Source organism: Rutilus rutilus, assembly GCF_951802725.1.
Source record: "Rutilus rutilus genome assembly, chromosome: 6".
NCBI classification, from domain to species: Eukaryota; Metazoa; Chordata; class Actinopteri; order Cypriniformes; family Leuciscidae; genus Rutilus; species Rutilus rutilus.
Window position 1 is genome coordinate 50184176 of NC_140214.1, and position 72089 is coordinate 50256264.

Here is a 72089-nt window from a genome sequence, read left to right on the forward strand (position 1 = left end):
TCACTATTATTTTCAGAGCACCTGTGAGTGCATCCGCATTGTGAACGGTTTACCTGTGTTGGTATTCCTGTGGACCTGATTAGCATTGCCGGTATTCAGGCCACAGACGACAGCGCCCCCTGCGGTGCATCTGAGCGTCATTATAAATAAAGTTCTGTCTCATGTGTGCCAGTGAATTGTCCACCACCCTTCCACAACGGCCTATTCATTTATTAACTATATGCTGTCCAAAACATTTTCGTAATTGAAGCAAACAACTCTTTGTTGCTCTACAAGCAGTGTTTCTAATTCACTCTTTTTAATTTGTCTAATCTTGCAACCCTCAACCCTCAACACCTTGAGCCTGTATATTTTGAACCACAGACATGATAGCTTTTCAGACTTTGAATTTCCATGACAAGTTACAGGTCCTTAATCCCATTCTTTGGAAATGCTTACCCCTTGTAATGTTAACACTCCCAAATTGTTATAACTCAACATGCAACGCATCCCAGACCCTTTGAAGGAAACAGCCATGGGTAGTTCGAAGAGAAATTAACCCATTGACTGGAGTCCCAACAATCAAATCAACATAACCAACCTGACCTGGCGGATCTGATGCTTCACCACGAGTAGAAGCACAAGGTTGTTCACCATCTTGTGTCATTCATGTCTATGTAGTGTTTTTTTTTTTTTTTGCAAGAAGCAGTTTCGTTTTCACAGGACTGAAAAAAAAGTCTTGAATACTCCTCTTCACACACCAGTGTGATTAAATCAACTCACTTATATTAATTTAATCAAGACTGAAGAAACCTGTGTCTGACCCAATTACAAAAGTTACAGAAATGACTATTTTCAACATTCTAAGAAAACCTAAATTCTCAGACTCTTTCCCAGGAGGCAGGATGTGGTAGCCTCATTCTCTGCTTATTTCTTTGTATCACATACACCACAACTCTTCCTGACCTTTATAAACACATACCTCTGACTTAACCTTGATAATTCCAAACATTTAAAACATGTAATTCCCTACAATTTCATATAGCTTCTTTCATCATAAGGATCCCACAGCTCTTTACAAAGAAAAAGCTACAAGAAAAAAGACCATGCAGTTCAGAAAAGTTAAAAACTAAAGCAATAAGAAAATGTCAATATTAGTGAACACTTAAACCCATACTTCCAATTTAGGAGCACAAAGCACTTTTACAATTAAAACTATAAAGCCCATGCAGGCAGACATTAAAGATCCCAGAAATAAGAAGCAAGCGAACAAAATACATCAAAAAGTAGACAACACAAATAAATAACACAACAAAATGCTGTTCAGCAAGTCTGTTTGAGGAAGCATGGCCTATTGGTAGAACTGCTTTCAGTTTCATTATGAAAAATACTTTCACTTTTGCTGATCTGATAAAGACTTGGACTTCCTTATTTTTGTGCAGATTCACTTGAGAAGTCAGTCTGAGTCGACGAGATACGTCTTGCTTTGCCAGGTATGTTTGTTATTCTTCAAAATGTTTGTAGTTTCTCATGTTACGTTAATTCATCATTTAAGGAATCTCCTCCATATTTGTTACATCCAATTTCGAGCTCTGAAGTTTGGCAGATATTAGTATAATACAGGCACTTACAAAATAGATGCAGTGCAAAAAATAAGGAACTAGGTGGAGCTACATTTGTGAATTCAACAAAAGTGCAAAACAGACTTGTGTACCTGTTTGTATTTGAAAACTTATTTTGTATCTTATTTTAAAAAAAATGATATTGAAGTTTTTAAAACTGTACGTTTTCTTGATTTCTATTTTATATGTGGTAATTGGCCATCTAAGAATAACAAGCATATATTTGTAAGATACACTCAAACATGTTCATGTTTCTGATTCAAATCCAACTTATCTATTTAAAACTGTGTTAAAACTGATTTAAAAGCAAAACAAAATCAGCCAAGCTGAGACTATCACTGTTTAGTTGAAGTAGTTTAGTTTTTGCTGATCTGATAAAGACTTGGACTTCCTTATTTTTGTGCAGATTCACTTGAGAAGTCAGTCTGAGTCGACGAGATCCGTCTTGCTTTGCCAGGTGTGTTTGTTATTCTTCAAAATGTTGACTTGTGTACCTGTTTGTATTTGAAAACTTTTGTATATAAAAAAAAAGAATTTGAAGTTTTTATAAAACTGTTTTCTTGATTTGTTTTTTAAAATGTGCTAATTGGCAATCTAAGAATACCAAGCATATATTGTAACATACACTGAAATATGTTCATGTTTGATTCAAATACAACTTATCTATTTAAAACAAGTGATTTTTAAAACCCAAAAAGTAATGACTAAAGCCAAGGTTTACAATTAGAAAAGCAAACTTTGAAGGTATGAAAAAGAGACTAACCTAAGTAGATTGGAGTAAAATAGAGAAAACATCCACAGAAAAAGGATGGCTGTTTTTTAAAAATATAGTACTCGAGGTGCAAAACAATTACATCCCAAAAGTAGACAAATCTAAAACAAAATGGCCAAAATGGTTTAATAGATCAAATTTAAAAAAAATATTTCAGCTAAAAAAGGCACTTTACAGAGCGTTTAAAAGGGACCAAAAGCAAAGTACACAGAAAGAGTACTTGGAACTGCAAACACAAGTCAAAAAGGAAGTTAGAAAGGCCAAGAGAGAGATAGAAATCAATATTGCTAAGGGGGCTAAAACCAATTCTAAAATGTTTTTCCAATATTATAACAGCAAGAGAACATTCAACGAGGAGGTTAAATGTCTAAGAGACACAAATGGCAAAATCATAGACGAAGTAAAAAAAATAGCACATATATTAAATGATTACTTCTCACAGGTTTTTACAAAGGAGGATATGGACATCATGCCCCACATGTCGACCTGTTCCTATCCAGTTTTAAATAACTTTAGCATAACAGAGGCAGAAGTGTTAAAGGGACTAGAAGCTCTTAAAATAAACAAATCCCCTGGGCCAGATGAGATCATCCCAATAGTACTCAAAGAAATGATAGAAGTAAAATTTACAAACTGCTAACCAAGATCATGCAACAGTCTGTTGACACAGGGGTTGTACCGACAGACTGGAGAATTGCAAACGTAATACCGAGCCACAAAGGGAGACAAAACCAAACCAGGTAACTACAGAACAATAAGCCTGACTTCTATTATATGTAAACTTATGGAAACTATAATAAGAATGGAAAAAAAATGGAAATTTACCTTTATGGTAACAGTATCCTGGTAGACAGTCAATAGATAACTGCAAAGCATACGACATGGTTTATTTAGATTTCCAGAAAGCTTTTGACAAAGTCCTGCATAAAAGATTTATCCTCAAACTGAACGCAGTAGGGATTCAAGGAAATGCATGCACATGGATTAGGGAGTGGTTAACATGTAGAAAACAGAAAGTATTGATTAGAGGAGAAACCTCAAAATGGAGAGAGGTAACCAGTGGTGTACCACAGAGATCAGTTTTAGGTCCTCTGCTATTCCTAATCTACATTAATGATTTAGATTCTGGTATAGTAAGCAAACTCGTTAAATTTGCAGACGACACAAATAGGAGGAGTGGCAAACACTGTTGCAGCAGCAAAGGTCATTCAAAATGATCTCGACAGCATTCAGAACTGGGCAGACACATGGCAAATGAAATTTAATAGAGAAAAGTGTAATGTACTGCACCCAGGCAATAAAAATGTGTCTAAGAAATATCATATGGGTGATACTGAAATTGAAGGAATCTATAAAAGACTGTCACAAAGACGGCCAGAGTGGGTGGCGTCAGACCAGAAGCAGGAAATAAACAATAGACAGACGGTGGATGAAATGGTAAATGCCGAGTGCAATGGTGGCACTCAGCGTTTATTAATAGAACAGAAAATAAAAAGGTTGGCACACAAAACAGGACACGGCACTTACGCCAAAATAAATATATAAACAAAACGAACTACAAAGACAAAAGGTGCACGGAGACACAAACAAACACGGTGAGTCTATAAACACTTATTATTTACGTTTTTACTCCTCTCTCTCTCACCCGTTCTCCACTCTTGAACACCCAACCACGAGTGAATAAAACGTGCATCTATTTATACTGTTGTGCTGGGATTCAATTACTAATTAATAATTCACTTGAATCCCAGCACGTGAATGAATTACGTGCATCCCAGTGCTTACATATTAAATACTTTAAATGCACGTGCAGTGATTTGTGCCCTCCTCGTGCCTAAATACAATTATACAATTTAAATACTTGTGTTACACAGACCCGTTTATATCCCGTGTACCAATCTCTATACACCAACATGAACACACAACACGCAATATACAACATGAATGCACACAAGGGCAGGGCACATTGCCACAAAGACCTAGGAGTTTGTTGACTCAGAAATGTCCTAAAACAGTTTTTGTACACAAAGACAAAAGTAGTGTTTGTGCAAGGTTAGTGCTTCAGTTGAGTTTCCAGCAACAGTGCTTTGGTTCTGCAAATACTGTACATAGTAGGAGCGGAAGATTGATAGCTCAGACACTCTTGGCACATTGCCGAATGGCCTCCTCTCTTTTGTAAACTTTCTTATGTTAATAAATTGCAGTGCAAAATAATGAGCTCGGGGATGCCACCTTGTTATTGGTGACAAGAAGCTGTTTGGGTGTCACCTCTTTTACTAGGAAATCAGACAATTACATTTCATACTGTAATTAAGACAGTAGGTATTTACTTTTTATGGATAACCAAGAACAAATCCTCATTTTTTTAAATGATCCGATTTATAATTTATGCATCCTGAAAATGTACAATGTATACAGCTCTAAAGCATTTTTCACATATAACATCAATAAATATATTTACAGATCACCTAGAAAATATATTCCTTTCAGCTAGTTTTTCATTTATTAACATTGAAAAATGGAGAGGTGGGGTCATTGCACAGGAAATGCTCAAAACACAAACAAGTTCCTCTCCTCCCATTCAGTTGCAGCAACACACAGGCTTGCAAACCAAACAAACAAATAACAGCCAAGCTGAGACTATCACAGTGAAAAAGACTAGGAGCACAGCTGCTGCTCTTCAGTCCTGAACTAGACTGAGCGAAGGAGCCATCTCCCTGCTCCTCTTAATCCAAAGCAATTTACAGAAGTTAAAGGGCAGTACTGGTTAAAATGCAAGAACCAATCTACAATGTATAAAAACTACATACAAATAGTTGAATAAATAGTAATCTACGAGTGCAGTTTAAACAAGTGAGTCTAGAGAATAGTGATAATGCGATCTACAATAAACACTGTGCTTCTGGAGAACTGTCTGGACCATCAACAAACTAACCACAGTTGCCAATGTGTTCTCTGCAAGAGCATAACCGCAGGGTTAGAGGAAGAACTGGGAAAGGATGATACATGAAGGGTCTCATTCATGCCTTGCACACAAATCCAAGAAGGGTTCTGCTTGGAAGATACAGAGTAAGCAGGGATCACACGGGGAATTTGCAGGGTTTGAATGTCGAAAAAAAATGACAGCAGGAATTGGCACCGACACCACAAAATGCGTGTAGGTTTGTTTGAATCATCTGAAAATACTACATTATACAACACCATTTAAACTTAAAGTACACACACACACGACTATGGTTTACACTTATTTCAAGATAAATTTAGCAAAAAAAAAATATAAAATCACTGGGAGCATACAAAAATGGTTTACTATTTAAATAGATATTTATGTTTCACCTGGCCATTAATAAAAGATAATGAATAGCTTACTATATTTATAAACAATTAATAGAAAGAGAAATCAAGCTTATAATGTGTTTATTACCTGGTTAACAGTTAATTGACACCCCTAAAATAAAGCGTGACCCAACTATAAGTCTCAAATGTGCAGTTTTGAAAGACACACACATAATAGCAAAATATAAGACCTCTGGTAGTACACTAAAGTTCTTTCCTCAACTTCCAGGAAGTCTCTTACTGCTTTGCTTCCCAGCTCTTATCACCCCAGTAGTGTGTTAGGTGGCAAAGTCATTTAGTGGCTGCAATGCAGATCAGTCATGAGGGGAAGCGGCTGGTTGGTTACTGACAGGAAAGGCATCCCTGAATAATTGCAATATCATTTCCTCATTTCTTCTTTTAAGAGTCTTTTGGCTAATTTGATTTGCAATATGCAGTTGTCAAGCTGTTATTTTTACAAGCGCACTAGTATTGCACCATTATATATGCTGCCTTAATTACTATGGTCAAATCTCCCATTTACAGAACACATGGCTGCGACTAGTTATTGGGATAACATACCAGAAGCTACTGCATTGTCAAAAAGTAATGTCTTGCTATTCAGTTGACTCGTGATCTTGTGGACTTCATTAAAAAGAGACACTTCACACAGTGTGGCAAGAGTATGAAATGAGTTACCTAGTCATGTAAATATAGATTTGAACAAAACATTCCCATGTACTGTGCATCTGGATACTCGCTCATATTTGGCTCGACTACACCTTGAATAATTCTGTCTCGTTCACCTGTAATCTAACCCTGTTTAGTTGAAGTAGTTTAGTTTTTGCTGATCTGATAAAGACTTGGACTTCCTTATTTTTGTGCAGATTCACTTGAGAAGTCAGTCTGAGTCGACGAGATACGTCTTGCTTTGCCAGGTATGTTTGTTATTCTTCAAAATGTTTGTAGTTTCTCATGTTACGTTAATTCATCATTTAAGGAATCTCCTCCATATTTGTTAAATCCAATTTCGAGCTCTGAAGTTTGGCAGATATTAGTATAATACAGGCACTTACAAAATAGTTGCAGTGCAAAAAATAAGGAACTAAGTGGAGCTACATTTGTGAATTCAACAAAAGTGCAAAACAGACTTTTATTCCTGTTCTTTTTTTATTTGAAAACTTATTTTGTATCTTATTTAAAAAAAAATGATATTGAAGTTTTTAAAACTGTACGTTTTCTTGATTTCTATTTTATATGTGGTAATTGGCCATCTAAGAATAACAAGCATATATTTGTAAGATACACTGAAACATGTTCATGTTTCTGATTCAAATCCAACTTATCTATTTAAAACTGTGTTAAAACTGATTTAAAAGCAAAACAAAATCAGCCAAGCTGAGACTATCACAGTGAAAAAGATTAGGAGCACAGCTGCTGATCTTCAGTCCTGAACTAGGCTGAGCGAAGGAGCCATCTCCCCCACTCCTCTTTTATACCTGTGCTCCAGCTAGTTAATTAACAAAAAAAAAAAACGATTTGATATTTTATTATTTAACAAAATAGTTTTCCATTGTAAAAAAAATTAGGTTATAGTCTCTGAAAATTCTACTTAAATAAAAATAGAAAATACTCTATTTAGCCTCAGCTTTCCCTCCCTCCCACCCAACCAGAATGTGGGCATTCAAAGGGGGGAGGTGGCCAAAGGGCCAGTATGCGCTGTGCACATAAGGGGGAGTGTGTGTCAGTGTGTGTGGTGTGTGTGTGTCGATTGTTCACATGGGAATGTAAGGTTTGGGTTTATTCACGTGGGAATGGTGATTGTTCAGTTAATTGTTTCATTCTTCACGTTATTGTTCACTGGGTATAAGGGGAAACGTCATGGGTTACGTATGTAACCCTAGTTCCCCGAAGGGAACGGACGCTGCGTGGTAAACGCTGTGGGGAACGCCCCCAGCGTGACGCGTCTGAAGCATGAATGAAATCAGTCAATGGAGAGATGTCATAGCGAGTGACGTCACCGACCAGGAAGCTATAAATATCCCCTGATTACAAACGCTACTAGCTTCTAAAGTCTCTGAAGCAAGCGCCCCAGGGGATGAAGGGAGTATGGCAGGACACGCAGCGTCCGTTCCCTTCGGGGAACTAGGGTTACATACGTAACCCGTGACGTTCCCCTTCAGGGACTACCGCTGCGTGGAAAACGCTGCGGGGAACGCAATACCCACGTCCCCATGCGAACAAATCCCCGTAGTGTGTGCATTAGGGAGCACAAACTGACGAGAGAACTTGGGCCCCGGGAGTGGAGCAAAAATCAAGACTTGATGAAAGTATGTGGTGAGGACCAGCCTGCCGCATCACAAACATCCTGAAGGGCTACTCCGGAGAGGAGAGCCTTAGAGGCAGCCATGCTCCTAGTGGAGTGGGCCCGTACAGCCAAAGGTGAAGGCTGACCAGCCGACTCGTAAGCAAGTGTGATGGCCTCGACCACCCACTTGCTCATTCTCTGCTTAGAAGCGGGACCCCCCTTGTTGGGAGACCCAAAGCAGACGAAGAGCTGTTAGACTTACTCCACAGGGCAGCTCTGTGGACATAGATGTCTAGGGCCCTAACTGGGCACAGCAAAATAAGCTTCTCCTGGTCCGACGTGGAGGAGGACATAAAGCCTGTAGTATGACAGGTCTAACTACATAGCAGTTGGAACCTTGAGAACATAACCTGGCCTCGGATAGAGGAAGGCCTTAGCCATGCCAGGTGAAATTCCCAGGCACGAGAGAGCCACAGAGAGAGCTTGAATGTCTCCAAACTGTTTGAGAGACGAAAACAAGCAGAAAAATAGTTTTTAGAGTAAGGAACTTCTCGAGACCTCTTCAAGGGGCTCGCTCGTGCGTACTACTGGCCTCAGCCTCAAAGAGCCACAAAGGAAGCGAGATATAAGCGGGTGTCTCCCAAGAGAAAACCCCACTCGAGGGAGAGCGTGGTAAGCAGCTAGGGCCGCCACGTACACCTTCAGTGTGGAGTGGGATAACCCCGTGGAGAGACGGACCTGCAGGAACTCCAGCACTGTACCGACCGGGCAGTTAACTGGTCCTGTTGGCGCTCTCCACGCCACGAGGTGAAAGTCCCACCTCGCGGCATATAACTTCCTTGTAGCAGGAGCTCTGGATGGAGAATGGTCTCAACGACCTCAGTCGAGAGACCCGAACCTATGGGCTGAGCCCCCTCAGAGGCCAGGCCCACAGTCTCCATAAGGTCCGAAAACCGTACTCGGGCCGGCCAGAACGGGGTTATAAGGAGTAAACCGACTCCGTCCTGGCTAACCCTTTCCAGAACTCCTAGGAGCAGAGCAATCGGGGAAAGGCATACAGGCGAGACCTCGGCCACGCCTGTAGCATAGCGTCCAAACCCAGTGGGGCTGGATGGCTGAGAGAGAACCACAGTGAACGGTGAGATGATTCTCGGGAAGCTAACAGGTCTGCCTCGGCCCGACCAAAGTGCTCCTAGAGGAGCTCCACCACCTCGGGTGAAGTCTCCATTCCCGGGGCCTCGGCCCCTGCCTCGACAGGATGTCTGCTCCTCGATTCAGATACCCCGGGAGATAAATCGTAATAGAGACCGAAATTTCCCCTGGGACCAAAGAAGGATCTATTTTTCTTTCTTGGTTGAATATACTGAGTGATAGACACAGTGCCCTGTAACGGCGCACCGGCAGAGAACGACTGGTCTGAGCACTCCAGAGCCCTCCTCAGAGGGGGCGAGCGTCCCTCGGGAAACACTCGCCGGGCCCTTCTACGCCCTGTTTAGGCAGGGTTAGTAGAACAGGCCCCTGAGGGCACCGGGAGAAACAGGGCACCCTTAAGGCAGGTGAACACAAGTCTCTCTCGGCGGTGAGCCGGGCGACCACTCATGATCGCCCCCCAATCTGTGAGGGAGCACCTGTTGATAGCAAAAGCGTCGACAAGAAGACCCCAGCAATGGGCCTTGGGCGAGGAACCAAGGTTAGTCTCACATGACTAAGCCACGTAGGCATAGCCGCGTGACCATGATCATGCGAAACGGATTTTCCCCTCGGAGAAAACCCCTTGGGTCCTGAGCCACCACTGCAGGGGTCTCATGTACAGGAGGCCAAAAGTTATTACGTTGGAAGCACCTGTCATGAGACCCAACAGTCGGAAACTGTTTCACAGTGAGTGTTCTTTTTTTTTTTTTTTCTTCTACTAGAAAATTACTAAGGGTACCCAGCCTCTCGAGGCTGGTGTCTGGAATGTTTTGAGAAGCAAACACAGTGCCCTGTAACAGCATACTGGCAGGGAACGACTGGTCTGGCCTCTCTAGAGCCCTCCTCGGAAGAGGCGAGCGTCCCTCGGGAACACACTCGCCGGGCCCTTCTACGCCCTGTTTGGGCAGGGTTAGTAGAACAGGCCCCTGAGAGCGCCGGGAGAAACAGGGCACCCTTAAGGGAGGTGAACACAAGTCTCTCTCGGCGGTGAGCTGGGCGACCACTCATGATCGCCCCCCAGCCGTGAGGGAAGCAACTGTCGTTAGCATACGCGACGACAAGGAGCTCCCAGCAAGGGTTAATGTTTGAGAAGCAAACACAGTGCCCTGTAACAGCGTACCGGCAGGGAACGACTGGTCTGGCCTCTCTAGAGCCCTCCTCGGAGGGGGCGAGCGTCCCTCGGGAAAACACTCGCCGGGCCCTTCTACGCCCTGTTTTGGCAGGGTTAGTAGAACAGGCCCCTGAAAGCGCCGGGCGCTCTAGGCTGGAGTATGGACTCAATGACCTCGGTCGAGAGACCTGATACAATGAGCTGGGCCCCCTCAGGAGCCAAGCCCACAGTCAACTCCGGACAGGGGTGAAAACCTCGGGTTCCACCACCGCAGGGAGGACCCAATGAGATCTATTTGGCAGTAGCTTTCACGCTGCCAGAAAAATCTACTAAGGGGACCAGTCTCTCGAGACTGGCCTCTGGTCAGATACACCCCTACCTTTCGCCGAGCGATCACTCATGATCGCCCCCCAATCTGTGAGGGAAGCGTCTTGTTGATAGCAAAAGCGTCGACAAGAAGTCCCCAGCACTGGGCCTAGGGCGAGGAACCAAGGTTAGTCCCACATGACTAAGGCACGTAGGCATAGCCGCGTGACCTTGATCATGCAAAACGGATTTTCCCCTCGGAGAAAACCCCTTGGGTCCTGAGCCAACACTGCAGGGGTCTCATGTACAGGAGGCCAAAAGTATTACGTTGGATGCACCTGTCATGAGACCCAACAGTCGGAAACCGTTTCACAGTGAGTGACTGGCCTAGTTTTTCTTTTTTTTTTTTTTTTTTTTTTTTTCATTACCAGAGCCTGCTCGGGGCCCACCACGGTGGGAAGGACCCCTAAAAATCGAGGCGGACGAGACCTGAATTTTATAGCGTAACCTCTTTTCGATCTTACGCAATACCCACTGAGACACATTGAGAAAATTTTTCTTTTCCACTAGAAAATCTACTAAGGGTACTAGCCTCTTGGGGCTGGCCTCTGGAATGTTTTGAGAAGCAGACACAGTGCCCTGTAACGGCGCACCGGCAGGGAACGGGGAAACACTCAGGGAAACACTCGCCGGGCCCTTCTACGCCCTGTTTTGGCAGGGTTAGTAGAACAGGCCCCTGAGGGCGCCGGGAGAGACAGGGCACCCTTAAGGGAGGTGAACTCAAGTCTCTCTCAGAGGGGACCCTTTTTTTTTTTTTTTTTTTTTTGCTGAGGTACTAGGCGGCTGGGGCTGCCCTCGCTCATCAGCCCCAAAGATACGAACTTTGAGGGGAATTTTACAGTGTTTTGAGAACAACTTAAAATGAAAGAAAATGTTCGTCAAAAAAGCACAGTTATTTTCTGTAAAATTAGGATTTTTTTACGGCATAGGATAGTTACCATCATGGTGACAAGTGGTGCATGCAGCTTGATTTGAGAGCAAATAATCCCTTTATATTGATGCGCTCATACAGCAAGTGCTTCTGTATAACATACTTTTGCTAATATGTTAGCAAATTAGAATGTTAGCAGATTAGCTTTTAAAAGCTAAGTTTATACTAATAAAAGTGTTCACATTGAGATTACATGAAAGTTTTAAGTTAATTGTATGAATTAATGTACTTTGAATTTCAGAACTTAAAAAATTTGAGGCAATTGATTGTCTTAAATGTTTTGAGTTCTGCCAACTTATTCGGTTTTACAGTGTACTTCATAGATTTGAGTTATATTAATTGAATGGACTTAGTACTATTAACTTTATTTACCCAAGTTATCTTAACAATAAGTTATTGAGTTACTTGGACACAAATCAAATATTTTTTTATGCTTAAATTGTTTGAGTTAATAAACTTAAATGATTTAAGGCAATCGGTTTCCTCAAATGGTTTGAGTTGAGCTAAATGAGCACTTTAATTTAACCGTTATCAAAAGATACAAGTAGCAGTAATCCAACCTTTTAAGTTCTGGAAAATTGTGACTTTTAAGTTAATCAACTAATTTGGCCTTATAAACCAGTAAAATCGACATATTTTCCATATTAATTTGTGAATATTTTAAATGTTTAATAAAGGGGCAAAAAGTCATAAACAAAAATCTGAAAATTCGTCGATATTTACTTTTTTTGCGCAGCAGTTGGTGTAGCCAGTTAAAATTAAAATTTTGGTGTTCAACTTTGCGTTTTAAAAAGACAACAACTGTTCATTTTTCGTTTTTCAATTAGGGGTTAAAAAAGGAAAAACAAATGGACACAAAAATAGCCTACATGGATCGTTTGGACAGAATACGAGACAGAATTCTTTATTAAATTCATAAAAGAAACAATAATTAGCCTATGAATCCGTGTATCATTCGTTCAGTCGTTTTTAATTCAATATTCAAAGTAGAAAAATGAGAAAACGGTTCATTCCCGCCCACGTGTAGAAATCGAATATTCCAGCTGTTTATACATTTTTCTACCTCAGAACGAAAAATCAAACTGAATTCTTGTTTTTCGTTTTTTGGAAAAAATGAAAAATCGAAAAAGGAACCCTTTTCTCATTTTTCTACTTTCAATATTAAATTAAAAAACGACTGATACACGGATTCTATAGGAATACTGGATTCTAAATCTCAAAGAAATGCCACAATCAAATCCTCGGAGCAGAAATGAGGGCGAAACACCCAGAAACTCCTAATATGTGTCGTTCGGGGGTCTTTCCCTGCCATTAATGCTTGGATAACACACCACTAATAATAATAATAATAATGTCTAATGCGGTGGCTGTGATATTATAACCAACGTCCGTTGCCGTGATTTTTTGAATGACTTTTTAGTCCATAAAAAGGATGTTTTAGTCGCATAACATCGGTTAATGGAAACGCCGTCATTTCGCAATTTTTATCGATATTTAGATAATAGCGCAAAACATTTGCGCAAATCTGTAATGGAAACGCTGCTACAGCCACGTACCGCACTAGACATTATTATTATTAATGGAAGGAAACGTATGCTTGTTATCCAAGCATTAATGGCAAGGAAAGACTACAGCACATATGAGGTGTTTCATGGGTGTTTCTCACTCATTTCTGCTCAAACTGAGTCTTATAACACAATAATTCGCGAATACCTTTAAAGAGACCGAGAGCATTTGCACAATATCATTAACTAGTTTATCTAATTTTACATTTAGTTCCTTTTTGCATCTGAACGTTTTTAATAGCTTTAACATGGTTGTGATGCGCTTTTCTGCATTACTGTACAGTACTTTTTATATTATCATGTTTCCCTTTACATGGTATGAAACTAAGCATAAGTGCAAGCAAGCAGCAGAGTTTCCAATGATCAATAAAACAGCATGTGCTGTAAATAAATTTAATTCATCCATAATAATAATGCCAGTTGGTTATATCAACATATGTCAAATTAAGTTACGCGATATCAACTTATTTTTATAAGTTATAAACATTAATTTGAAATAACTTAAAGCGTATGTAGTTGATTTGCTTAAATAGCATTTAAACAAAGGAATTGCAAGGGATTAAAACCCCGCCCACACGCTGTTGAAAACTGGAAAAAACGGTTTTCTTTTGATTCCCTGAGAGGAGATCGATTAGCATTGGGGGCTGGCAAAGAATTGGCAGACTGGGGGGTGGGGGTTTGTACTTTCTTGACTCTGTGGCAGCTAAAACAAGCAGTTAAAACAAAGACTGTGCAATTACATTTTGGAATTAACTTCCTTCATGTCGTTTTATTTATACACTGTAAAAAATATTGGTAACACTTTATAATAACTGCACACTATTAATCATTAATTAAGCATTAGTAAACAGTTAATTCATCATTTATAAAGCATTAATAAACATTAATAAGCAGTATATAAATACAGCTATAAATGCTTTATTCTTGATTTAAAAGCGTATCTATAATGTGTTTAATAATTGTATTGTCATACTTTATTAATGATCAATTTATCATTTCTAAATGAAGTATAGCATTATTTACAAAGCAGTTATTTAGGAGTTGCCAGCTGATTCATAAGATCCCTTAGAAATTGTAAGTAAATGTAGTAAATTCAGGTAGTTATAAAGCATTTAGTAGTGGTCAGTTAACTATTTTTGTGAGCTCATCTAAAGTGAGGACTAGTTATGCCTTGCAAAGCATGTATAAAGGATATTTAAAGACTCAGTTATCTTCTAAACAGAAAAAGGAAACAAACACAACACAGTGATATAGAACATATACATATTAACAGCCTTTAAATCTCCCTTGTAAATGCTTTACAAGGCATAACTAGTCCTCACTTTAGATTAGCTCACAAAAATAGTTAACTGACCACTACTAAATGTTTTATAACTACCTGAATTAACCCTGAATTACAGTAGAAATACATGTTACTAAAGCATTTATTAACACACTAAGTAACTATTACTATATGTCTGAATAATAAGATATATGAATGTACATTTAAATAGTTTATTAATCATTTACTTACAATTTCTAAGTGATCTTATGAACCACTGACAACTCTTAAATAACTGGTGTGTAAATAATGCAATACTTCATTTAGAAATGATAAATTGATCATTAATAAAGTATGAAAATACAATTATTAAACACATTATAGATATGCTTTTAAATCAAGTATAAAGCATTTATAGCTGTATTTATAAATTGCTTATTAATGTCTATTAATGCTTTATAAATTATGAATTAACTGTTTTCTAATGCTTAACTAATGATTAATAGTGTTATTATAAAGTGTTACCAAAATATTTTTTTGAATTTTTAAGTAAAGTTAGCATTAAATATGTTTTACAAACAATTGGTTTACAAACTCTTGGAGGTTTGGTTTCCATCATTCAGAAGAGTGGTGCTTGTGTTTAGACTTGTGTTTTACGTGATTAAATCAGGAAGATTACATTGGTTTCTTTTTAGTGCAGGACAGTTTAACAAAATGCAAAAATATAGTATATATAAACATCGCTAAAACAAAGAGTGAATAATAAAAAAGTAATAAAGTTAAAGCTGCTGATAATTTTGTTTAAATTAACTAGCATTTTCTGAGTGAAAATTGTTTCCTAGCTTTTATTTAAGTAAATCCTACTCCAATTATTAACATAAAAAATTTAACTCCTACATAAAAAAAAAAATTGAAGTTTTTTTAATTTTATTATTAATTTTATTATTTGGATCTCATTGAAATGGAAAAAAAATATTATGCTGTACCAGGACAGTGCTGCTTTAATTAATAAAGTAAACCTATATGAGTTCAGTGAATCAAGTCAAAAGATTGTGAAAAATTACAATTATGTTAAAACACAACTAACACCATCAGATTTAAGTTTTTAGATTTCGTTTTTTTTTTTTGGTTTTAATTGGTTGTGACTGGTGGTTAAGTGAACTATACTGTAGGCCTACTTGATCTAGACAGATTTCTAAAAGACATTTAAATTGTTTGTTTTATCTTATTTGTCATTGCTCTTTTTCTACTTAATGTTGTTATGTTATGGATGAGTTCAATTTATTTACAGCACATGTTGTAAACAGCACACTGTTTTATTGATCATTGGAAACTGTTTGCTTGCACTTATGCTTATGGGCGTCAGTTTGGTTTGAAATGTGGTGGGGACAGAGACGCATTCGGAAGTGCATTTTCAGAAGTGCTGGGTACAATGACGCATTCATTTTTTTTCTCTCTTTCGCGCAGGTTATGTTTTGAAAGACGATGTCCTGTAGCTCAGGCACGGCCCCACTTTTAAACAGGCCCACCCAAAACTTAAAAAAAAAAAAAAAAAAACTTTTACTATATTCTAATTTTGTCAATAATTATTAAAAAAAATCGCCAATAAGCTCATAATTTGTGCTAAAATAGTGTTTAGTTTTAAAAACCATTTAAAAAAGCTGGTTATATTTTGATGTTTCTGCGCAAGTTCAGCAGACAGTGAGGTTCGGGTTTGTTCCGATCAGAGCTCGTGAGTGGAGAGCGCATTTCTGAATATTCCGCTCCGCTCGCTCTTTCCGCAGGGTCGCTCGCTCAACCCAGATGTCCTGTTGCCTGGTTAGAAAATATGTGGAATAAAGGTTTTTTTCCTAGTCGACTAGTAGGCTAGTTGTTAATTTAAGTCATTTGTGGACAAATCGCCGCTTTATATTAATTGAATTACTTATAGCCTACAGGATAATGATAATATAATTAATACAAAACGAAATTCTGTCTGTTTGAGGTCTCTGTGAAAGTTTTAAAGCAGTCTTTTAGTGCCGCTTTCAGAGCGCTCACGTCCGTAACCGAGAACTGACACGTTGTTTTTTCCCTCATAAATGCCGACACGAAAAATTAAATTAAATTAATAGTATAATGTTTTTTTTGTTGGGTCAGACAATGATTACCAAATTTCTCTCACATATTGCTCGACATAACCACTGAAAACGGTTAAAAAAATCGAACCAAAAGTCAAATTAATATGGACGGAAGTTAAAGGGATAGTTCACTTTGAAATTAATTTTTGATATGTTTTAGCTTACCTCAAGGGCATCCAAGATGTAGGTGTCTTTGTTTCCGCAGTAGTTTCAATTTTGATATTTTTAGGTCAAACCGTTCTTGTCTGTCAGTCATATAATGCATGTCGATGGTCACTGGCTCAAAACACAAGCACAGAGTCCAAATTAAAACAATTCCCCATCGCCCAAATGAAACAATTCCCCATCATAAGTACACATTGATGGCCTAAGACACGAAACGAGCGGTTTGTGTGAGAAAACGAACAGTATTTATATCGTTTTTACCTCTTATACACAGCCACATCCAAGTGATCTGATCTGACGTGTACGCAGACTGGTGCATAGATATATACACTAGATGTCGCCTTGTCTACAGCAGTTCATTGGAACGAATGTCTTTAAGGCGACATCTAGTGTATATATCTATGCACCAGTCTGCTTACACGTCAGATCAGATCACTTGGACGTGTGCTGTTTTCAAGAGGTAAAAACGATATAAATACTGTTCGTTTTCTCACACAAACCGCTCGTTTCGTGTCTTAGGCCATCAATGTGTACTTACGATGGGGAATTGTTACATTTGGACGATGGGGAATTGTTTAATTTGGACTCTGTGCTTGTGTTTTGAGCCAGTGACCATCGACATGCATTATATGACTGACAGACAAGAACGGTTTGACCTAAAAATATCAAAATTGAAACTACTGCGGAAACAAAGACACCTACATCTTGGATGCCCTTGAGGTAAGCTAAAATATATCAAAAATTAATTTCAAAGTGAACTATCCCTTTAAGTGGTGGGTACAAAATGACTCATGAGGAAATCTGGGGTGCGTTTCCCGAAAGCATCGTTGGCCAACTATGGTCGCAAGTTCCGTCGTTACCAATAGAGTTCAATGGACATTGCAATGAACTTGCGAGTCGCGACCATAGTTGGCCAACGATGCTTTCGGGAAACGCACCCCTGGTGGGTACGCGTACCCACCGTCCCCACCGAAATCGACGCCTATGCTAGTACAATATCTTTGCTTCTGACAAGTTTCTGTAATAAATCCGTAAATCAATCACAAAACGTGTTGGCGAATAAAATTTTAAATTGTCAATTTAAAAAAAAGCAGAAACGTGTAGCCTATAAAAACCGCTTCAATTACAGTTAACAATATCTGAACTGTGCTCTTTTGCATACTTCTAATTTTCTCATGCACTTTGTCTTGTATTTCTGCAATAGATTAATTGATCTGGCCATATGTGACCAGACTAACATAATTTCTCTGTCATTTCTCTGTCTTTTTATCTCTTTAAAATATTGCTACTTTTAGAAAAAATGACAATTATGAATCAAATTATTATGAACAAACAATGAAACTGTCAAAATTCATGGCGATATAACGCACATCTCAGGTTAAATTAATTATATAAAAAAAAGGGAACATTTTGCAAAACCGAACAAAATGCGTAATTAAAATAATTGTATTATGTTTTACCAAATGTTTAATACCACTTCCCCATAATGATGTAATTAATTTTAAAAACAACATCTGTCAAACTGTCAATCAGATACCTCTTATCTGGTCATTTTTATTTTATTTTAGAAGTCATAACTGTTGATCACCCTTTATATGGATTTTGTGAATATGAATATTTAAAAGATTTACAACCTGTCGGCAAGACCTCAAGCCAACCCCGGACATTCTGAGACTAACGTGGAAAAAGCTTTATGCTTAATGCATTAAGACAGTTAAATTAAAATATTTATAAAAAATGTAATGGCAATCAGATGCGCCCAAAATATAAATGCAACGCGTTGTGCTGCAACATTACCTCACAAGAAATATCTGCACAAGAACAATCACACAAGAAATATCTGCACGAATTAAGAATCTGGGTAAGTCGCATTATTTAAGCCTTTCATTATGTTAGAATGATTTTGTGTATAAAATAAAAAAAAAATACTGCTGGGTTTTTACAGGCAGTCACGTGTATTATGCTCACACTAAATTCTCTGTTGCACTTATATAAATGCGCATTGCACGCACAATCATCTTAATAGCTGTAGCCTACAAAAAAGTTATGCGCTGGCAAGAACGTCACTTTGCTGTTTTAATAAAAGCAATGTTAAATATTCTACATGCACTCATCTCCTGGAAACCACAGCGATGACAAAGCATATATAAAAATTCGTAAACGTTGTCCATTACCCCTTTGAGTGTTTTAAGAGAAATCTTGTAAGGATTTGAGTGTGTTGTTTTTTTTTATGCGCCACCTGGTGGATATTCTGTGAAGCAAAACACATTGAGGGAATTTGTAAGTAGCGCCCCCCGAAAGCACTTGCAGAATTCTGCGAGACTCAGCGAGACGAATTGCCGAATGCCGCGGGAGAAAACGCACGTTTTTAAAGGCCACATCTGTATATATATATATATATATATATATATATATATATATATATATATATTTATTTATTTATTTTTTGGTCTGGAGGGAAGGGCCGGTGCTTTAAGTGACGATGCCGATTCGGGAGAGAGATAGCTCGCGAGCGTCTCCTCCGCCTTCGGCAACGTCACAAAACCTGAAGTTTAAGCTCAAAATATATTACCATAAGCACTAGACTGTGGTGTGTATATTATGCTTGAAACTGGTGAAGCCCAGGTCTTCGACACCTCAGTGTGAAGATCTGGGAAAAATGGTAGGCACCGGCGAGAAGGCTGAGGACGTGCCGACAGAAAACAGTCATCTAGTTTGCTTTTTATATCTAGACTCCTGCCTGTCAGTTGGCCACTCGATGCTGAGCTTTTCACAGCACGAGATAATACATCAATCAGCTCATTTTCAGCAGTATGCTGGAGTGACGAGTCTCCAGTCTTTCTGATGCGAAACTTTCGACATCCAGCTCCTCAGAACTGGATAATCTAAGCTCCTGAACATCGTGTGCCTCGATCCGGGCAGATGTAGCCGCCTCAGCGCGCGCTTCCAGAGCCGGGAGAGAGGCACTGGATCCCGCCGGAGATAGCTGAGATAGGGCGGAGCCCGTCTCAACGTCGCCGGTGAGATCCATCTGCGAACCCCAAATCAAGCGCCGCCGCTCTGCCTCAACAGAGCGGGACCCGAGCCTTGGGGAGCCCGCAGCAAACCTCTCTCCTCGAAGAGCGATCGCCGCGAGCGCAGAGTTCTAGTGGGAAAGCGCTCGCAACGCTCGCAGTCAGCCCCCTCGAGAGCTGACTGGGCATGCTGCACTCCCAAACAAGCAACACACAGTTGATGTGAATCCCCACCCGTGATATAACGAGTACAGGGGGGAACACACTTTCTGTAATGCTGCTCGCTCGTCATTTTGACACTCATATTGTTTTTTTTTTATATATATAGTGAAAAACTCCTGCCTAGATTTTCTTTTTACTCTAGAAACAGACAAACACAATCGACAGATTCAGATCACACACAGAGCGCTTGCTGAAGAGCAGAAAGCTAGTAGCGTTTGTAATCAGGGGATATTTATAGCTTCCTGGTCGGTGACGTCACTCGCTATGACATCTCTCCATTGACTGATTTCATTCATGCTTCAGACGCGTCACGCTGGGGGCGTTCCCCACAGCGTTTTCCACGCAGCGGTAGTTCCTGAAGGGGAACGGGTTGGCTGTGGAGAGAGTGTTGGTGTTTTGGTGGCGTTTGTGCTTTGTTTCTATTCTACGGATTGTGAATAGACGTGCTCTAGAAGCACTTCACTGCTGCTTTCCGCCTCCGAGTCTCTCACTTCCGCCTGTTTCAATAGCGGGCAACACCACAGATTGTCACATTTGTTAAACATTGTTCATTAACAGCAGTATATCCATAATTACACATTAGCCGCAAAGCCACAATCTAAATGCTACCGGAATTGTCCAAATATGGCATACATGTCATTCAAACACAACATGCATGTACGCTATCTCTGTCGATCTGTCGATCTATGGCTATGTTTATGGCTATGTAATATCCTGACCGAGTCTGTATTTGTAGGAAAAAAATATAGGCCTATATTAAAGCAGTTCACAATGAATAGTTTACTCTGAATTAGAATTTGGAGATGGCTTACCAACTAATGCTTGGAGGGAGGTAGAGATGGTCAAACAAATTTAAAAAGTATTTCTATGCAATAAACAATAATTTAAATCAGTTTACATGAAATCAATGCAAATAAACAAGGAATCGGCTCTAAAATGACCTGCAGTTGTCTATGGCAGTGGTGTGCAAACTTGGGGGCGGCCGGGCGCTCTCCTCTCCCCTCCCACTAAGGCGGTCGCGAATGACTAAAGAGGCATTTATGTTAAAAAAAATAATTTTTTTTTTTTTTAAAAAGAACATTTTAAATACATAAAAAACAGCTAATTAGGCCAAGTTCTTACCTTTCAAATGAGCCGTTGACAATTACTCTAGGACTGTAGAACCAGAGAAATTATGTTTGAAGCGGCGAGCGTGTCAGTGAAACTGCAGTGAACAGTGCCGGATTTCCTGGATTAATGTAAATAGCGTATTTTTTCAGAGATCTAACAAAAAAAGTCCAGATATAGCTAAATACATAAATGTTACCAAACAGTCTTAAAAGTCGGAGTGTAAACGCAGCTCTGCAGCATACAATGCCAAATCAAACACGTGAGCTTCCATGTTAGGAGATATGCACACAGGACGTGAGCTTGCGAATCAAACAATGAAAATTATTGATTTAAATGGAATAATGCACAACACAAGTGAAGCGAGTGGCGTAAATGAAGCAATCAAATATAGAAATACATTTGTTTTATTTATAGCTTGCCACACGCTGTTCGTGTCGCAGTGGACCGATCAGAAATAAGGTCAAAGGTAGCAGCTGTCAGACTGTCAGTGTCTCGCTCACGCAGAGATTACCACAGAAATAATAATAAAAAAATCTACATCAATGAGAATTTAATTATTAAAGTCGAAAAATATGTTCTTTATGATGCCAGTGTCTGTGGTTATAAAAGACACGCACATGTCAAGAAATAGCAGAACTGGAAATTGATGGCATGTCTCTCTTTATTTCACCTTAATTTTAGTCAGTGATGGGGAGCGCCACACACTGGTTTTTTATTTCTGTAAAATGATGCTTCTTTGTTTTAATAATGTTGACCAATAAAAATAATAATAATAATAATAATAATAATTAAAGCTGCAAGCAGCATTTATCGGGGTTCAAGCATTTAAGGCCTTTAAGCACATAAGCATTTAAGACATTACGTTTTATTTAGCAAGCTTTTTACCACTGAAATAACAGATGGAAAAGTCAATTTACAACCAATTTTCTCTCCTTTTTGAAGTTATAGCGCCACCTATGGTCAGATCACCATAACATTTTGCATGCTTGTTAATGATGTTATGTCACATATGCTCACCAATTTTTGTGAAGTTCTGAGTTTTCGTTTAGGATTTATAGGCTTATGAGTACGCCCATTTCCTAAAAACCCTGTTATAGCCATACGAAAAATCCAAAAGTTCAACGTTATTTAAAAAAAATTATTGATATAGAGAGTCCAGAGAATTGTCCTACATTGGTTTGGTCGGATGAAAAACCTAGGACTAGTTCGCAAAAGTAGGTTTTTAACATAATCGCGACTATGTAATGAACGATTTGATTGACAGCAGTGCTGCAGTGCAAATGCGAAATACCTTAACCTCGTTTTTGGTCGAAAAATAGTTATTGATATTCTTGGCACATTCAAGACCTCCTTTGTCATGTGGATAAGTATCTTGAGTCAATTCCGTTGTTTTTTCGAGAAAATAATGGGTAGTCTTTAGCCTGACTTTGTCATACTCATATTCTAGTCAGAATGTGAGTCTGAGACTGCTCCATAGAGCTTTCATTATGAGGCGTGTCTTAACCGAACCAGGAAAAAAACAACAACTCTGCACTCAATTGGATAGACCTACAACCGATCAGAGCAACGCAGTAAGTGGTGTATGTTGAGCACATCAAACACATCTTTCCCATAGACAAATGCCTTGATTGCGGCTCTCTGTTCATCTTTTAAAATTAATGCGCTGTAGATTTCTTTTATAACAGACGCGATAGCGGAATCTAAACATCTCACTTCTCCAGCTGTAGTCATCTTTTTTGAAAACCAATTCAACCCAAGCGCTCTTTGGTGACGTGGGTGATTACGTAACCGCAGATCATCTGTCCCTTCCTTATTAGACATTCTCTGTGTCCATCATCGATTAAAGCCCGCCCTGGCAATTTGATTGGCTCGGCCTTCTGGGAGCCGAGCATAATTACTCCTCAACGGATCGAGGCCAGACCGAACTTCCCGACCAAAAAATGTTGTGGGCGGGGCTCGGGCTGGCACCCAGGCTAGGTAGTCTTGGCAGTAACTTTCGAAAGCCCATGAGCACCGTAATACCCGTTGTCGCTTTTTGGCTTTGTTTTGGAATGCTCAAATTGAGTTCAGGTACTCTGCCTTTGTTTCGTTGCGCTTCAATATGAAATTACTGTGCCTGTGTTCTATCAAAGTGCACAAGCACAATAATAGGGCAGACAGCTGAAACCACCGTATAATGTAGACGCAGAACACAGAAGTTTGTGCTATAAATGCATTAGTCGTAATCCAGAATGCGCTGCCCTCTGATAGTTTCAAAAAGCATGCGTTTTTCGTGAACGTGAGGAGCGCGACACAATTGTTTCGTGAACGTGAGAAGCGCGACACATTCAAACACGAATCTTAGGAAGCGCCTGTGATGAGGGCTATCTGAATGTGAAAGTACAGTATATGCGTCTTTCAGATCCACCGCTATAAACCAGTCCCCGGGTCAAATGTGTGCGATTATCTGTTTATCTGATTATCGTGATAATTTTGAACGCATGCTTAGTAAGTCTTATGCCACTCTGTACCAATTGAAGATAGCTCACTCTTTACAGCTGGAGGTATTTTGTCGTGTCTAATGTATTAATAATGCCATCAGAATGCAACCAAAGCACAGGATAGCAATAAGTAGATGACTATAAGTCATTGTAAATCATACAAAATAAATGCCATGATCGCTAGAGTTTATACAGGTGTTACTATAAGGATGTTTTAATGATGATCAGCAAACCAAATATTGATAATGTGGAAGTTACTGTCTTTTGCCTTGACATGACTTCTCACTTTTTGCCAACAATACAAAGGCAGAGTACAGTAAGGTTAAAACAGTGGTCAAAAGTCAAATTTGAGCTCAAGATTTTTTTATGTAGATAATTTTCATTACTAAAACATCTAATTGCCAGATTTCCAATGTCCAGTTATTAATTAATTTGACGGGACAACTAAAAATCTTTAAAGTCATTTTTCTCAGTTCCACACTTTAGCAAGTTAAGGTATTTTGCCTTTGTAAGGCAGAGTGTTTCTTGAGGAAAAGTTGTTCAGTATGAGGAGATCTATCGTATGATATGCATATTGTGTGGATGTGTGCAACACCACTTGATAACAGATCAGTAAAATTCGTTAGCGCCAACTGGTGGCCGATTTCTTTCAAAATTCTTACAGACCTTTAGGGCCATGAGTCGAACATGCCCATCAAGTTTCGTTCTGATCGGCCTCCGTTAACCTGGTCTTATAGGTGCTCAAATTTCATTGGCCAATGGCCACCATGTTTTTTGAGATATGCCAATGTCCTCATACACATACATGGGGCCTTGGCCCAAGACACTGCATAGTGCATACCAATTTTCAAGGCAATCGGACTAAAGGTCAGGTGGTCATAGCTCTTTTTATGTTACAGCGCCACCCAGTGTTCAATCGGCGCAATTTTTTTTACTGTGACCTCAGATTGAGCTCATAGACAAGTGTCTTGAGTTTAGCGAAAATATCTCTTTCCAGTCACAAGTTATAGCCGTTTTAGTAAAAAAGGTCACGGACCATTGAACATTTTGGTTCCACTTAGCAACCGTGAATTGAAATTGAAATGTTTTTTTTTTTATGATTAATGATAGTCCCTCTCCAGAGAACCTTTCTGCAGTGGTTTGGTTCCGATCAAGCAAAAAACCTAGGAGTAGTTCGCAAAAGTAGGTTTTTGGAAAAACCCCAAATACCCGAAAATTTTCCCAGGGTGACGAGCCAATCCGAGACATGTATCTTGTCCGCCTTGAGCCAAGGATTCCAACGATGGAAGACACTTGAGCCTAAGCCTAACGGTTTAGGAGTTATGAGCCGTTTCGTACTTTTGACCGCTGTAGCGCCACCTATGGGCCAATCGGGGCGGGCCCTGGTGACGCTGTAGGCGGTGTGAGTACTACCAGCCCTGAGAGTTTCAAGTCTCTACGACTTACGGTTCGGCCTGCCCGATCAGTTTTAGAGGAGAATGTTGCATCATGGGAAAATTAACAATAACAATAGGGTTTCAGCACTACGTGCTTGAACCCCTAATAATTTTATTTCGTCTTTTCTTTTCATGTCTAGCTAAATTTTTTTGTATTTGTGTCGTTCACTCCCGATGTGCATACTATATCTTGTGAAAACCTAAAATTTAATTTCTGAACGATAATGTTTTTCAGATGTATCTGTCAGGTAACTGTTGAAACGCCAAGTTTAAACAAACAAACAAAAAAGTGTTAAATTACATGTATTTTTTCACGGATTTGTTAGAAACAACAAATAAATCCGTGAAAACTGCAATAAAAAGGCTACAAAACGTGATTGATATGTTTTCCCAACCAGTGAGCAGCCTATCCTGTTCTAACAATAACAGTGCAATGTAATGTATGCATTTCAAATAACAAAATACTTCATTCCCAAAATTAAAAAAACTGTTTTTTATTATTACTATTGGCTTAAATACATGTTACTAAACATGTAAATTATCCCGTTAAGACACATTTCACTCCACCTGTTCTGAAGCACATTTTAATTATGATGCTGATATGGATGCGTTAATGGCACAATGCAAACGAATAAGATGTTAATGAGAAAAGATGTTAGTGTGTGCTAATCTCCCTATCAAAAGAGGTGCTGTTGATGCACCAACCCGTATACTTATATAAACCTCACACAATCTTTGATCCAGGTTCCACATTCGCTGGTCAAAGGTTAGGTCACTGGGATTTTGCGTTTACTCCCAAATAAAGAAATGTGGCCCTGTGGCTCACGATGGCTCTGAAAGTCTGGCCTCCAGCTCCACAACAGCCAGGGGGTGAAGGGGGTAGCAGCTCTTTTATAGCAGGGACACGCCCACCAGTCAGTCAAGGAACAACAGCTGACCAACCCTGAGCTACGGTTCTCTGTAAACAAACCTCAGCTGGTAACGCGTCAGAGCCTGGAAGCAAGCGAGAAGCGAGTGGCGGTACACTGTCCCAGTTACATAGTAATAAAATAGTAATACTTGTTTTTTTTTTGTTCACAGCATGTCAGAAAGCGGATCAACCAGTCAAGAAGATCCTGATAACTACTCACCTGTGACTGGCGGTGGATGTTATATATATGTAATTCGTGAAAAAGACACAAATTATTACAAAGTGGGGAAGACCGTAAATCCCTCAAAGAGACTGGGAGACCTACGGACTGGGAATCCCCGTAAGATAATATTCAAACGTATTAAGAAGGTACCTGATAAAAAATGGGAGAAATATGTTCAAGACAAGCTGAACCAGCTGGGTTACCGCGTCACACAGGGTGGTGGGACAGAATGGTTTCAAATCCCAATTAAAGATAAAGGCATTATTTATGATGTGTTTGATGAACTACCCTATGAAGACCTTCCAGATCATTCTGTTGATGAGGAATAACACACATAAACTGGTTTCACTTTATACTTCAGCATATCAATGTTGAATCACAGAATTACTGACACTAGCTCAATTTTGCACAGTGCGGCTTTGTCTTTCCCTTGCATTTGATTATAAAGCTGAAAGTTATACATATTTTCATACCTATTATTAGCAATTTCAATATCATTCCCTCATCTCTTCTGTTAAGTGTCCTTTGGTTCTTTTAATTTGGAATATGCAGTTGTCAAACAGTTATTTTTACAAGCACACTAGTGGTCCATCATTATATATTCTGCTTTAATTACAATAGTCATATCTCCTGTAAACATAACCCATGTTTGTGACTAATTATTAGGACAACATAGCTACTGCATTGTCAACAAGCAATGTCTAGCTATTTAGTTGAATCATTTGCCGCTTTATGTTTCTATGAAGTTATGTAAAATACTAAAATCGCCTCTGTCATTTCTCAGAAGAATGAAGGATACTGTATGTGGCCTGTGAAGCAATGTTAATAAACAGAAACCCTATTTCGCTTTGGGTTACAACTTGACTCTGTGGACTTCATTAAAAACAGAGTCACTTCTTCATACAGAGGGTATGGAACAACTACCTAGTCATGTTGTTTAGGCAGATCCAGCTAGACAAGCTTTAGAGATCAATCACTTACTCTGAACCAGAAGAGCTCTGATGGGCCCCATGACTGCATCTTGTTCAAAGATTCAGTAAAACTTTATTTTGATAGTCCGTTTGTTGAGACTTTACTAGTTATTAGTAGCCATTCAGTAGCTTGTCAACAGTGCATCAGTTGACATTCAACAACACTGTTTCAACTGACTGCCTATAGACTATAAGGTACAGTTCAAGTGTTAATCTACAGATTTTACAAAAAAGTGCCTGTTGACTGTCAATGTTATTTTGCAACAGGTTATTAACCAATTGGCGACTAACTTTCAATTGTCAACTAACTTTCTGTAGATTGAGTACCAACAACTCAAGATCAATCTGTCAGTTAAAAGTCAACAGTCATGTCAGCATATGAAGTATATGATACTGTATATCCTACTCAAGGGGTCTCATATGCATCAAATTAATGATTATTTTAGCTGATTTAAAACTTTTTTTTTTTAAAGTGTTAACCATTTGTAGATAATCTGTTGATAGTCAACTAAAGATTAGATCTGTTGCTTGTCAACAAATAAATTGTTTATGATCAGTAGACTATTAATAGACATTATCCACTAAGTGTTAGTAGATACATTTTAGGACTATCTAATTAAAGTGAAAAACAGTTTATATCAGTAGAAAGTCTATAACCTATCAACAGATTGAAAACATACTTTTTTTGTACGTTTGGATAGATGCTGAAACGTATGATACAGACGTGTCTGCAACGTAGAATTATTACGAATTCACAGCTACAAAATGTTTACGAATCATAAAGATATCTGTATCATTTCCCTTATACTGTTTTACAGATAAATGTAAGTTCCCTTTATGGACAGAGATGTGTAGGGAAATGCCAGTTTTATTAATAGCATTAAAATATATTTTAAGCCACTAACATTAATCCCACTCCTGCCCCTAAACCTACCCATAACCATTTCTTAAAACTATGCAGGCTAAAATTATGAAGAAAAACAACAGATGTGTAATCATAATAATTGTGTTGCAGCCCTCTCTGGCAGTATATAATAGTTTTGTATAAGGGACAGAGCAGAATTTAAGTTATTAATCCATGAAAATGTTAAAGGTGCTCTAAGTGATGTTGGGTGATGTCACTTCTTGTTGACGTTCAAAGTATTGTCAAACAAAACGGAGGCTAGCTAGACCCTCCCTCCTCCCTCCTCCCTCCTCCCTCCTCCCTCCTCCCTCCTCCCTCCATCCGCGCACTAACCCCCCCAAACCCCACCCCCAAATCATTCTTGTCAGTTATTGGCTGGAACAGTTTGTTATGTTTTCGTGGTGCGGGTGAGCCCAGTTTGTTTGTGTTGTTGTTTGTGGAGCCTGTGGTGTCTACAGAGACCGCGTTTTTTACAGTGTGTTCAGGGGACAGGCAGCTAGCGGATAGTGAGGAGATGTTTGCTGTATGTGATAAAAAATATTTTGGCCTAAAAAACTTGTGACATCAATTAGAGCACCTTTAACCCAGCTTCCCTCTGCGTGAAGACGGCGCGCGCGCTTCTGCATTTCAATGTTGTTTCAACTGAAACACGGCATGCTGCAATCTGTGACGAAGCAGGCGAGAGCCAATGAGCGTTTGATATCACTGCCGTAAAACATGTCGTAACGCTTCTTGAGGGCGCAATTTTTGAATTTAAATTCATCACGAGCGCGGGATTTGACATTTCCGGTCGCTGCTGAGAATGGAGATGGAGATCGCTGGATGTGGATGAAGGGCTGGATTTGGATCTGTTTCTTGCTTGCGTATGGATTATAAAGATTTGGATTACATCTAACGTTTACATTAGCTAATAAAAAGTATGTATTTTGTTAATTTATATTGTGTTTTGGTGTATTATGGTTCTATAGGAGAAAACGCCTTTTGTGTCTCACCGTAACGTTAAATAAACTAAATGTTACAAAATGGTTAAACGATTAAAGAAGGTATTGTTAAAGGAACTATATGTAAGATTGTGGCCAAAACTGGTACTGCAATCACTTTTAAATGACTGTAGAGCGGTGTATCCCCTCCCCCTCCCCCTCCCCCTCCCCCCTGACTCCAGGTGTCCAGATAGGCTGCAGGATCCAGCAGGAACGTTTGTAGCTGCAGCTGTGGTAACTAGAGCAGAGCTGGCAACCCGGATGCTGAAACACTACTGACTTTGTGATTGGTAGATAGGTGGAGGGTGGCGCTTCAGGCCAAAACACAACATGACAACATCAGTTGAGGGCTGCAACTATCACTTTTAAATGACAATATCCTGGCCGGACTACTGTTGTCAGTGATATAAGTATTTGAAATTAACATGATTTCTTAATGTCTAGTGACATATCAGGGCCATTTTATGATTAATTGAAATACATTTCTTACATACAGCTCCTTTAAGGGTTTAAACTATAGTCTTGTCTGTTAATCCTCCGAAGCCAGTTTGCAGCAGGAACAGAGATTATTTCTTAAATGAGTAACTGTTAAAACGTTAAACTGCATTTAATAAATGTGATTTTCTGTAAAACTTACTGTCATGAAAGGCTAAATGTATTAATTAATAATTATTGTTATTTGTTGTTTATAACTTTTGATCTTGGCCTCGGGCATTTGAAATGATATAGACTATTGAGAGTTTTCTCATTTGGAATGATTTTTTTTTTTTTCACATAATCAGATGGTTCAGATGTGATCGTGATATCCTAGTAAATAATGGGTTGTATTATTTTTTTATTTTTTTTTATTTAATAAAAGTGATTTTTTTTTCTCTGATGTGCTGGCCATAGTGTTTGTTCTACTTCAGTCAGGTCAGGTATATGCAATCTGTTGATAGGTTATAGACTTCCTACTGATATAAACTCTTTTTCACTTATCTACTAACACTTAGTTGAGAATGTCTATTAATAGTATTTTTTGTACTCTCTGTATGCATGTGAAAAGCCCTTCTAGGGACGGACATTGCAAATTAGCCTTGCCTATAAATTGTAGTGTGGTACAGGTTTATTGTTCACACGTGTCCCTATTAAATAAAAATTAAATTAAATAAAAATAGTCTACTGATCATAAACAATTTCTTTGTTGACAAGCAACAAATAAGCAACTACATGTAATCTTTAGTTGACTATCAACAGATTATCTACAAATGGTTAAAACATTTTTAAAAACAGTTTTAAATCAGCTAAAATAATCATTAATTTGATGCACATCAGACCCCTTGATTAGGATATACAGTATCATATACTTCATATGCTGACATGACTGTTGACATTTAACTGACAGATTGATCTTGAGTTGTTGGTACTCAATCTACAGAAAGTTAGTTGACTATTGAAAGTTAGTCGCCAGTTGGTTAATAACCTGTTGCAAAATAACATTGAATGACAGTCAACAGGCACTTTTTTGTAAAATCTGTAGATTAACACTTGAATTGTACCTTATAGTCTATAGGCAGTCAGTTGAACGTATGTTACTTGTCAGTTGAAACAGTGTTGTTGAATGTCAACTGATGCACTGTTGAAAAGCTACTGAATGGCTACTAATAACTAGTAAAGTTTCAACGAACGGACTATCAAAATAAAGTGTTACCAAAGATTCTTATGTTTATGTTCAGTAAGTTCTTAAAGGGTACATAAGGACCTTTTTATTGTGTTACGTTCCCATGTGTTGATAAAACTGTTTACGTAAGGTGTGTGTATGGTTTTATTTATTTATATTTTGACCACTTTTTTAAACTTCTAAATTGCATTCCTGCCTCAAGATGGCTTCACATGTACCCGCATGGACCTCTCAGAACTACATTTCCCATCATCCTCCAGTTCACATGTGACAGATGGATTTACCAGTGAGGAATGAAACAAAGACTAACAGAAGTAGATTGGAGTAATTTAGAGCAAACAAACCAACCATTCACAGAGAAAGGATGGCTATAAAAAAAATGTAGTACTAGAGGAGCAAAACAAATACATCCCAAAAGTAGACAAATCAAAATCTAAAACAAAATGGCCAAAATGTTTTTGGTCCCTTTTTAAACACACTGTAAAGTGCCTTTTTTCTCTGAATATATTTAATTGATCTATTAAAACAAAGTACACAGAGTGCTTGAAACTGCAAATGCAAGTCAAAAAGGAAGTTAGAAAGGCCAACAGAGATAGAAATGAACATTGCCAAGGGGGCTAAAACCCATTTCTCCAATATTATAACAGCAAAAGAACGTCCAAGGAGGAAGTAAAATGCCTGAGATATAAAAGGCAACATCATATATGGAAAAAAATAGCAAATATATTTAATGATTATTTTTCACAAATTTTTACAAAGGAGGATATGGACATCATGCCCCACATGTCGACCTGTTCCTATCCAGTTTTAAATAACTTTAGCATAACAGTGTTAAAGGGACTAGGAGCTCTTAAAATAAACAAATCCCCTGGGCCGGATGAGATCCTCCCAATAGTACTCAAAGAAATGAAAGAAGTTATTTCCAAACCGCTAACCAAGATCATGCAACAGTCTGTTGACACAGGGGTTGTAGCGACAGACTGGAGAATTGCAAACATAATACCGATCCACAAAAAGGGAGACAAAACCAAACCAGGTAACTACAGAACAATAAGCCTGACTGATAATTATTATTATTTATTTCTTAGCAGACGCCCTTATCCAGGGCTACTTACAATTGTTACAAGATATCACATTATTTTTACATACAATTAAAAAAAAATTTCACACATTATTTTTACATACAATTACCCATTTATACAGTTGGGTTTTTTACTGGAGCAATCTAGGTAAAGTACCTTGCTCAAGGGTACAGCAGCAGTGTATCTCACCGGGGATTTAACCCATGACCCTCCGGTCAAGAGTCCAGAGCCCTAACCAGTACTCCACACTGCTGCCCCTATTATAAGTAAACTTATGGAAACTGTAATAAGATCCAAAATGGAAAATTACCTATATGGGAACAGTATCCTGGGAGACAGTCAGCAATGTTTTAGGAAAGGGAGATCGTGTCTAACTAACCTGCTTGATTTTTTTGAGGATTCAACATTGACAATGGATGCAAAAGGAATGCAAAATGGAATGCAAAGCATATGACATGATTTATTTAGATTTCCAGAAAGATTTTGACAAAGTCCTGCATAAAAGATTTATCCTCAAACTGAATGCAGTAGGGATTCAAAGAAATGCATGCACATGGATTAGGGAGTGGTTAACATGTAGAAAACAGAAAGTATTGATTAGGGGAGAAACCTGAAAATGGAGAGAGGTAACCAGTGGTGTACCACAGAGATCAGTATTAGGTCCTCTGCTATTCCTAATCTACATTAATGATTTAGATTCTGGTATAGTAAGCAAACTCGTTAAATTTGCAGATGACACAAATAGGAGGAGTGGCAAACACTGTTGCAGCAGCAAAGGTCATTCAAAATGATTTTATTTTATTTTTATTTTATTTGTTTATTTGTTTATTTAACAGGGACAGTGCATGGCACTCAGCCATACCAGAATTAGCTACAAGCTAAATTTCATCTGTAGTCCCTGGGCAGGAAGAAGTAACATACAATTTATCCAACAAACACATATAAATATACCATAAAACATCATCACGCAAGTAGCCTTTCAGACAACAAAGTTTCACATTCTTAAAAACGCAATAAAACAGAACAAAATAAAGTGCAATATTAATAGACACAACAATACAATGTTAGGATACGACAGTTTTGAGTTTATGATTAGTGGGTACATGATTGTATAGATTTTAGCCATAATTTTATTTCATATTTAAAATAAGTAAATGTACTGATGTCTCTAATCTCATTTGGGACTGAGTTCCAGTACTTAGAGGCTCTGATAGAGAAGGCTGATCTGCCAAACTCAGTACGTCTGCGCTGTACGGCACAGTGACCTCTACTGCTCGCCCTGGTTGTTCTCCGACTATCTGAGAGCAATACTATGAACTCCTCTAATGGGGGCGCAGCCAGATTATTAATTACTCTGTACACTAAACAAACATTGGCAAAGCACATAACATTTTCAAAAGTCAAGAGTTTGTGCTCTTGAATGATATTGCAGTAGTGATAACCTGATGGCTTTTTATCTAATACTTGGAGAGTTTGTTTATATAGCGTTTGTAGTGGAGCAAGTATTGTTTTCCCGGTTTGAGACCAACTTGTGATGCAGTATGTAAAATGTGAGAAAATCATTGAGTGCATATACAATTTGGCAGCATCTAGAGGTAACTGATTACGAATGTGTCTAAAATTTCTTAAATTAAATTTAACGATATTACAAACCTGCTTTATATGTTTCTTAAAAGACGGCTGTGAATCAAGAGTAACTCCCAGATATTTAAAGTGTGAAACAATCTGGATTTTTTCCCCATTTACAACAACATCTGGCTGATTTTCATTTTTCCTTAAATAAAAATACATACATGCAGTTTTACTGATGTTAAGTGTCATGCAAGACTCAGAGAGCCAGGTGGCAATTTTTGTCATTGCTGCTGTTAATTTGGTTGCCACTTCATATCTGTCTCTTCCATGTGCCAGAATGACCGTGTCATCTGCATACATTTGGGTGTCAACTTCCGGGCATGCTAGTGGTAGGTCGTTAACATATAAACTAAATAACAAAGGGCCTAAGACTGAGCCTTGCGGGACGCCAACAGAACAGTTACTGAATGATGTCATTTTATTCCCAACTCTGGTGCTTTGTCTTCTCATGGTGAGATAGGACTCCATCCATTTCATAGCATCATCAGAAAAATTAAAATTTGACAACTTAGAGAGAAGAACATTATGATTTACTGTATCGAAAGCTTTTTTTAAATCTAAAAAAACAGCTCCTACAGCACTCCCACTGTCTAGTTTTGATTTGATTTTTTCAACAAAATAGCAGGTAGCCATTTCAGTCGAATATTTTTTCCTAAAACCAAATTGCCTTGGATGAAGTGTTTGTCCAGAATTTAGAAAGTCAGTTAACTGCTCAGTTACCACTTTTTCAGCAATCTTTGATGCCACCGGCAAAATGCTGATGGGTCTATAGTTGGCTACATCAGTAGGTTCACCTGCCTTGAAGATCGGAACTAACACTGCATTTGTCCAGGCAGTTGGAAAACTTGATTGCTTTATCGATAAATTAACTAGATGTGTAATGGGGGTGCTGAGGGAGTGAACATTGTTCTTTAGAAATGTTGAATCCCACTTAAATGTATCTTTCGCCTTTGAGAACTTTAAAGTGCTTAGTGTCTTACAAATTTTATCTTCAGGCACTTCAGTTATCTTAAAAATGGTCTTATTATAATCTGGTGTAGCTATATTTTTAATTCTTGCACCAAAGGTGTCAGATAAATTCTGCACTGTTTGGTAAAATAAGTATTAAATGCAGAAGCTAAATTTTCAGCTCATGTCCATTTCCCTGATTTTGCTTGTTGTCTTTCTTTGTTAGTTTATTTATATTGCTCCATATCAATTTACTATTTCCTTTTCCGTCTTTAATAATATCCATAAAGAACTTTGCCTTTGCTTTCCTTAGTTCATTGACTACTTTATTACGAAGGTTTGTAAAAATGTGTCTGTCAGTAATTAATTTAGACTTCAGTGCTACATTCAAGGCAAAGTCACGTTTTTTCATCAGGTCCCACAAATGGTCATTAAACCATGGTAGGTTGCCCTTACGCCGTCCATTGTTAAAAGTTTTTGTATATTTTTCTTTAAGTCTATTTATTGTACCAATGAAGGACTCACATGAGGCATCTATATCATCTGTGAGTAAAGCATCTCTCCAATCAGTTTGACTTAGTTCTTCCTTAAATGCATTCATGTCATGTTTCCCTATTCCATAGGAGTTTTTGACTATCTCTCGTTGGTAAATAATCCGTTTTTTTGTTAATTTCCTTGCAATAAGAGTCATATTATGATCTGACAAACCAGTGAGAAGATTATAAGATTTTATCATTTTCTCTGGTTTGTTACTAAAAATTAGATCAATTTGTGTTTTTGAGACGTTTGTTATTCGTGTGGGTCCATCTATTAATTGAGTCAGGTCGAACTTGTCTGTAAGTGCTTTTAACTTTTTTCTAGTTGCTTTTTCAGCCCAATTTAAATTAAAATCGCCCAGAACTATACATTCTTTCTTTAAGTCCAATAATTTAAGCAGGTTCTTAAAATTTTCATAAAACGTGACATCATATGACGGTGGTCTATACACGCCAATCACATTAAATGACATCTGCTGAGAGAGAGTTATAGTAATGGCAATACATTCAAGTTCATTTACACATGTTATATCAATTTGTTCACATCTAATGTTATCTCTCACATACATAAGTAGCCCGCCGCCCCTTCCCTTATTTCTGTCCTTTCTGAAAACCTTGTAGCCAGGCATTGTGAACGAGGCTACGGGTGACGATTTGGATAACCATGTTTCGGACAGACAGAGAAAGTCCAAATTTGAGTCGGTAAAAAGTTTTTCTAGTTGTTCCATTTTTGCTCTTACGCTACGAATGTTAAGGTGACCTCCGATGAGGCCCCTCGGCTTTGCGCGTGGGTCCCAAATAATTTTGGAGTGCTGAACAGTTTGGAAGAGGCCGATGTTGAAGTGTTTTGTGACCGCTGGGTTTCCATGTGAGTGTCTCTGTTGGTCGGCATTACCTGGAATTACGAGCGTGCTCGCTGGGAGTAGATCTTGCACCGCGACGGGTCCTGGGTTCAGCTGGACATCGCCAGCAAGGAGAAGTGTAGCGAACAGGTACGTGAGCAGCTTTCTGTAAGAGCATTGAACTTTAGATCTATCACTCGCAGTGTTGGTTTGCTCGCATGGCGCTGTTGCTCTTCTATCCCGTAGTATTGCCGTGTAGAGAGTGAATCGGCTCCATTCATTGTGTATAACAGGTTGTGTTGGTGGTAGTGCGGTGTCTCGTGAGATCAGCTGATTGATCCCACAGCCGCGAACAGAAAGGATCAACAACACTATAATATAGACCACAAGGGCGGATCGCTGTATTACGTCCTCAGTCCTCGGTACATACCGGTACTTGTTTTTTGTAATATGGTTATGGTCATAGCATTTTTCAGCCACTTTAGACGATGCGGATGAAAACAGACATAAAAATTTGGTGAGCACACCAAACGCCAACCACCATTATCACCTAAAGAAATAAGTACATGTAGGAGCCTTGGCCCTACAGCATTGATCTAGACAGCATTCAGAAAATGATATTTAATAGAGAAAAGTGTAAAGTATTGCATGTGGGCAATACAAATGTGCATTATAAATATCATATGGGAGATAGTGAAATTGAAGGAATCTGTTGAAAAAGACCTAGGAGTTTAAGTTGACTCGGAAATGTTTTCATCTAGACAATGTGAGGAAGCTATAAAAAAAGGCCAACAAGATGCTTGGATATATTGTGAGAAGTGTTGAATTTAAATCAAGGGAAGTAATGTTAAAACTCTACAATGCATTAGTAAGACCTCACCTAGAATATTGTGTTCAGTTCTGGTCACCTCGTTACAAAAAGGATATTGCTGCTCTAGAAAGAGTCCAAAGAAGAGCAACCAGAATTATCCTGGGTTTAAAAGGCATGTCGTATGCAGACAGGCTAAAAGAATTGAATCTATTCAGTCTTGAACAAAGAAGACTACGCGGCGATCTGATTCAAACATTCAAAATCCTAAAAGGTAAAGACAATGTCGACCCAGGGGAATTCTTTGGCCTGAAAAAAGAAACAAGGACGAGGGGTCACAAATGGAGATTATATAAAGGGGCATTCAGAACAGAAAATAGGAGGCACTTTTTTTACACAGAGAATCGTGAGGGTCTGGAACCATCTCCCCATTAATGTTGTGGAAGCTGAAACCCTGGGATCCTTCAAGAAGCTGCTTGATGAGATTCTGGGATCAATAAGCTACTAACAACCAAATGAGCAAGATGGGCTGAATGGCCTCCTCTCGTTTGTAAACTTTCTTATGTTCTTATGTTAAATAATAATGATTTATACTACCAAGCTTGTCGCTTTATTCACAATTTAAATGCAGATATCTATGATTTCCTGAAAATAAATAAAGCAAATAAATAGATTAAGCTCAAGGAAGACTGTAAGACATTAAAGAATATACCATTAATGATGGTCAGCAAAGACTACCATTAATAATTAAAAAATGTAGTACTAGAGGCGCAAAACAATTACATCCCAAAAGTAGACAAATCTAAATCTAAAACAAAATGGCCAAAATGGTTTAATAGATCAATTAAAAAAAATATTCAGCGAAAAAAGGCACTTTACAGAGCATTTAAAAGGGACCAAAAGCAAAGTACTCAGAAAGAGTACTTGGAACTGCAAACACAAGTCAAAAAGGAAGTTAGAAAGGCCAAGAGAGAGATAGAAATCAATATTGCTAAGGGGGCTAAAACCAATTCTAAAATGTTTTTCCAATATTATAACAGCAAGAGAACATTCAACGAGGAGGTTAAATGTCTAAGAGGCACAAATGGCAAAATCATAGACGAAGTAAAAAAAATAGCAAATATATTAAATGATTACTTCTCACAGGTTTTTACAAAGGAGGACATGGACAACATGCCCGACATGTCGACCTGTTCCTATCCAATTTTAAATAACTTTAGCATACCCAGGTGAAAAAAAAGTGTACTTGAGTGCACTAAAAATACACTTAAGTACAAGAAAGTACATTTGTAGTACATTCATATTTTTTGTGCTAAAAACAACTGTAAAAATAATACACTATTAATACACTAATTAAAAGTATATTTTTACTTAAGTAGTACTTAAGTGTAATTAATAAAGTATACTAAATACCATTTATATTTTAAATGTATTTTTAGTGCATAAAAAAATATACTTTTGAAAAAATAGACAGAAGAGTTTTTTTAGTGTATTTCTTACAAGTACATTTTTAACGCATTAAAAATAGTTCATTGTTAGTGTACTTTTACATAGCTATCAAAGTACACTAGCAATGAACTATTTTTAATGTGTTAAAATGTACTTGTAAGAAATACACTAAAAAACTCTTCTGTCTATTTTTTCAAAAGTATATATATTTTAATGCACTAAAAATACATTTTTAAAAAATAAGGCTTTTAGTATACTTTATTAATTACACTTAATTACTATTTAAATTAAAACATACTTTTAATTAGTGTATTTATAATGTATTATTTTTACAGTTGTTTTTAGCACAAAAAATAAGAATGTACTACAAATTACTTTCTTGTAATTAAGTGTTTTTTTAGTGCACTCAAGTACACTTTATTTTCACCTAGTGAAAATACTAAAGTAGTACTTAAGTGTAATTAAGAAAGTATACTAAATACCATTGATAATTTAAATGTATTTTTAGTGCATATAAATAAGATATACTATTGAAAAATTACACAGAATAGTTTTATTACTGTATTTCTTACAAGTACATTTTTAACGCATTAATAATAGTTCATTGTTAGTTCATTGTTAGTGTACTTTTAGATAGTTTAAATTAAATTATTTCAACAGAAATATGTTAGAAATGTATTCACAAATGTGCTATTTAAGCACACTATATAAATATACTAAATAGCACTAACACTGAAATTTATTTTAAGTGTAATTAGATAGTTAACCTAAATTAATTTAGTTTACAATATATTAGCAATTGGTTAAATTAATTGTGCTACTGAAGTATACTTAAATACACTAAATATTAAATTGATATAGTACACATATTCAGAAGTGTTTTGCATTGAAAAAGCATGCAGCGATCACAGCGATTAACAGATGGATTTTCATAAATACAGTATAACTTGTAGGTGCTTATGCTATACTATAAATGCACTACTATCACATTAAGTATGTTACTTAAAAGTGTACTTTTGCTATACAAAATTGCAATATGATTGTTTTCCACATTGATTGTCAATAAAAAGAAAACATATATTTAAATAGTTTCATAATTTCACAGTAACCAAGCATAATTCACTTAACACTGTCTGTGAGTTAATATTTAGAACAGGCATGACAACTGTATTTTTCTGACTGTTTGCTTTGTATTGCATAACATTTTATGAAAAAAAAAAAAACTTGCAGACTTGGAGGATAAGCGAATAGAATAGACGTTATTGTCATTGGTACAACAAAATTTAGGGTGCTTCCACAGAGCCATACCAGTGCACCATACAAAAGAAAAGAAAAACAAGGAACAACATATATCCAGATAAGGGCACGGACAGGCTCAGTGAGCAATATGCATATCTCTCATTCATGTGTCATATTTAATCTCTCTCTATATTATTTGGGAGTGGAATAACATAGTTTTTGCCTTTTGCTTCTATCAAAACACATTTTCTGTAAAACAGATCAGTGGGAACCGCACATACATTGTTGGACTGCAACACCTCAGAAACAAAATATGAAGAAATGTTTAGCTCACTGTCCCTGCAGAGCAGTTTACCGGTATTCTTGAGCTCCCTAACCAATACACAGTGCATTGATACATGGTGTAATCTGAATACTAACATGCTAAGAATTCTGCACAGTCGTCCATCCATTAATTCTACTGTTGAGTTTATCCTTTTTTTAAGGTTTGTGTAACTGCTTGAATGGTACAGTATTCCTTTTACGATTAAACGATGATAAAATACACATTGACTGACTGTAACACCCAGCAAATTTTTGACAGCAGATGATTGGGATGGTGATAGTGTACCATGACAGGGTTTGCCAAAAACCCTGACATTTTCATTGAGGCTGGCTGAATTACAAGAATGTAAATGGCTGCTTTGTAAACCAGCAAAAATCTTTTTAACACCATCATTTGCATCTGCCATCACCTTTTCAGCTTTCTGCGTTAGACTCCTCCAGCAAAGAAACCTTCTAACAATTTGTTCAGGAACATGGAAGTACTTTAACAGAGTGCCATTAAATGATTCAAAGGAAAAGGTTGATGTGGCCCACAGAGGCCCCCAGTTCCTTACACTTGTTGTAATGTGTGTCAGTAGATGAACATTGAAAGTCATATTTGCTGCTCCATATAACTTCTCAAACTGCGAAGTGAACTTTCTGAGAGCTCTTTCTGCTACATCAATATCACAGCGTTTCACTTTTTCTCCCAACAGAATGTGCATAGCAAACACAAACAGAAAAAGGTGGTTCCAGAATTTCCTCAGTAAAACCCCATTCAGAAGAGGCAGAGCATAGAATAAGAGGAACGACCTCCACTCCGATGCCTTCCAGTACTTTCTGTCTGCCACAGACCGTGGTACTCTGATTATCTCAACAGGTGGTTTGATTGTAACTAGCTCTTTGTCTAGAAGGTCTGATTTTGTTCCTATGTACCACTCTTGTTCATGATTTCTGGAGTCAAACCACAGATTAGCTAGTTGCCTTGTAACCCCAAGGCAGACAGAGTGTTGATACTCTGGAACAAATCCATTTATCATTTGAAAGTTTTCAAGTCTCATTAAAGGTGAAGGTCCTTTTACTCCCATTACAGTTTTCTCAAGTGTTGCGGCCAATGCATGATCAAAGTGCTCTACTTCAGTTCTAAGTTTTGGCACAGGGTCTTTATTTGTGTAGGGACCTCCCCCAACATGGTAGCAAAAGTCACACCCATAAAAACCATTGAACTGTTTAGTGTTCCTTAGAAGTGGGCGGGCGACTGAATCAGAACTACATATGAGAGCAAAAATCTTGGAAGTGTGGTGCCTTTTTTTTTTCCCAAACCAAAGACATGGAATGCAGATATTTGCCTTTCGTTCTCTAGGCTCAAGCTCTATTACTTGGCACTGTATGGGCCAGATCTGGTACTTGGAGCTCCTGAACAGTGGGATTCCATCACAGTTCCAAATTAAAGATATGTCATCTTCACCCATTGCACCAGATTCCTTAAGTTTTTGATACTCATCTCCACATTGGATGTCTGAAATTGTATCTGAATTCAGCCAATCTTTTTGAATTTTTGTTTGTTTTTCCTCAAGCAATGTTTTGATCTGTGAGGCCAAACTAAGAACCAGGAAAAAGCATCCACTTTTAAGAGAGCTGTCTGAATCAGTTACTGTGTGACAAATGTCACACTGTAGCTCACCAGTATTTTTCCCTAAGTAGTTTTCACATGTTGGACAGTAGAAATGGGGTTCATAATTTCCATACTGACCATAAGCTTTTCGGAAAAGATATGTGGTCACTGGTACCATGCCTGGAAAATGCTCATTGAAAATTTTCAGTAGATGGTCCAGTGAAACAGCTGTAAGATTGTGCCTTAGTATAAAGGACATAAGCAACAGTAAACTTTGTCCTTTTGTCAGAGGTGCGCCGGGATACACAGGATCATGGCCATCTGTTAATGGGCCTGCCTGATGACATAATCATAATAGTAATTATTGTAAAAAGTAACCTATAGCAAAAGAAACATGGTGTATAGAAAACATACAAAAATACAAGCTACTAACCTTTTCGTTTGGCTCTTGCTGGTCAGGAGTTGGAAAAGACATGTTCTCTTCTGGTTGTGTCCAGGATATGTCCTGCCATCCCTAAAAAATAACATAGATAACGTACTCGGTTACTATCGTAACCTCGGTTCTCTCTAGAAGAGGGAACGAGTACTGTGTCGAAGACGCTGCGGGAAAAGTCTCTTTTCACGATACACTGAAGCAAAAAATTATCCTTAATTTTGAAATATTGTAAAGCACATTTGCAGCAGCAACAGCCATAGGCGAGACGGCTCGCTCGCTCATTGGCTGCTCTGCGGCAACTGCATAAGCCTATCGAGCGCAGGCTGATGCTTCGCGCCCTCCATGCCACTTCCCGCCGAAACGGGTGTGGCCTAGCCCTATTAAGGGAGCTCGAAAAGGCTGACTCACCTGATTTATTTCATCGCCGAAGCGAACCAGAGTGAATCATACGCACGGCAGAGAACGCAGTAATCGTTCCCTCTTCTAGAGAGAACCGAGGTTACGATAGTAACCGAGTACGTTCTCTTACGAGAGTTCTCTCGTACTGCGTCGAAGACGCTGCGGGAACCCAATGTAAAACGCTGTGCGTGTAGAGATTACACACTAATAAACCTGGAAGCGAAGCCCAGGATTTACAGTGCACAACCACTAGAGGGACTCACAGAGAGTGCTGGAACAGGGGGGGGGGGGCCTCCGTCCCCACGTATAACAGCGCCCGTAGACGCGATAGAATGACATCACATATTCAAGGCCAGGCCTGATTAATGTGGGAATGTGGGTCTTACGCAGTACTGCCCATATGACAGTCGGCAGCGCATTGCGCTTACAGTCTCAATGCTCCAATCAGGACACTGATTCAACTATACCGACAACAGCTTGGCCTGTAGGGCGGGAACCTCTAGGTTATAAAACCTGATAAATGTAGACGGCGAGGCCCATCCTGCCGCCATACATATATCCTGCAAGGAGATCCCACTAGACCAAGCCCATGAAGAGGCGACGCCTCTCGTGGAGTGCGCTCTGACACCCAGCGGGCACTGAAGGCCTCTGGAAGTGTAAGCTAACGCTATGGCATCAACTATCCATCTGGATAGGCTCTGTTTCGAAACAGCCAGTCCCTTGGAACGTCCACTGAACGAGACAAAGAGCTGCTCAGTCTGTCTGAAGACAGCAGAGCGAGACACATAAGCTCTTAAAACCCTAACAGGGCAAAGAAGACTCGAGTCTCCATCCTCTTCTGACACCGACAGGGCAGACAGGGAAATAGCCTGAGCCCGAAACGGTGTGTTGAGGGATTTTGGCACATAACCGTGCTTAGGTTTGAGTATGACTCTCGAGTCATTAGGCCCAAACTCCAAACACGTCGGGCTCACCGAGAGCGCGTGCAGATCACCTATACGCTTCACAGAAGCGAGAGCCAACAAGAACACCGTCTTGAAAGACAGATGTTTGAGGCTAATCGTTTGGATAGGCTCGAAAGGGGGACCTTTCATGGCCTCCAAAACCGTCGAGAGGTCCCATACAGGAACTGAAGGAGGTCTGGGAGGATTTAGCCTCCTAGCTCCCCTGAGGAAGCGGATGACCAAATCGTTCCTTCCTATTGACTGACCGAGCGTTGTCTCAGAAAACGCTGCGATAGCCGCCACGTAAACTTTGAGCGTGGAAGGGGCTCTGCCCTTATCCAACAGCTCCTGTAGGAAGGAGAGAACCTCCGTCACCTCACAATCGAGGGGTGAACATCCCCGAGCTGAGCACCAGCTGGAGAATACCGACCACTTCGAAGCATATAGCCGTCGAGTCGACGGAGCTCTAGCCTGAGTGATAGTATTTAGCACTCCCCCTGATAGATCAGCGGGTAACCGTTGAGCGCCCACACGTAGAGGGACCACAACTCCGGTTGAGGGTGCCAAATCGAGCCCCTGGCCTGCGAAAGGAGGTCCCTCCTCAACGGCACTGGCCACGGGGCAGCGTCTGCTAATTGCATCAAATCTGGAAACCATGGTTGGTTCTTCCAAAGTGGTGCTACAAGCAGCACTGAGCATTCCGTTTCCCTCACCCGTTCTATCACCTGAGGAAGGAGGGAGACGGGGGGAAAAGCATAGAGCGGGCAGCGCGGCCACCTTTGTGACAGCACGCTTTCGCTCTTGGAAAAGAATGCGGGGCAGTGAGCGTTTTCGTGGGACGCGAAGAGGTCCACTTCCGCCCTGCCAAATCTCTCCCACAGCAGCTGGACTGTCTGTGGGTGTAGAGACCATTCGCCCGTGGGAATGTTGTTTCTGGACAGTCTGTCTGGACCCAGATTCTGTAGCCCAGGCACATGAACTGCTCTCAGCGAGCGCAAGTTGCTCTGAGCCCACACCAGGAGGCGTTCCGCCAACCTGTACAGGTTTCGGGACCTGAGACCGCCCTGGCGATTGTTGTTGATGTTGTCGACCGGACTAAGACGTGGTGGCCCTTGATTCGGGGACAAAAACGCGTCAGCGCGTTCTCCACTGCCAGCATTTCCAGACAGTTGATATGTTGGAGCTTTTCTCGTTCTGACCACAGGCCACATAACGGTCTGCCCTAGAGCAGCGCTCCCCATCCCGAAGTGGAGGCGTCCGTCGACACCACTTTCACTCTCGAGGAAGTCCCCAGGCTTACACCTGATTGGAACCAGTCGTTTGCTGTCCAGGGTTTCAAGGCTGTAACACAGCTCTGATCGACCTTGAGACGCAACTGACCGGATATCCACGCTCTGCGCGGTACCCGCGCTTTCAGCCAGAACTGCAATGGGCGCATGCGGAGCAGGCCCAACTGAAGAACTGGCGATGCTGAAGCCATGAGGCCTAGCATCTTCTGAAATTCTCTGAGCGGGAAGGTCGCGCCGCAGCGGAGAGAGTTCGCTGCGCGCTGAATGCCCGACGCGCGCTGTGGCGACAGCCGCGCCGTCATGGACTGTGAGTCCAGAGCTATACCCAAAAACAGTATCGTTTGACTGGGGTTCAGCGAACTCTTCGTCCAGTTGACACTGAGACCAAGTTTCTCGAGATGATCGAGTAAAATGGCCCTGTGCTCCACGAGCTCTGATCGTGATTGAGCCAGAATCAGCCAGTCGTCCAAATAGTTCAGCACTCGCATGCCTCTGAGTCTGAGAGGAGCGAGCGCTGCGTCCATGCACCTCGTAAATGTACAAGGAGCCAGGGACAAGCCGAACGGCAGGACTGTATACTGGTATGTCTGGCCCTCGAAGGCGAATCTCAAGTACCGCCTGTGACGTGACGCTATCTGTATTTGAAAATACGCGTCCTTCAGATCTATCGACATGACCCAGTCTCCTCTGCGAATGTGCGCGAGGAGTTTCCTGGTTGTAAGCATTTTGAAACTGCGTTTCGCTAATGCTTTGTTCAGCTGTCTTAGATCCAGTATGGGTCTGAAACCCCCATCTTTCTTGGGCACTAGAAAGTATCTGCTGTACAGCCCCCCTTCGCTTTGAGCTTGAGATACAGGCTCCACAGCCCCTTTGCTCAACAGTTTAGAAATTTCGGCTCGAAGTAGGTGTGCTACTTCTGTTTTGACCGTAGTTTCTACGCGCGCTAAGAAGCGCGGAGGGCGTCGAAAAAACTGTAGCGAGTAGCTTCTCTTTATAATGTCTAGCACCCAATCCGAAACCCCCGGGAGCGCTGACCATGCGTCTGCATGAACGGCTAAGGGTTGGATGCGAAGCGCACTCTGTTGACTGGGCAACGAGAGAGCTTCGGTGTGCTGTAACATGGGCGTTATGCCTGTGACATTCGAGGAGGGGAGCGCGCTGATCACAGCGGGCAGTTCGCTCGTCCTCGACCCCGCCACAGTGCTTGACCGAGTGAGGGAGGGCTGAGCGAGTCCCGTGGGACTCGTGCTGTCTGTGAGTAATTGTGGGCTGTAAGCGTGCGCATTTACTGCTTTTGACGCGCTGTCTGCCTGGGCAGAGCGAGCGTGCACGGGTTTCGTTTTTACAGAAACCACATGACGTGTGTGACATAGTGTTTGTGGGCACTGAAGAGTGGGCACGTTTACTATGTAGTGCGCGCGATCGACCTGAGTCGATTTTAAGGGCGCGAGCCCTGTGTGAAGGGCTGTGCTTGTGTGTAGCGATGGGCACAGAGGAGTGGGCATCAGAACTACATTTATAGCACCATCGGCCGTGGCCGGGACACCAGAAATTACACTCTTTTCGGGAAATATCTGGGTAGCCGTGAAAACGGCTTTTGTGTGCAGGCAAGCGGGCAACTGTACAGGCTTGCGCGTTGCAGAAGACGCTGAGACAGTCACACTTCCTGGAACTGAAACAGCGGCACGCTTGGGTGAGAGTACGGCCGCAGCGGGACTCATACACCGGCGCTTTCCTAGGCGTGCTAGGATGACTTCGGGACTTCCGGTCTTACCGCAATCCTCTGCCGCGGTCCCCGTGGCACGGGGCGACGGCCGGTAGAGCGAGAGCGGGGTCTCGAGCTGCGTTGCTGTCGCTGTTGCGATGAAGCAGCAGGAGGCGGGGGCTGTGGCTGAGAGCTCCGCGGGGCCAGTCTAGCACGACTCGCTGCAGAACCGGAGCGCTTCGGGAGGAAGTGCTTAAAGGCTTGAGACGCTTTCTGGTCCTCGGCGAATCTTTCAATGAACTCGTTGACAGAAGATCCGAAGAGGCCAGTGTTATTCAGCGGGGCGTCGAGGAACGCAGTGCGCTCAGACTCTGCCATGTCTGAAAACGTCAGCCAGAGATGCCTTTCAGCCACAGTAGCGGAAGCCATAACTCGTCCCATAGCCTGTGCAGCGGACTTAGTAGCGCGAAGAGAGAGATCCGAAGCGCTTCTTAAATCCGCGAGGCAGATAGCATCAGGTCCCATCTCGTCCAGCTTTCGGAGGAGATCACCCTGAAATATCTGCAGCGTGGCCATGGTGTGTAGTGCAGACGCAGCCTGCCCAGCAGCAGAGAAGATCCGCGCGAGCAGAGATGACGTCATGCGGCAGGCTCTAGATGGCAACACCGCTTTCGTCCGCCGTCCAGCAGAGGGCGGGCAAAGGTGCGTCGCTATCGCCTGTTCCACCGGCGGAAGTGCCTGGTAGCCTCTGTTTTTAGCATCATCCAGCGTAGAAAATGCTGGTGATACCGACGAACGAGTTCGTTCCAAGCCTTTGCCACTTCTTCGTGCAGCTCAGGAAGAAATGGAGCGGGCTTAGAGTTCGGAGAAGTACGCTCACCCGGAAGATAGCTACCATCCAGCCGAGAACGAGAAGGCAGCGCTGGTGCAGACCACTCGAGGCCGAGGCTCGTCGCGGCCAGCGTGAGCACTCGCATCAGCTCCTTCTCGATGTTAGCTCGTCTGCTAGGCTTCTGGGCAGAAAGCGCGAGATCCTCAGAGCTCGCCCAGTCTTCGCTGCCCGAAGCTAACAGAGAGCACGTATCCTCATCCCCCGATGCGGCTCTGGGATCAACTTCCTCGAAAGACGCGGCGGCAGACAGCGGGCGCTGACCATCGGGAAGTGATGCAGGAGAAGCCGGTGAAGCAGGGCGAACCGGCGAGCTCGGTCGGGATGGAGAAGGTTCCGGAATCCGCTGAGAGCGGCGCTTTTTACGGCGCGGCAGCGCAGCGGGGAATGCAGGCTCGGAGAAAACTGCCATGCGAGTCCTCAGAGTCACCATAGGCATAAGCTCGCAGTGAGGGCAGCCGCCGTCAGCGAGCGCGAGCGCTGCATGATCTTCACCCAGGCAGGAGACACAGATGACGTGACGGTCTCCCTCGCTGAGTGGGGCTCTGCACGAGCCGCAAGAAGGCATCTTTAAAAAGACGCAAGCTCTTTTACGAGTGTGTGTCGCAGGGCGAACACACACACACACACACAAAGAACAGTTGGATATAATAGAATTGAAAAGGATATGGGCGCCGGAAAGCGCAGCAGGAACGGCAGTAGAAGGCGGCGTTGGCCAGCAGCTTCAGGATGGCTCGTCCCGCTGAGATGCTATCAGACGACGCGTTGCTTCTTCTCGTGATCCAACGATGCGTGAGCTTCGCTGAAGAGATGAAAAATCAGGTGAGTCAGCCTTTTTAAGCTCCCTTTATAGGGCTAGGCCACACCGTTTCGGCGGGAAGTGGCATGGAGGGCGCGAAGCGGCCAAGCAGCCAATGAGCGAGCGAGCCGTCTCGCCTATGGCTGTTGCTGCTGCAAATGCGCTTTACAATATTTCAAAATTAAGGATAATTTTTTGCTTCAGTGTATCGTGAAAAGAGACTTTTCCCGCAGCGTCTTCGACGCAGTACGAGAGAACTCTCGTAAGAGAACTGATTTTACTTTGGTGGGGTTTTTTTGGTGTCACGGCCACTCCTCTGCATTGCAGGTGCGGTTCCTCCTGCAGGCAGAGGAGGGTCGATAGTGATTGGAGCCACCTGGGTTCAGGGTATTGAAGCTGCTACTAACCACGTTCTCTCTCTCTGCTCTTCCATCCTATTTCAATTGTTGTTTTTAAATTCAGTTATGCTCACAGAAACATACACACACACAGACACACACACAGAGACACACACACACAGACAGACAGATTCACTCATCTATACACTTTACACTAGGGGTGGAACGGTACATGTACTCGGGTCACGGTTCGGTGCATGCATTTAAACGGAGAATACACGGTACGAAAGAAAAAAAAAAAAGTTCGTGCAAAATACATTCTCTGGCACTCTGCCGTTTTTTGTTAGATCGACGATCCAGTGAGTGAGTGAGTCAGAGATAGCAGCGACAGCGAGTATGGTAAGTGGCGGTGCTCCACAAGAGGGGGTCTCCAACACGTCGCTCGCGAGCTACCAGTAGCTCGTGGCCTGATTTGAGGTAGCTCGCCAAGGGGCCGTTCACATATCGCGTCTTTTGCGCGCTCAAGTTCATTCAAATATAGGCGAGCGTCAAGCGTGCTCATTTTTTCCAAGCGCAACTTTTCAGAATGCCACAAACCATATGACAAGAACCAACCAATCATTACAGGTGTTTTTCTCTTATCTGTTAATAAATCTTGTAGCAAAGTTGTGGAGAGTGCAGTGCATGGTTGCATAGTAACGACAGACGCCACAGGCAAATCGGGCCGAATCTTACTAATGATAAAAGATAAGCTAATCATGTGCATTGTAAATGTCAGTAATTTATCTTTTTTCACTCATTCTTTTTATAAAAAAAATGATTTAAAGGCTGAAATATGTGAGGTTTATCTTTATAAAACCTTATTTGTCACAAATTGATTTGAACTTGATGCATGTTAGTAGGCCTAGATACTGTAACGTTGCAAGACACTTTTACAATTTTTTTTAATGTTATTATTTTAATGTTTATGTAAGCAAAAAGTGCATATTGATGCTAATTTTATTTGTTATTTGCTGGTTTTCGACATAAAACTTGGTGAATTGATGTAGTAGCCTATATACTTTTTGAACAGGATTCTGTGATAACAGTGATCATTTTTGTCACTATAACCATGAAATGAAATGTTCATGCCATTTCATCTCTAGTTATGATCAACTAAAAAATAATCTCTGATTCTGTTCTTTTCTCTGACATTTAAGGGTGACATATTTAGGCCTAAAAACTCTTTTAGGTCTAAAACAGTTTTGATAGTTAATATTATGAGAGTTATGAGGCATTATTTAAGAGATTTAAGTATTGTATTACATAAGTAGCTCTCGGCCACTTTCCTTTTTAAAAAGTAGCTCTCATATGAAAAAAGGTTGGAGACCCTGTTAGAGGATCTGTCGGCTTCTTTAAGATCGCAAGTTTGGGAAAACTTCTGTTTTCCAGTCAGTTACAGTAGTACAGTGGTGGAAAAGACGAGGACTGTGTGTCGGTTGCCTTCTGCAAATTTTGTTTTGCTTTTCCCTCCATTGTACCGAAATCGTACCGAACCGTGACCTCTGAACCGAGGTACGAACCGAACCGTGACTTATGCGTACCGTTCCACCCCTACTTTACACATTACATTATGACATTCTCCCACCTCATTCCCTTATATGTTTAAAAATGAACTGAACTGAAAAAATCAACATTGATAACGTGTTGTTTATGACAATTAAAAGTAAATTACACAAAAAAATATTTTTTTAAATGTCAATATAGCTTTTTTTTAAGCAACACAAAAATTGCGTTTGTTAGTATTAGAACGCTGGCAATTCTGATGACATCACTGGCATGGTAGAACCTGCGAAGGTATATAGGCAGCTGCAACTGCAGGTCCTATACACACGAAAATGAGTCATTTTGGTTACGCGTTTGAGCCTGTGAGGGACAGGCCAGTAGTACCGGACTACCACCACAAGGAGGACGATCAGTTTCAGGCTCCACCTACAGTACAGGATCGTTTGGGGGGAAGTGACCATAGATGGAAGTGACTGGTGTGGGCGCGGGCGCTGCCGGAGCATGGACAGTGCACCGGAATCGATCTGTTGCAGAGAGGCCAACCTGGAACATTTATTTTTGAAATGCGATATGGAATTAGACCATATTGCATATATCGATATAGTTCAAATTTGTGATCCTTGCTCCCCGCGCCCCCGCTCCTCCTTTTCCACTCTGCGTTTAGAGCATGTTATGTTATGAGAGGCGAATCATGACTACTTCAGAAAACCCAGCACAATAGGAATTTCCAGGCAGTGACATAAGTGTACACTGAAATAAAGTTTTTCACCTCAGAAAAACGGACTTTCTTGTCCTGTCAGCCGTTATCCTGTTCTCGTAGCGCACACTTAATTGCACGTGCAAATGCAGCGGCGCGCGCTGTATCGCCTCACTGATCCAAGTGCAAAAGAAACTACGAGCATGCAACGCCGTTACGTTGTAAATTACCCGAAATAAAAGTAATACAGGTATGATACAGATTTGCAATATACCGGTACATAGTCAATTATTAATGGAGAAATAGTGGTTCATGGTGTTATAAGAGGTAAATGTGGTGGGAGGTTGGAGGGCTGCCTGTCTCTCATTTATTGTTTACAAGCACATTATGCATTTTAGTAAATAGAGACTGCATATATGTCGTGTGCATTTAGAGAAAAATACTAAAACATGTTTGAGGTATGTGCGGAAAGTCGAGGACGATAAATGGCAAATGTGATTGGACGAATTCATCCAATGGGATCGCTTGTTAAGTTAGCTGCACGCAAAATGTTAAAATCAAAATACTGCACGGCCGGTTACTGCACAGATACCTCTTACTATGGACCTAGCAGCTAACGTTAGTTCTGCGAGTTGAACTCCCTGCATCAACAATGTTTCCTGACACGATGAACATCAGCTAGCTTCAGGGTGAGTAGAGAGGGACATTGGATTCTGTTTACAGACCTGCTGCGGTTTAGTTAGCTGCTAGTAAACGCATTATTATCGATCTGTGATATCGTCGGAGTCATGATTTATACAGTTTATATGGTCGGTCGGAGTGGTGTCTAGGTTGTAGAGTTTGACAAAAGTTCTTCCAACGTGTTTAGCTGCTAACCAGGGGCGGGTTTCCCGAAAGCATCGTTAGCCAACTATGGTCGCAAGTTCCGTCGTTACCAATAGAGTTCAATGGACATTGCGATGAACTTGCGACCATAGTTGGCCAACGATGCTTTCGGGAAACGCACCACTAACCCTTTATTTAGGTTGGATGGTTTGGTATCTAGCTTGGTTTTGTGACTCAATTTCAATGAATGCCGAGTGTGTCAGTCGTTTTGTTGAACGCTATAAAGCCTGGTTTCCTTGTCAAAGGTAGCCTGTGAAAATGTATCGCAACCCCAGCTGCCTTAGCCCTATACCATTCATTACTACAGCCAGGGGCAATACAGTATGAACCCCCCCTAGACCTGTATGTTTCTGTTTCCTCAGCCATGTCAGCTAGCCTCAGACTATGTACATGCTATGGCTGCTCTGCTTGTGTTGGTTAGCAACAGAGTAGCTTACCATTCCAGTGACGTAGTGGAATGCTGAAATCCAACATGGCGGCGTCCGTGTAACAACAACAACAACATTTTCAACATACCATTTTATCCCTTTTAACAAATTTTGCCATTTTAATAATTGTACCAATGAGAATAAATAAAATACATCTGTTATATGACCTTTACTCAAATTTTCAGTTCAGTTCATCTTTAAAGTAAATAGTTTTGGTTTACAATAAATATCATCTTTTTGGCCTATACTAGTTGTTTGTGTCCCATCATTTGAGCCGGCCTGTGACAATGGTTTACGATTGATACAATACATAATCTTAATAATAATAATTATTGTAAAAAGAGAACTTGTAGTAAAAGACAAATAGTGTAAAGAGAAAAAATACAATACAGTTTTTTACGATTGTTTACACACTAAAATAAAAATTTCCACACAATTTGCTAAATTCTACTCCAAGGAGCAAAACACCTCCACAGATTTGCACAACATTACACACAATGTCTGCTTCACCCTTTTTGCAAAACATTACACACAGTGATTTGTAAAACTCTACACACATTTTCACACCTTAGACACAGATAAGGATTGTGAGGTTACTTCCTTGTCATTACAAAGCACCGGATTGCCAATGACCACACTAATGAACGAATTGGATAAACACAACCACCAGGTGTGGAAGCACACATGTGCTAATTTGAAAACGCAGCACTCAGGTGTGCTATAAAAGGTAGCAGGTGAATTCACCTGTCTTCAACGAAGATGGAAGGAGCTAGAAGAAAAAGAAGAGTGAGAATGAGAGGGGGAGCTCAAAGAGGAGATGAAGGAGGTAGAGGAAGAGGAGAAGGAGGTAGAGGAAGAGGCCTAGGTAGAGGAAGAGGTAGGGAAGGACTTATGCCATTGAAGACATAGCCTGTGGTGTGGATGAAATCTTATGGCCTGATCCAGCCAGACGGAGAGATGATGAATAGTTACAGTATTCTTGTTGCTTTTACAGTAGTTTTTCTTCAGAGTCAAAGTGTATGTACTTCATGCAGTAATTTTTATTTGTCTACAGATTTTATTTGTTTCATTGATTTCATTGTTGGTTGATTACTGTAACTGATTATGGTAAGAAATACTGTGTAAGTATTGAAATAAATACTTGAAATATTCAGTCAGCAGCATCAGTGTTGTGCAGTGCTTTGTAAATTTATAGTAGGCCTATTTGTGTACATTCTCCCTATATCTCAAACTAATCATGAAGAATGTTGTGGGTATGTCACTATTTTTTATTTATTTTTTGTCATCTAAATTATCCCTTACATAACAATGTCTGGCCAAAAATCTAGCACATGCTATTTCCTAAAAGTAGTTTTTTTACAAATGTGTTTTGTATTTATCACAGCTGTGTGTAACTGGCTGCAATAGTGTCTGATCATTGAGGACTGTGTTGGTCAAATGAAAACTAATAGCATTTTCACAAATATGTGTTTATGTTTTGACTGAAGTGTGTCATTTTGCAAACAATCTAGGAATTATGCAAATTGAGTGTGGTGTTTGGATAATTGTTATTCTGTTTTGAAAAAGAGAACCCGGTTTTCAAAATTGCGTGTAAACAATTGAAAAAAACTGTAATAAAAGCTATTAACCTTTTTGTTTGGCTCATGCTGATCAGCAGTTGGAACAGACTTGTTCTCTTCTGGCTGTGTCCAGGATATGTCCTGCCATACCTAAAAAAACATTAGTTATAAACATGTGTTTTTTAAAATAGTTTAAGATAGTTAACTTACAATATGCAACCAGACAGAATTAGAGTAGTTTTGCAATGAATAATGGGATAGATGTCTTTGTCCACTGATGAAACATACACAAATCCAATCCAATCCACTTTTATTTCTATATCACATATTACAAACACAAAGTTTCCAAAGTGCTGCAAAGACTCATAATAGAAAACAATTAATATAAAATTAATTAAACAAAATAAGAAAATCAAGTTTAAAAATATATAAAATATATAAAAAAAGGATAAAAACCACAGTGGACGACATAACTTAGGCAGAATTAAAAGCAAAATAATGAAATTGTGTCTTTAGACGAGCCTTAAAACACTCAACTGTAGGGGCAGTTCGGACATGGAGGGGCAGGCCGTTCCAGAGTTTAGATCCAACCACAGAAAAGGCCCTGTCCCCCCGAGTCTTAAGGCTCGACTTGGGGACCACAAGCTGGAGCTGGCCCTGTGACCCCAGTGTCCGTGCTGGCGTATTCATTTGGATGAGGTCAGAAATATATGCCAATTAACTATAAAGTGTTTGTTAAACTGTTATTGCATTGTATTGAAGATCCATCAAATTACATCAAAAAAAGTTACAAAAGTTTTGCATAAAAAATATCAAATAATGTGTTATAGCCGTTAACTGCTGAACATCTGGAAGTTATTGTTACATGTTATGTGTCCTGAGTTCTGGTTTTGAGTCTGTTTTAGTGTTTTCAGTCTTTCTGTTATCGTTTTCCCCTGTCTTCTGTTGATTTTGGTTTAGTCCTGTTTTTCCAGTTATTCACCTTGTAAACTTATAAATGAATAATGAATTTAAATTTGCATAAACCTATCATAAATAGATAATGCAACGAGTGTTTACTTCAAAGTATTAAATTCATTGACTTATGTATAAGCTGGTGTTGACACAGTAACTTCTTTATTAGAAGTTTTATTAATACAAATTGGTCAATGTTCACATTAATTATTACCTGTAAATATTTTTAAAAAATTACCATTTTTATATCAGGTTGGTCCCCACTTATGTGAGTCCAAGGTCTGTCTTGGTCTGAGGTGGAGGGTAATTCCATCACTTGGACTAAGTGGGACTGTCTCCAGGCTGCCTCACTGTCAGGCTGTAATGAGCCATACAACAGCATTAGGAGACATGGGTGTGTTTATTACAAGCAATTTTTCATGTATCTTTATCACATACACATACAGGACAACAGGGAAAATATAAGCTTATCCCTGATTTACTTACATTGTAGAACAATGATAACAATGCAACAAATAAGCATTCATTTTAAAAATGTTAAAATTAAAAAAATTCAATCTGTAGACATTTTACCTCTGAGGATTAGTTGTTTTGTGTGTCCTGCTCATGCTGTAGTCCTGCTGTCTGACTGCTTGCACTTTCTGTCAGAGGTCCTTCATGAGGAGCATTCTGGGACAGCTAAAGTATGCCACTATAGTTAGTGTAATGATGGCAAACACAATTCTGTATGAATAACTATTTGAATATGATAGAAAGAACTAAAACTCCGGCTGCTGTTAAAAGCTATTTTATCACCTTAAATTGCACCTTTAGCAAGCCAGTTGTAAGGAAACTGCAGGGAGCTCAGAGTTTGAGCCTCATGACAGCTCTCACTTCTAGAATGACATTTTATTTGGCTTAGGCTACACTATGAAAATATCTGAAGAACAAACAAAGATTTAAATTATGATTTAGTGATTCAGGCTGGATTATAGATGAATATACAGTCACCAAGACAAATATGGTAAAACCTCAAGGGATGATTTGTCATCGGAACGAACATAATCACAAAACTGGTGCAGTCTAGGCTAACGTCACAGTTTAGCACACACATTACCGCGCTCCCTATAAGTTATTCTAATATGAATCACTGATAAACGTATCCATAACTGTTTTTGTCAAATGACATAATGTTGCATACCTCCGTTAAGACTCGTCTCTTTTCTTTGTGGGAGGATGGGCAATTGAGATAGTTCTTGTAACTCCCTCGGTCTCTGCACTTAAAATAATTCTGTAATAAACAATGCACTGTTAGCCTTAAAAATAATAATAATACGTTGTCGTTAAACCTAGCAGGAATTTTTTTTTTTTTACCTCAGATTCTGTTATCCGTCGATATTTCGTGGCCTTTGATGGTTGTCTCAAATCATCAACTACATGGTCTTTATATCTTCTTTTGTGTGCGCCATCATTGCATATCTGGTTGATTACGATTCTCAAATATATTTTATGCTTTTAAAAAAAACTGACACACATCACCATTGAATAGTTTGTGACACTCTGGCCGGGCTTTATCCTCAAATCAAAAGTTTTTATTTTATTTTTTAAATAAGTCGTAGCCAATCAGACGTCTATAACAATTTCGGCCAATCACAATTGGGCCACAGTCCGTTACACTGGCGCGAAATGTATGAGAAGATGGCGAACGTCAAGGCAGCAGGAGCTAACGTTAGTGCTCCACAAGAGTAAGTATAAGTTGTTGAATTTGATAACATGCACAAACTGATTAAATGCAGTTTAGTACTGACGTTTGTTCAGTAAGTTGGATAAATACTTAATTCATCTTCATTATACCATGGTCTGGGTGAATACTCGATTCTGATTGGCTGCAGGGTGTCCATTAAAAAGTGATAATGTACACCTTGGAACTGATGACAGTTTTAAATGATGCGCTGGCTCAAACTCACTGATCAACTGCTGCGGTCGGCTCGCTGTGGCCACGTTGCTTGGCAACGCCTGTATACTATTAAATAGTGCGCTCGACTTAATAAATAAAAACCCTCACGATTTTTACTCTAAAACACATTAAAGTATTATTAATTGATTAAATATGTCTTTCTTTCGTAAGTGACCATGGTATAAGCGGGTTAATGCCCTTCGAGGTGTCCATTATCAGGTATTAATGGACTTTGGCGGAGGCAACCGGTTCACGCCTCGCCGTCGTCCATTAAAACCTGATAATGGACACCTCAAAGGGCATTAACCCATACGTAATTTTGGTTCACATGTTAAAATGACAGTCAAAATGAGTGTGCTGCCTGACTTAAAGATGCTGCAGCCAGATAACTTTATTACAACATGACATTATTATTTTATTTTTTTATATATATATAACGTTAATATCCCCTTGTCTGTCTTGCTATGACACAGAAACGTTTCAGAACGCTGGCCCCTCTTTGCCATAAGGGAGGGGTCGTAACGTAGGCTAATCGACAAGGAATGCTTTTTACATTTGATTTTTTAAAATACAATCTTGGTTTTGTTTCTAAAATGCAAACTCAAGTTTTTTGTTTGCAAGTGAAAATGTATTAAGAATGCTGTGCAATGTGTTTTTGTCTTTGTTCTAGAAAAAAAACACTTTAGAAAGTTCTGATGACGAAACAGACATTGAGATGAAGCGACAATATGAAAAAGCAAAAGTAAGTATTTACTGTAATATTGCTCAAAAAAATATATTTTTTAACTAATATATAATTGCCCTAATGTTTATGATTTTGCAGTCCTAGGATAAAATGTCCTCTTAATGATTATTAAATAGATATTAAAAAATGAAAGATGTGTGGTATTGTTTAAATATCAGTGGTTTGTATACAGATGTCCTGTTGGCCCTTCGTTTTTTTTAACCTTTATTTAACAAGAAAAGTCCAATTGAGTTAAAATAACTCTTCTCACAGGGAGTCCTGGCCAAGACAGGCGGCCAAAAAAGTTGCAAATAAAAAACATAAAAAAGACAGGACAAAAATTACAATACACAGCAAAGCTCTATGTATACAATACACATTTAACTTAAGTAAATACAAACATATAATTTAAATAGTACCTAGTTAAAACAAGTACACCGTTCATTCAGAGATGTCTTTAAGAGGTTTTAAAAGTGTTAATAGATTGAAGTGATTCTAAATTTAAGGTGTTTTGAAGTTCATTCCAGACACTTGGTGCATATAATGAAAAAGCTTTTTTTCCAAGTTCTTTTTTTTCTTAATGGAATAACTAATAACGACTTTTTTGATGACCTTGTCCTATAAACGCTATTTTGTTAAATAAGTACATTTGAAATGTAAAATTTACCCATTAGTGCTTTAAAAGTAAAAATTAACAGATGGAATTTTCTTCTAAGAGAAAGAGGGAAGGCCATTGTACAGTTTCATACAGAGTGCAGTGGTGAGTCCTAGCTGCCTACATCTGTAATGAAACGAAAGGCAGAGTGATATAGTACATCTGATTTTTTTAATAAAAAAGAATGCATATAAATTAAATCACCATAATGATTTATGTTAGTTGTTTTGTACTAATGATAGTTGTTTTGTATGTTGTATATAACTGAGATTTTATTTGGTCCAGAGACAAAAAAAGGTTGGAAAGGAGAGGATCCTCACTCAGTTGAAGGATACACTGAGGAAACCACTCCACTCCACGCAGAACCAATCCATTACATAGTGAGGAGGAAGTTGAATCCGAAACGGTGGACACAAACGGGGATTTGTTCAATTACCCAGGGAATTCTCAATCAACCGTATGTCGTTTCAAACCCTAAGCAATGAACACAAACTTTTGGACTGCGTAGTCAACCTAATGTATTTTTAAAAGTAATGTTTAGGCAGATAATACAAATTATAAGATCTATGGTATTGTTTATAATTATGTCTTAAATATACTATATATACAATAATACATTTGTGATTGTAATTTTCTATTGACTTGATTTGTATTTAAAGCCGTAAAAAGTGGTTGTACTGTATTTCATTTCTTTAGATAGATTCTGAGCATTGAGCATTTACAATCTTTGTAATCATTTTAAGCAGGCACCTTTCTTCATAACTTTTTTGATAGAAATCTTTTAGACACCTCTAGAAAGCTCAACTGTGGCGTTTGGCATCCTGTTCCTACCCCACTTACGATGTGTTTTTACACGTATTACCTGTGGTGTGCATCAGGAGTGGAACGGTACATGTATTCGTGTTGAACCAATTTGGTACAAGGGTCACGGTTTTGGTGCACGCATTTACACAGAAAATACACTGCAAAGCGGAACTATTGTTAGATACGCATGTTCTTTGGGGACACATAATATGTGACGCGCGTCCTATTCGCTTTGGACTAATGTCAAACTAGACGCAAATTTTAAGCATTTCTTTGTTTCATTGATTACAATGCTGGAGTGTGTGTGTGCTCGCACGCGCGGTAGAGAGAGAAAGATAGTGTGTTCACTGTAGCACAAGAGAGATCGAGACAGAGAAGCAATTTGTCCTCGAGTGTCACAAATACAGTTCAGTAAGAGACCTTTACTTCAACTAATTCACCAACGTTATACTGTATGCCACAGCCTGAGAGACAGCAGGTGAATGTGTATGTGTGTGTAGGGAACTCAGTGCGTTTCCCTACTGTCCATCACATTGACTCACAGTGGTGTGTGTGTATATATATATATCAGTGTGTGTGTGTGTGTGTGTGTGTGTTAAAACACGGTGGTTAATTAAGAAAACAAACAAATTGATCTGAAATATAGCAAATTATTTTAAAATTCATTCAGGTAAAATTATCAAACAACAATGTCTTAATTTATTTATTTATTAATAAACAAATTATATAAAACTATTGTCAGTGCACTACAAATAGTCATTTCTGTAATTTGGCGGGTCATATATCATTTTTTAAGGTTTTTGTTTCCCGTGTGCCTTTTCTTTGCCTTTTTCCTTTTCAGAATGGAGCTGCGTTGGAGTGTTTGATAGTATTTTGGGTGCTGTCATATCGCTACAATTTGCAGAAACGGGACTGTCAAAACCTTGACATTCCTATTATCCGGGAGTTATGTCATTAAATTTGAGTAAAATCACTAGCTTTGCATATCCCGTGCGAATGCACATAACAAAACTGCTTAAGCCTATCGAGCGAGACCTAGAGTGACGTCAGACCCAATGAGGGCGCTTTGCGCCCTCTGCGTCACGTCCCGCCGAAACGGGCGTGGCTTAGGTCTATAAATACCGCTCGCAGGCCTTATATCTCTGGTTTTTCATAGTCGAAGCAACCAGAGCGCGTGCATGCACGGCAGGATACGCAGTACTCGTTCCTCTCTCTAGAGAGAACCGAGGTTACGTTAGTAACCGAGTACGTTCTCTTACGAGAGATTCTCTCGTACTGCGTAGAATACGCTAGGGGAACCTACTGTAAAACGCCGTGCGTGCTGGGATCTGATACCATAGACTCAAGGGCGACAGCCCGGAGTTCATACAGTACACAATCACCCAGGGGACTCACAGGGAATCCTGGAAGAGGAGGGGTTTAGCCACTATCTTCCTTTATGGCAGCATAGAGCAAGGATTGCAATACTCAATAGCTGCATAACTGACAGCGCCAGTTATGAGATTTGGCCATACTAGACCGACAGTAGTCTGGCCTGTAGTGCGGGAACCTCTAGGTTGTAAAACCTTATAAATGTAGACGGAGAGGCCCAGCCTGCCGCCATACAAATATCTTGCAAGGCAATCCCACTTGACCAGGCCCACGATGAAGCCATGCTTCTCGTGGAGTGCGCTTTGACACCCAGCGGGCACTGCATGCCCTTGGTTGTGCAAGCTAGCGCTATTGCGTCCACTACCCATCTGGATAGGGTCTGTTTCGAAGCGGCTAGTCCCTTAGAACGCCCTCTGAACGAAACAAAGAGCTGCTCCGTCTGTCAGAAAACAGACGAGCGAGACACATAAGCTCTTAACGCCCTGACTGGGCAAAGGGAGCTTTCGTCCATATTTCCTTCAGTGACCGGCAGAGCAGACAGGGAGATGACCTGTGCTCTGAACGGTGTATTGAGGGATTTAGGAACATAACCGTGCTTAGGTTTGAGTATAACTCTAGAGTCATTCGGCCCAAATTCCATGCACGTCGCGCTTACTTACCCCTATGCGCTTCACTGAAGCGAGAGCCAGAAGAAACGCCGTCTTGAAAGACAGGTGTTTAAGATCAATCTTCTGCAAGGGCTCGAATGGATGACCTTTCATGGCTTCCAGTACCGTAGAAAGGTCCCATATAGGGACTGTGGGAGGTCTGGGAGGATTCAGTCTCTTAGCTCCTCTAAGGAAGCGAATGACTAAATCGTTCCTTCCAATAGACTGGCCAAGCGTGGTCGAAGAGAACACTGCTATGGCCGCTACATAGACTTTGAGCGTGGAAGGGGACCTGCCCTTATCCAACAGCTCATGTAGGAAGGAGAGAACCTCCGTCACACCGCAATGCAGGGGTGACACACCACGAGCTGTGCACCAGCTAGAGAACACTGACCATTTTGAGGCATAGAGACGTCGCATAGACGGAGCTCTGGCCTGTGTGATAGTGTTTAACACTCCCTGTGGGAGGTCAGCGGGTACCCGTTGATGGCCCACACATGGAGGGACCACAGCTCTTGGGTGAGGATGCCAGATCGAGCCGTTGGCTTGAGAGAGGAGATCCCTCCTCAGAGGCACTGGCCACGGGGCGGTGCTCGCTAACTGCATCACAATTGGGAACCAAGGTTGGCTCATCCAAAGTGGGGCTACAAGCAGCACTGAGCATCCTTCTTCCCTGACCCGTTCTACCACCTGAGTCAGGAGGGAGACGGAGGGAAAAGCGTAGAGAGGACGGCGAGGCCACTCGTGGGTCAGCGCGTCCTTGCTCTTCGAAAAAAATTCTGGACAGTGAGCGTTTTCTTGAGACGCGAACAGGTCTACTTCCGCTCTGCCGAATTTCTTTCACAGCAGCTGGACTGTCTGTGGGTGCAAAGACCATTCCCCTGTCGGAACCTGGTTCCTGGACAGTCTGTCTGGTCCTATATTTAGGAGCCCTGGCACGTGCGCTGCTCTCAGCGAGAGCAGGTTGCTGCGGGCCCATATCAGGAGGCGCTTGGTTAGCCTGTACAGAGTCAGGGACCTGAGGCCGCCCTGGCGATTTATGTAGGACACCACTGAGACGTTGTCTGAACGTATTAGCACGTGGTGTCCCTTTATGAGGGGACAAAAGCGCGTGAGCATTTCGAGGCAGTTGATATGTAAGAGCTTCTCCTGCTTTGACCATTGGCCAAAAAGCGGTCTGCCCTCGAGCAGTGCTCCCCATCCCGAGGTGGATGCGTCCGTGGACACCACCATCACTCTCGAGGAAGTCCCCAGGCTTACACCTGATTGGTACCAGTCTTTTGCCTCCCAAGGTTTCAAAGCTGCAATGCACGCTTGATTGACCTTGAAGCGAAGCCGACCGGAGGCCCACGCTGTGCGTGGTACTCTCTTTCTGAGCCAGAACTGCAGTGGGCGCATGCGCAGAAGGCCCAACTGGAGAACGGAAGATGCTGAGGCCATCAGACCTAGCATCCTTTGAAATGTTTTGAGAGGGACTATCGCGCCGCAGCGGAACGAGCCGGCTGCGCGCCGAATGTCCAGTGTGCGCTGAGATGACAGGCGTGCTGTCATTAGCAGCGAGTTCAGCTCTATTCCCAGAAAAGATATAATCTGACTGGGGAATAGCGAGCTCTTTTCCCAGTTCACTGTGAGACCGAGATTCTCGAGGTGATCGAGTAAAATGGTCCTGTGCTCTACAAGCTCCGAGTGAGATTGGGCTAGAATCAGCCAGTCGTCCAGATAGTTCAGCACTCGTATACCCCGTAGTCTGAGGGGTGCGAGCGCTGCGTCCATGCACTTCGTAAATGTACGGGGTGCCAGGGACAAGCCGAAAAGGCAGGACTGTGTACTGATATGCCTGGCCCTCAAAGGCGAATCTCAAAATTGCCTGTGACGTGACGCTATCTGTATTTGAAAATACGCGTCCTTCTTGGGCACCAGGAAGTCTCTGCTGTAAAGCCCCCCTTCGCTTTGAGCTTGAGATAGGGGTTCTATAGCCCCTTTGCTCAACAGTTTCAGAATCTCGGCTCGAAGTAGATGAGCTACTTTCGATTCTACCGTGGTCTCGACGCGCGCCATGAAGCGGCGAGGGCGCCGGCGAAACTGCAGCAAATAGCCTTCTTTTATGATGTTCAGCACCCATCTCGAAACCCCGGGAAGCTTTTCCCACGCAAGTGCGCGAGTAGCTAGGGGCTGGATGCGAAGCACGCTCTGATCGGCTCGCGATACAGCGGCTTTTGTGTGCTGGGACATAAGCGTCGCGCTCATGACATCTGAGGCAGGGGGCGCGCTGATAACAGCGGGCAGAATGCCCGCGCTCGACTCCTCTGCAGTGTCTAACTGAGAGGGGGAGGGCTGGGCTAGTTTCATGTCTGTGTGTTGGCGTGGGCGCAGAGCAGCGGGCACATACACCACTTTTACAGCATTGCTCGCGTGAGCAGAGCGTATGCATACTGGTCCTGTATTTACAGAGACCGTGAGACATGTGGGAAGTAGCGTTTGTGGGCACTGGGTAGTGGGCACGTTTGCTACGTTTAAAGCGCAATCGATCTGAGTCGATTTTATGTGCGCGAGCCCTGTGTGAAGGGCTGTGCTTGTGTGTAGGAATGGGCACTGAGTAGTGGGCATTTTTTCTACACATGAAAACACCATCGGCCGTGGCCGGGACACCAGAAAATACACTCTTTAAGGGATTTATCTGGGTAGCCGTAAAAATGGCTTTTTTGTGCAGGCAAGCGGGCAATGGAACCGGCTTGTTGGCTGCTAAATACGCTGGACCAGTCACATTTCTTGGAACTGGACGAGCGGCAAGGTTTGGGTGCAGGCGAGGGGGTTGTACAACGCACTCGTTGGCTGCAAAATACACATCTGCAGTCGCCTCTTCAGGGAACTGACAGAGCGAGCATTGACGGCATAATTTTATTTGCCGGTAGACCCGGGATCGAACACGGGTCTCTCGTGCGGAAATCTGTGAATCTGTCACTGGCCCACAGGGGAAGACACATAGGATTTCAGTCAGCGCGAGTATTAGCGCGTTTGTTTGCAGGCGTGCGTGTAACAACAGGCTCGCTCACTGCAATAAAGACATTTCCAGTCGCCTGAACTTCAGAGGGGAATGAGAAATGTGTGAGAAATTGAGATCGGCCCGGCCGCAGCGGGACTAGAACACTCTTTTCTCCTTTCGCCAGTGACGCACGGGAACCATAGAAACGGTGTCTGGGTGCAGGCGAGCGGGTTGTACAATGCGCTCGTCGGCTGCAAAATGCACGTCTGCAGTCGCCTTCCAGGGAACTGACAGAACGAAGCATTGGCGGCATAATTTATCTGCCGTTAGACCGGGATTCGAACACCGGTCTCCCGTGTGAAAAAACCTAGGATTCCGCCACTGAGCTACAGGGGGGAAACACAAAGGCATTCAGATGCACGAGCATATAAAGAGCGTCAACATGTTTTCTTCGGCGTTTGCTTGCAGGCGTGCGTGTATTAAAAAACAGGCACGTTTGCTGCAGTATAGACATTTCCAGTCGTCTGATCAGGGGACTGAGACATGTGTGAGAAATGAGGTCAGTCCGGTCTCGACGGGACTGTAAACACTTTTCTCCTTTCGCCGGTGAGTGACGCGTGAATGGGGCGCAGGGGTAGGGTAGCTTTCTTGTAACGTAAAGAAAAACGAACCCCGACCATCTGCTTCCAGCCTCCCTTGTGAGCAGCGCAGTTTGCGCGGCTCGAACAGAGGGAGAGAGAAAGCCAGCCCCGTGACGGTCCGCTCCGGACATCCCCTGTGAACAGCACGGTTGCGCGGCTCGAACAGAGGGCGAGCAGGCATCACCCCCCAAGCAGGCAAGGCAAGCGGGCGAACCGGCGAGCTTTGCGGCTTGGAAGGGCGGAGAAGCAGTCTCGGAGAAGGATGCCAGGTGAGTCCTCAGAGTCACCATAGGCAGTACCTAGCTCGCAGTGAGGGCAGTCGCCGTCAGCGAACGCGAGAACTGCGTGATCCTCAGGAAAGGGGCGTCTTGAAAAAGACGCCCGGCTCTTTTAGTGCAATGAGAGTGTGTGTCGCGGCGGCGAGCACACACAAGGCACAGTAGAAGAGAAAGGATACAACGCCGGATAGCGCAGCAGGAAGGCGATGAAGGCGGCGCGGCCAGCAGCTTCTCGACTCGTCCCGCTGAAGTGCTTCTTCAACAGCGCGGCTTCTTCTCGGATCCAGCGATGTGAGTTGCTTCGCTGAAGGATGAAAAATCAGAGATATAAGGCCTGCGAGCGGTATTTATAGACCTAAGCCACGCCCGTTTCGGCAGGACGTGACGCAAGAGGGCGCGAAGCGCCCTCATTGGGTCTGACGTCACTCTAGGTCTCGCTCGATAGGCTTAAGCAGTTGCCAGCAGACCAGCCAATAGGCGCGCGAGCTGCCTCGCCTATGTCTGTATGCTGCCGCAACGCGTTTTACATTAATACAAAATTAAGGATAATTTTTTGGCTTCAGTATTCTCGTGGAAAAGGATTTTCCCCTAGCGTATTCTACGCAGTACGAGAGAATCTCTCGTAAGAGAACAACATATACTCAAGCTGCAGTTTAGTTTAACTTGACTGTCATAATTGGTATGTCCTCAAAATCTGTTAGTTATAGTACATTTTAAACTTTAAACTATATAAAATACATTTCCTCTTTTTTTTGCAGAAATTCCCACCTTAGTGCAGTGTGTCAAGGAACTAATATCCTCAATGAACAGAGGGATCGATACAGCAAGCACAAGCTCAGGGTCCTCCAGCTCAGCCCAAGAGATGGTATGTTATTGTATGTGTTTTGTGAAATACTAATCATTCAAAACAAAAATTTTAACTTGTAATTGACCCTTCGCTAAGATCCGCCCTCCTTAGATACTGTTGCTACGCCTGGCAAACTTTCACGCCTTGTGACGTAACCACTGCTGTTTCCGGCTCCTAAGGCCGTCGCCTTTCTACTGCTTTTGCATGAGTTTTACTATGGTTTTACCATACAGCAGTGCTGCGTCCCGTGTTGTTTAAATAGATCCGAGTTTAAAAGAACAAGTGACTGTCAACAGTCATTTTACTTTTCCCTGTGACGAGAAAGACAAGAGGAAATGGCTGCAGTTGATAACGTAAGTTACAAATATTAAACAAATAAAGAAACTTTGGCGTCAGTTGGTGCTGCTAACCCTCTAAAACCTGGCTGTCACATATTTAATTTTTAATCTTCGTTCAGTTACATCCACAGTTATAGCAGTTTTTTAAAATACCTCATCAAGAACATGGATGCTAGCTTACTCACCTCAACCTCATAAACCTTCTTTTTTCATTGATGCCTGGACTCTGTCCTTAATTATGCCACCTGCACTCTGTTGGATTTAAAGTAGTTTAAATCCTTTTTGACCGCCGAGGGTAACGTAAGAAGGACGTGATCGTAAATAAATGTACAAGTTCCTCCATTGTTTTGGTGCGGTCGGAGAAGCGCTTGGACCCACGAGAGCCGCGTGACGTCAGACTTAACAACCGAATTAAGGCCTCATTATACTTCTGCGTCGACCTACGCCGGAGCCTATACGCCGTAGGCAACGTGTTGGTTTTAATTTATACTTCTGTGTCGTTGTCCGCGTTGACGCGCACCTGGGGAGCATGTTACCCCGAGGGAGGGGTTCTGGCAGACCAATCACAGCGCTTGTGTCCGCGTAGAATTGACGCGTTGTTACATTTTTGGAGAGGTGCACGTCAGGGTACGCCGAAGGGTACGCGCGCTACACACAGCCTACGACGTAGCTACGGCGGCAGTTCGACGCAGAAGTATAAAACAGGCTTTAGAGTGTGTATGCAGTGGTTTCATACATTCTCAAGGAGATAATTAGTCATTTTTGGCTAACTCTGAGAGAGCAAAACAAAATGGACTGAAGTATGCATTCGAGGGATATATTCACGACATAATATGCAACCGATTAGAGAATAATTTCATCAACATTGAACGATTCAATACAAATACGCGTATCGTTAAACCCTTAATACAAAGATAGATCAAAGTGACGTTACGTTAACTAACCATTCAGAAATGTCTTGTTTAAGCCTTAATTGTTGAACTTCTTCGGGTCGTCATCTTGTTCGGTGTCCAAATTCGTTTTTAAATTGATACGTTTGTACAGATAATCTGAGAGACTCCCGCTGCAATTCTTTCTCCACAATATACACTCAACTGTTGTCATGGCAACACTACATGTGCACTGTTGAAACCATAGACAGTAAAAGTGATGTTGATTGTGTGGAATATTCCCTTTGAAAACAAAACTCAGCCACTGCGTCTTCAGTTCAAATTTAGGAACATCAAAATGTCTGATGTGTTCGTTATTACCGGTAATTAGCCTACACACCATTTTGCTCCAACGTATCAACATGTTGGACTATGATGATAGCTCAAGCTCGTTCAGGGCGGGTCTGTGTTGAAACGCTGCTGTTAATCAACAATCGAGGGAGGGGCATTGATATAGTGAAGTCACAATATCAAACTGCTCAATATAATGAAGTGGAACAATGAATAAATTGAAACAAAACCACTGGATGGAATTTTTATCATTATATGATGGTTGTGTATAGGCACTGCCTAATTGTAAAATGATTGACAGGAATTGTAGCCAGTGTTCAGTCTAGAGATTACATTTTTTACAGACCCTATTAGAATGTTTTGTTTGTTTGTTTGTTTTTGGTATGTTAATGTGATTTTTTTTTTCTTTACATAGATTTCTCTGGGCAACATGGCTGTCCAAGTCAACAAAACCTGCTATGGGAGATTGAATAGGAGCAGAATGTCCCTGTTCACTCAAGAGTTAGCTGTTTTGTTGTTTGGGAGGGAGGTTCTGGGTTCATCTAGCCTCACTGGGAATAGGTCCCAAAAAGAAAGGCTGAACCCAGAAAAAATGAATGCACTTATCGGTTTGTATAAGGTTTATATTTTTTATATTTCATTATAGTCCTTTCTCAGTTGAAATTTTAAATAGTAGTGTAAAATATGTTATAAAAAATAATTGACTTAAAGGGTAGCATGTATCATACTATATGTGCATGCGCAAACTTCAGAGATTGTGAACCTTATTTTATCACAGCAAGAAAACAATACAAACAGCATATCACAATAAAGATAATTTAATTTAACCAAATCTCAAAGTTAAGTAACGTTTCAAATTATTAAATGAAAGGTTTGGGCAAAACGGTACAGTAAACAATTGCTTCTATTTCATGCACTTACATTAGGATTCAATCCTCAATAATTATACATCAAATTAAAGTAGTTTAAATAACATAATAGGCCATAGAGGATTCTTCAAAAATAACCACTGATTATCTTAAGAACGAGTTGTATCCAGCATGATTGAGTAATTTAACTGCATACTGTAGACAAAAGCATATGTTAATCACAAAAAAACTTATTTAAAGAATAATTAAAATAAATCTAAATCATCTTGATTATTTCTCTGGGAGTATTGGAGCAGCTTGCTTCTACTCATTCATAGTGCTGACAATCACATCGATAAGTTAATATTAAACATTAAAATGGAGGATGGCATGGTAGGGCATCAGTATAAATAAACTATTTCATATATTGATATTTATTGCTAAGTTCAGCTAGTTTAGCTTTCTTCACAAAACTGCCGACAGTAATGCAGCCATCCTTTACTACAAAACAGATATGATCACACAGACTGTGAAAAAGGTCTCTTTTTGCCTAGAAAATCATTGTGTGTCTATATTCGAGCAAGCTTTATATCCTATAAGCATAAGGTGGATATTATGAATAATTTTGTGGCTATTCATAAAGCACTAATGTGCTAATGGTTTTTTTTTTGTTTGTTTTTTGGCAGACACTGTCATATCCGAGTGTCCGGGCACGACACAGTCCGAGGTTAGAGCCGTAATACGGCGAAAGTGCAATAACGAAAGTTTTGTTTAAAAAAAAAACACTGTAAAGGTAATTTTTTGTTGTTGTTGGGAAAGGAATGTGTGAGGAAATTTGTGTTTTGTTCATATAAGATATGTACAGTAAACTGTAGTTTAATCATTTTATTAAAGGGTTAGTTCACCCAAAAATCGAAAAGTTCTTTGTATTTAGTCACCCGCGTGTTGTTCTAAACCCTTAAGACTTCCATTGACCATCGCATCACAAAATATTATATTTATGATGGAATCTGAGCGCTGGATAAGTCTTCCATTGACTTCCAAGGGGCTTAAACTTGCTCGATCAGAAAACATATAGACATTGTTTAAAATAGTCCAAGTGACTTCAGTGGCTCAACCATCGAGAATACTTTTTCTGTGCCAAAAACAAACAAAAATAACAAATTTATTCCAATATCCATTTACTCGTGTTGTGCTTGAAAGTTGTTTACGTAGTGTATCTGCGCAGCGCTTCTGGGTTCTACGTCACCAGGCGTCACACACTGCGTTGGCCAATAGTGAGCCTGTGTGGTGACGTAGAACCCAGAAGCGCTGCGCAGATAGACTACGTAAACAAGGGTAAGTACTTTTAAAGACTGATTGTTTCTAGTAAGTAGGCCGATGACATTTTTTGTAGTATATAAATCCTGAGAACAGCCATACAAACATCACATTACACGTTGAAGTTAAAAATCTCAACAAAGGAAAGGAATTTCATCAAAGGATATTAGATGTAAAAACTTCAAACTTAATCATGCACTTAGTAGTATTTAACATGTAAAAACTCACAATTGTATATATTATGCCAATTAAAGAAACAGCTGCCATTCAAAAAAGAGCAAACAGTACTGTACCACAGAAAAACTAAGGAATAGAAAATAGAAGTGGTGACAGAAGTAAGAACATTTGGCAGAAGGTAAATAATTTGATCTAAGGCAATTTCATTCAACAGAGAAACCTCTCTGATCTAAGATAATGACAGAGCTACTTCTCAGTTTACTTTGTAAGCTGTAACCATACATCTCTCTGTATCTCCACATGGCGGGCAGTGACTGGCAGAGGAGCAGGGATGAGACGAAGAACATCATCTAATAGATACCAAAGTACATCATCTCGAATTGGCCAAGATAATCTGTTCAGACCTCTGCTGTGCATGCATTTCACCTGGACGTAAGACTCATCTGTTGCCATCACAGTCCCAGGGTAAAGGTCATCTCCATATTTAACCACACACCACTTTCCAATGACCTCGGAATTGGTCCAGTCAACTGTGTTGTCTTGTATTGGAGTTTGGTTGTCACGCAGGAAACTGAAGGCCTGAGATCCAGGGCATTGGCACTGTAGCCTCTTCATAGCTACGCATGTACAACTTACATCACGGCAGATAAGGACACCTCTTTCTAAGGTCACAACTTGATGAAGGCGCATAGTTGAGGGAACTGTTGGGATGTTCTGAGGCATAGCCTGCACTGCCTGTTGTATATCATCCTCATCCACATAGAACAGCTTGATGGAGGTGTGTGCTCTGATCAGCGCTGAGTACAGAGACCTAGCATCAGTGATGTCATGGCCTTTGCTGACAAGGCCATCAGCTTGTCGCTTCAGTGCACCTCCTACTCCATCAGGAGCCCCCTTCCCATGACTGGCCTCGAAATAGTTCCATGTGCCTTGTGTGAAGCCCCATTTGTGCAATTCTCTGCAGAAGAGGAAAAAGTTGCCGCGTTGCCGGTATTGTGAGCAGGGTCCATCACTCAGAAAATGTAGCACCTTCACAGTAGGATGCTCCTGCTTGATGTATGTCAGCACTGGCCTAAGATGCTCCCATATTGCAGCTGGGCCTTTTTGCCTTGAGGAAGTCACCGTACAGAAACAGTTGGGTGTGGCATTTGGGGCTGTGTATAGCACACCTGTATGCAAGATGGCCTGTTGGTGTTAGGGGCCTTCATTGGAAAGTTGGTGAGTTTGCATGTCTCTTCACATCCATACTCCACACACCAAACATCACTGTTGAAGAAATCACGTCCATTCCTCTGGTTTATTGCTGTAGTTACTCCAAGTTTCCTCACACAAAATCTCACAGCAACACAAACACAATTATTACACAATAATTTATCCAATTGACTCTAATATGCAGAAGTAGAAAACTTTATAGGCCAAACCTGAGAAAATGGCACCATCTTGTAAAAAAAAAGAAAAAAAATGGGGCAAGTTTTAAACCTGCTTTTAGCCTCTTAACATCCTTGATGTGTCATTACAAGTGCACAGGTCATGTGAGTGATTCCTTCAGAGTGAACACGAGTGAATCTGACTGCAGTAGATGTGAAAGATATTAATAAAAATGATGTTATTTAAGCCAGCGCAAATACCTGTGTTTACATCCTGTTTTCGGTCGAAGTCCAAAGTAGTCGATTGCCGAGTTCACGCGCGTGATCATAGGTAACTAAACCTATGCGCGTGAACTCGGCAATTCATATGCAGAGTAAGACAGGGAATACTAGAACCCCATATGCGCGCATGGCAGATCTCAGGCACAGATAAAAGAAAAATGTGCCTGGTAAATTATATTCTGCACATAGGTCATTAAACACGCGTAAACCATTGTCCCCCCAAACATCAGCCAAAACATGAATCCCTCTATCACTCCAGTCTGAGAAAACAAAAGGTTTATTACCCTATAGAAGACTATGATTACGAAATAATGGAGAATGAGAATGCCATTTATGGTCATCGCGAGAGAACTTTGAAGCCGCCCACCAGGTAGAAAGAAGATAAGGAATTATTGGGCCAAAATGCTGCTTCGCACTCTTCAACGGAATGTTCCAATAAATCAAATCCTGTAGTCTATAAGGTATAGCCAGATTAAATTCAATCTGTTGCCAAGATACAACAGAGTCGGGATTCAACCATACTGTAAGAGAACGTAATGTAAAAGCCCAATGATAAAGCCTAAAGTCTGGTAATGCAAGTCCGCCGGCATCCTTGCAACGCTGAAGTGTTAAATATTTTATACGGGGGGACTTGCCGTTCCATATGAACTTAGAAACTAATTTTTGCAATTTAGACCAGAAATCTTAAGGTGGTGACAGAGGTATCATAGCAGGAAAAAAGTTAATGCGAGGCAAAATATCCATTTTGATGACAGAAATTCGAGCTTGTAAAGACAGTGGAAGTGATGACCAACGAGTCAGGGCCGTCTCTACACGATTATTAATTTTTCAGAGCTATTGTGTGTAGAGATGGAAATATGTCCACACCCAAATATCTAAAGCGGGTTACTATCGGTATAAAGATGGCAAAACAGAATTAGAGGATGAATTATTTAGATTCATCAATGAAGATTTGTTCCAATTAATCTTATACCCAGAAATTTGGCTAAAACTGTTAAATACTGACAAAATATGATGAATACACTCAGCTGTATCACTAACATATAAGAGAATGTCATCTGCATATGACGAAATTCTATGAGAAGTGTTACTAAATATTATAGTACTAACCAAGGAATGCTGACAAATTTTCTGTGCAAGAGGCTCAAGAGAGAGTGCAAACAAGAGTGGTGAGAGAGGGCATCCCTGACGAGTCCCACGTAATATAGAAAACTTTGGAGAGGTGATGCCCACTGTCATAACCACAGTGGAAGGATTGTCCTACAGTATAATACTTTAATCATATTGATATCATTTCTGCCTAAACCAAGGCGCTCCAAAACTGACCAAAGGTAATGCCATTCAAGCCAGTCAAAGGCTTTCTCAGCATCCAAAGACAAAGATGCACACGGTGTATGTCCATACCACTGGTCACGTGTATAATATGCAATAACCGGCGAACATTATCGACCGCAAGGCGAGATTTAATGAAACAGTCTGATCATTATACACCAATTTAGCCATGCGTGAATTTAAACAAGAGGCCTTTGGCGAACAGTTTCACATCACAGTTTAAAAGAGACAAAGGTCTATAATTAAAGCCTTTATTAGGACTTGACTCAACAACAGAGTTTTCTCTTTAAGGTAACAGTGTAATAATGGCCATATTTGCACTATTATTAAATGAACCCACCTGAATAGAATAAAGAATTATATTTAACAAAGGCTGTCCCAGCTC

At 40.7% G+C, this 72089-nt stretch overlaps 1 long non-coding RNA gene across 1 annotated transcript; it reads left to right on the forward strand.

The window, feature by feature from the left end:
* The first annotated feature begins 1399 nt into the window (after positions 1-1399).
* On the forward strand, positions 1400-26960 carry LOC311292903. Its single transcript, XR_014627842.1, has 4 exons — positions 1400-1472; positions 2008-2058; positions 6576-6626; positions 26046-26960. It is a non-coding gene; the product is annotated as an uncharacterized lncRNA (long non-coding RNA).
* The last annotated feature ends 45129 nt before the right edge of the window (positions 26961-72089 follow it).